At 34.5% G+C, this 72,089-nt stretch overlaps 2 protein-coding genes across 2 annotated transcripts; one reads left to right on the forward strand and one right to left on the reverse strand.

The window, feature by feature from the left end:
• Positions 1-12,292: 12,292 nt before the first annotated feature.
• LOC134718178 (uncharacterized) lies at positions 12,293-19,038 on the reverse strand. Its single transcript, XM_063580669.1, has 9 exons — positions 18,812-19,038; positions 18,106-18,155; positions 17,773-17,849; positions 16,609-16,638; positions 15,779-16,005; positions 15,072-15,121; positions 14,146-14,247; positions 13,553-13,602; positions 12,293-12,526 (listed from the first exon to the last, which is right to left on the reverse strand). The coding sequence occupies exons 1-9, from the start codon at positions 19,036-19,038 to the stop codon at positions 12,293-12,295; spliced, it is 1,047 nt and encodes a 348-aa protein (XP_063436739.1).
• A 23,212-nt stretch (positions 19,039-42,250) lies between these two features.
• Positions 42,251-44,155, forward strand: LOC134719037 (uncharacterized). Its single transcript, XM_063581965.1, has 2 exons — positions 42,251-42,650; positions 43,098-44,155. The coding sequence occupies exons 1-2, from the start codon at positions 42,328-42,330 to the stop codon at positions 44,071-44,073; spliced, it is 1,299 nt and encodes a 432-aa protein (XP_063438035.1). The 5' UTR covers positions 42,251-42,327; the 3' UTR covers positions 44,074-44,155.
• The last annotated feature ends 27,934 nt before the right edge of the window (positions 44,156-72,089 follow it).

Here is a 72,089-nt window from a genome sequence, read left to right on the forward strand (position 1 = left end):
ATACGCACTTAAGTGTAATTGTAAAATAACTCGTATATAAAGTACGGTTAAAGAAGACCGAAAGTGACAATAATATTAATTATTACTTATATTTTTTTCATTGTAATTTATACTTGCAACATGAAACAGTTATATAAATATACATTTAAACGAATGTTTGTTAGTTTTTTTTGTTCGAGTTTATCACAAACATGTTTCATTTGTTTATTTGACAAATATGTATATTGAACTCATGCAATCAGTACAGTTTTAAAAGACTTATGGTGACAAAAATATTTTGTTAAGACCGGTGGTGACAAAAATATTTTGTTAAAGAAAGTGAGTAATATTTAAAGGACGTTATCTGACTACATACCTGCACCGACCGTGCAAAGGCTGTATAGCCAGTCAAGGTCGTTAAAAACTTCCATTGGTTGACATACCTGCATTGCAATTGACTCACGGACCCTCCGAACACGTGTGAATTACCTCTTGTTCATAAATGGTCCTAATAGATCTACGAAAAGATAAGTTATAACCGTTAATGGAAAGGAGTGCACTACTCTTATCAAAGGGTTGTGCTTCCGCCCCATCACTCCACAACGATGAATTACATATTTCGACAGATACCTATAGTTCATTACTAATAATTACTAGTACAAAATGTATATTAAAGTTATGAATGTGTTGCATCGTCAGGCGTTACAAAGCCGTATTCGGGACGATACTTTTAAATTCATACTCGTTACGGGAAAATTTTAATCTTGAAATTCATCCAAAATAACTTCGTTGTTCAAAACGTGTAAACTGTGGATGTGGGATAGAACATCAATGGCCAAAAATTACACATCAGTTTTGAGATAAAGCTATCTTCCAAAATTATAGATCACTTTTATTTAAAAAAAAATGTCTCTGTTTTATCTAGAGCATATATAACAATTTGTAATCTTAAGTTGATTTGTAAAACATCAAATTAATTGATTAAGCCATGGTTAAGAAAGCAGTATGTTGCACTTGGTACTGTAATGAATGGCTTCATGATGTTAATAAATATTTTTTTGCCTGATTGAAAAGTGATAAATTTTCAGTATCAAAGCTTATGAACAATTTCCTAAACTTTAAAAATAGTAAATCACATAAATATTGAACTCCGAAGAAACGAAAAGTTTCTAATCTATGGCAAAATAAAAAGCTGAAACACACCAACCGAAACAAACGGATAACAACTGTCATATTCCAGACTTGGTATAAAATAGTTGATGTAACTTGGTTAAATGGCTAGTTAAACCTCTCACTTGCATGAAAGTTGCACCAAATTCCATTATATTCACAACGATTTGTGAACAAAACTAACAAACATAATAGGTAACAATGTTAGAAATAGGGATACAGAAGTCAGCAAAGTGTTGAAATCTTATTTACAAAAAAAACCCAAACCAACCCAAATATTATAGTGGAAGCACATCAGCAGACTTAAAGACAAGCATACAAAAATTACAAGAGCATAACATGACATACTGACGAGATGAATAAGTACTTATTACGTGGCTACTCAAAAGCAGAATATAGAAAAAAAATAACGTCTGTTTTTTTTAAATAATTTGTTAAAAATACATAACTGATGGCGTTTCCAGTAGAAGTGTAACTGACTTATATACTGACATCACTTGTATACTGACAATGTTTTGCTGTTGGATACAAAGCATTTGGCAATTTTATAAATTCTGTTAAAGGTAGTTACTGTTAATCATGTGATAACCATGTCAGTAAAGATAACCTAGACTTTGGCAGTTTAGCATGTCTGTTAATGATTGTTTACTGTTAATTAGGTGATTTCAGATAACATAGCCTTTGGCAGTCTTATTTTTTTTGTTAATGGTTGTTAACTGTAAATTAGTTGATTAACGATAACCTAGCCTTTGGCAATTTGTATAATTTCTAAATGAGAATATCCACATTATAAATTTAAATGACATAGATAAAATAACATATATACTCAACCCAATTTCACACATTCAGGTAAATAAGCTAGGATCCTTTTTAAAACAGTCTATTGAACTGAGGACAGGGGACTCTTCAAATATACTTTTATTGTGTATATTAATGATGTTGTTAATTTTATTTTCATTTTGTTATGTTGTGTCACATACTATAAATATGTAGTTTAATGGCAATAAAGATTTGAATTGAATTGAATCTTAATGATTGTTTACTGTTAATAAGGCGATAGACGATAACTAAGCATCTGCTACTTTTATCATTTCCTTTTATAATTGTTTAATGTTAATTAATTAGGTGATAACAGATTTTTGAACAAACACTCAATATGTAATACAAAATGAAAGTATCCGCATGTTATCCATTTGTTATGTTTTATGTACCGCATGTAATACAATTAACGGTACCAATTTTCTTGCACCAGATGCGCATTTCGACAATACATGTCCTTTCATGAAATAAACCAAAAAAAAAAAAAAATGACAAGAATTTGTGATCAAACACTTGCATAGAAATTATGAAAAACTGTTTGTCCTGTGAATTACAATCCAATCGAATTTGCGACTTTCTATCAGATTCCATAATCAAAACCACTATAATACTATTTTAAAGACCTTAATTAAAGGGTCAATCTTAAATGGTATTAATAATAAAGATGATCCTATAGAACGATCCGCATACAATATGATCTGAACTGATGGAAGCCGATATAAGATAAAGTCCACTCTTCTCAAAACATTGTAAGAAGTTACTCTTTGTGGTCAATATAACTCCGACTTGTGGGTGTTTTTTTAGTTTTAAAACATCCCTTTTGGTATCTTTTTTCTAGGTCCGCTATTTATATAGTCGTAATTTCCCATTTGGTTCAATCATCATTTCCTCGCACGAATTTTCCAGTTAACATTATTTCTATACTTATGTCATGCCGCTAGAAAAGTGGTCCAATTCACTCAATCTTCTTAATGAACTTTCAAGTAACTTTAAGTTTGATTTTTTCAGTATCTATTAATAAGATTATAAAATGATTCTGAAGAAATTATGTTTATTATTCAAGAGAGAGGAGTCCCCAAGGATAGCTGGGAAAGAAGTAAGGTCACCATTTTGGGTCGTCTGTTTGTCTGTGCGGAATATACAAATTTGCCGCCACATCCAGTCAGAATGGGTACGTAACATTCGATGCTTCTAATAAAGAGAGTGACACGCTCTTTGCACGTTCAGAACCCTTGCAACAACTCGTTTGAGGGGTCCGTAGGTGGCCTGTTGCAAGGCAAATTTTTTGTCCCTATCCAAGATACCCTCATTTTCCAGTGGCAGTCTAAATTTCCCACACCATCGTCCCAGATAGTCTCTGCTGTTTCGAGACCTACCTATAGTATTTATTGTGAACTTGTTCTCGTCCTGAATATGCATGAAATATTTGCCACTGGACGTTAAGCAACCAACAATCAATCAATATTTTTTAAAACACTAAATGTCCTTAAATCTTCATCCTCTTTCAAGCTATTTGTTTTATCGTAATGGATATTATTATTAAACTTCATTATGTGTTCTCAAAACATTTCATTACTTGACAGTTTTTCGTCCAACAGCATAATAAGATATCTAAAGATAACGGTGCTTCTTGACTAAAGCTTGTGATCAAAATGGGTAATTCGTATCCGTTCAGGAACTTGATTTAATCATTTAAAGTAGTTGATGTGTGCACTTGGAACATATTTCTTCACGTATCTGGTAGATTCCCAGAAAACAGAGCAGATGACCAGAGTATTAAAATTCCCCTTGTAAGTGTTGTTAGAATATATTTGTATTAAATGTAATTCTTTTTTTAGTATTATTCCTATAAAAGAAACGAAACAGGGATTCACCCTAAGTGTGAGTACTTTTATTCATATCTTCTAGTTCAGTTAGCAACCATTCCTTTGAGGGATAACTGATTATACTCGTCTGTGCATTACGACACAATAAAAAATCTAAATAAAATATCGCATGCCAATTTTTCCATTTTTGTGAAATGTAAAAGCAAAGCAACCAAAAATACTATTTTCCGACGAATCATCAATCTTCACTAGATATCCACCAATCTCTCTGCATTTTCTCTACTAAAATAATAATCATGACCAATGTGAATTTTTATCCATAACAAGAGGCATAGTTTGAATGAAATATATGAAAAACAGCTTTACTCTTAATGATATACCCCCAAAGGTGACTGCTCACTTGGTCTTTTCCCGACCGGCAGTAAAACGCTTGCCGTTGCTTTGCGGGATGTTGATGTATCAAGTTCTGAGACGTTAAATTCGATGTCTCGTCTAAAGAGAGCGCCACAATTCTTTGAGGGGTCCGTAGATGGCCTGTTGCAAGGCAAAATTTCTGTCCCTATCTAATGAACCCTCATTTTCCAGTGACAGTCCAAATTCCCCCGACAATCATCCCAGATGGCCTCTATTACATCAACCTTCCAATTATATGTATTGTGAACTTGTTCTCGTCCTGAATATGCATGAAATATTTGCCACTGGACGTTAAACAACCAAAAATCAATCTCAACTCGTGTCCAGTTAGTTTTTTAAACTACTAAGTAGTAAATTTTTTTTTACGATAAGTCTTTATTTCGGATGATAATTATCAAGTCAAATCTGAAGGAACATTCCGTCTACGGAGAAGTTTTAAACACAGCGATCGTTACTTACACTTTAACGCTGATAATAATTGAGCAGATACAAAAAATTCATTTAAAGCTACTTGCGTCTTTGAACTTCCACTGTCCAATAAAGAGCTATTTGATACAGTGGAAGGGAAGATAATAGTGATGGATGAGGAAGAATGCTCGCTTTTGATTACATAGTTCATCAACACTCTGTTAATGAGTTATTGGTAACATATAACACGCGACGACAAAAAAAAAACAAACCGTGGCGATCATCTTTAATTTTATTTCCAGATTAAAAAAAACAAACTCATTGACGACAATTTTATTATTTTCGGCAAAAGCTAGAAGTAGAGAGGAGTATTTAAAGAAGCAGGAAAAGAATATAACAATCTAGATTTTTTTATTTAAATTTCAAAATTTCAAATAAATAGTGAACTAATGAAATGTTTGGATTTTACTTCCCAATTCTGACTGGACGTGGCTGCAAACTTGATACATATTAAACTTACGTAGGGTGTTTTTTATCCGTTTAGGTGGTTTGAAATTCCCCATAATTCTGCGAAAGCAAAATGCTATAGGCTTTTTAGTCATATAGAAAAGTCTTGATTTTGCCAAAATTTGGCCTGTAAATGGTATCTCAATGTTATATTGTATATTTCAAAATAATATAGACATAAATAAGATGTGATATGAGTGCCAATGAGACTACTTCTAACTCTGTATCTATACCCCCTTTGTTAAGGAACCAAACTTTTGCTGAACATTTGTGCTGGAACATATACGACTATTCAAGTCATGCCATATTTAAAGTAAACAATAAAAGGTCAAAGTATGGCCTTCATCGGAGAGACTTGGGAGACAGTTTCAATATACAAATGATCCCCAAGGGTGACTGGGGTATAGAAATATGGTCACTTGGTCTTCTCCCGACCGGCAGTAAAACGCTTGCCGAAGTGGGGCGTCCGTTTGGCTGTGCGGGATGTATCAAGTTTGCAGTCACGTCCGGTCAGAAGGGGGACGTTAAATCCGATGCCTCGTGTAAAGAGAGTGCCACGCTCTTTGCACGTTAAGAACCCTTGCAACAACTCTTTTGAGGGGTCCGTAGGTGGCCTGTTGCAAGGCAAAATTTCTGTCCCTATCCAATATTCCCTCATTTTCCAGTGGCAGTCCACATTTCCCTGACCATCATCCCAGATGGCCTCTATTATATCAACCTACCAATTGTATTTATTGTGAATTTGTTCTCGTCCTGAATATGCATGATATATTTGCCACTGGACGTTAAGCAACCAACAATCAATCACTCGACATTAAGCAAATAACAATCAATCAGTTTTCTTTAATTAAAGTATTAATTAAGTCAGGGTATGTTTTTCAGAATGCAAAGAACTAACAATTTTGTTGTAGTTGAAATTTAAAGACAAAATTTAACAAACTTCACATTTTTGCTTACATTAACAGATACAACTATACTTCTTTATATTAAAATGTATCTTTCTATGAAATTTGCTAGTGAATAAGAAAATGCCCAATCTCAGATAGGTAGACTGCAGTCAGATTCCATGTCTTTACTGTACCATCGATTTGGACAGTAGAAAGCAGATGGCATTAATTCCGAGTTTAACTGATAGTACCAATTTAAGTAAAATGGTGGTTGTATCACAACCAAACATACTAGTAGACAAAATTTTCATTTGGAAGTTGCATCATTTTCAAAAACATTGTAGAATAATCATTTTTTACCAGTTCTAAATATTATTCGATGAATGTTCACTGAGCATAAATCTCCTCCCCTTCTTATGTACAGATCACATTTTTGCTTATATTTTAAAACAAATAAAACTATAATTCTTTAAATTGAAATGAATCTCTCTATCAAAGTCGCTAATAATAAGAAAAGATGCCCAATCTGAGATGGGTCGACTGCAGGCCGAATATTAACTAACTCATTATTGTTGTGCAGATGAATAGATATATATGTTCATATATATTAATTAATGTATGAAATAACACTCATAATTGTTATAACTTTATTGTTCTGATCCTGCCTGAATTAAATGTATATGATTTTTCTTTACTCAATACTTAAATGTGGACAAATCATGTACAAATTTTAAAAAACATTCAGTTAAAAATATTCTTTTTACATTTTCAGTCCGCCTACAACAAGAAGGATACAGTATATACATACTTAAGACAGGCGATGGCCTTATCGTTCCTCCCACCAGAGCATATCCCAGACACCTTCCGTCAGCTAGACGAGAAAGCCGACCATCCAGGTGTCCAGACGGTAATGGACTACATCTACAAGACGTTGATACGCAACAGTGTGTTTGACATAGACTACTGGTGTCTTTTCATGTCCTCCATCCGTACCAACAATGATGTCGATGGGTGACATAACACTGTCAACACCAGAGTATGCACCAGAGGACCAATGTCTTTCTATTCCTTGGTTACCGAACTGTTTAAGGAAGCCTCCGATATTCCTCTACAGCTTAAGTTAGTGTCTGAAGGCAAGCTACAAAGGTACTAGCGCAAACAGAGTAGACAGACCCGGGGCCGTCTTTTTGCTTTGTGGGACGAGAACTGCAACAACAGTATCTCCGCGTCTAGACTCCTCAAGGAGTGTGCCAGTGTTTACGGACCACCACCAAAGTGTTAAGACTTATAGTGCTTGTATATGTTACAGTAAATAGGTGAAATTAGGAATTACATGTAATTACTAAAATTTAGGAATTACAGGTAATCCCCGATGCACTTAGTTAATACAAGTAATTCCTGAAACGGCCCAGTTATTACCAGTAATTACTAATTTTAAAATGAATTTTTACACCTATTTACTGACTGCTAAAACAATGTTGTACAATGGTCAGATGATCAAAGGTTATGTTAATACTAACTTGAAGATCAGTTAGTACTCTTAAAATATTGAATGGTTGATTTGTATTAAAAATATTTTGAATAAATATGGACTTTCAAATATTTGGTTCAATCAGAGTAACTTTAGTTTTAATCCAAAATGGTTAAAGTTGAGCATTATACAAATAATTTTTGACCAATTTCAGCAGACATGGAAATCAGAAATAAAAATTTCTCCCAAAGCAATATGTTTTAACTTTTTAAAAAAACTTAAGAGTTTAAAGAATATTCAGACTTATTACCTTATAAAGATAAGATAACGTTATGTAGGTTAGAACTGGAATGAACTGTTATGTGCATTAGCTTCGAGATATAATTTTTGTTGTTGTTGTTAAATCATTAATAAAAATGATATAGTGAAATATAAATTCACTGTTAGCAGCCAGTCTCAGGTTCTATTTTGCTAAATTAGCTGAGAAACCAGGTTGATGAGTTGTGCACTTGCGAGTGAATATTTAGACCTTATTGAATACGTATTCATGTGACCTTCAATTCAACCCCTAGCTGGAGATGGGTTATCGATGTATTAAGCTATCAAAATTGTATGGGTTTTGCAGAACAAATAGTCTCGCCTACTTTTGCTGATAATCGCAGGTTCAACAAAAATATGGAAAAAATATTAAAATTTTCCTCTAGATACTATCTTTTGACTAGTACTATAAGACATTTTAAGAAGCTTCTGTCAACATAGGGTAAAAATCCAGGATGGTTTATAAAATCTTATGTTTTAAAAACTTTAACTGCAGAGTGTATGTGATTTAGTATGCCGTTCATTATCACTGAACTATTATATATTTGTTTAGGGACCAGCTGAAGGACGCCTCCGGGTGCGGGAATTTCTCGTTACATTGAAGACCTGTTGGTGATCTTCTGCTGTTGTTTTTTCTATGGTCGGGTAGTTGTCTGTTTCATACATTCCCCATTTCCATTCTCAATTTTATTTATATTAATGTTAACTGTTTTAATGTTAACTGGGAACAAAACTAGTCCATTTATCATGTTCATAGGTAATATAGGAAAAAAAGGATTTTTTTACAAACTTTACTTTCGGATTTTATCTTATGATCATAAACATTTAGCTTCTGTCCAAGTTTGGTAGAAATCCAGGATATTTGGAGAAAGTTATTTTAAAGTTTTAAACCACACTGCATGATTGAGATTTTAGTTTAACAAAATTATGAAAATCAATTTTATATTGATATCATTGTCTTGCATGCATATATTTACGGAGTTTCAAGGCCTATAAAACAACCATTTTCCAGTTTCAATTCACAAACACTAAAGAGTATGCACTTTTGATGTGCCTTATATTCCTTCATCCTTAGGTAAGCTCCCTTAAAATCCCTACCCCTTTACTTTCTTATTTGGTATCTTGAATTATGTTTTTGATTTTAAAACAAAAACATCAAGTTAGTAAATAGCTGTAAAAATGACGAAAAAAATCAGTAATTACCAGTAATCACTGAAACAACTAGTAAATACATGTAATTACTAAATTGGCTAGTAATTACAGGTATTTCCTGAAATGTTTAGTAATTACGTGTAATTCCTAATTTCACCTATTTACTGTAACATATATATGTTATGATTTCAGTATTTGACCTTTGTGTTCATACCTATAGTATTCTTATGAACTAGTTTATCATGCTTATTACAACCATGAACCATGCTTTTAATGCTTCATTTTATGTTGTGTATTAATAAGTATGTGTTGTATTGTTATAAATGTTTTGTTTGTCGGTTAAAAATATACGTTGCCGACTCTAAATATAGCTTATTTATTATTATTTATTACATTGATTACATGTGTGCATAAACTGTTGAATATAATATATAATAGATATAATAAATAAATATTATTAATATTCTACATGTGTTTTATTGATTCTGGATACAATGGTAACAGAAATATGGATAACATTAAAACTAGTACATGCACATTTCAAGTACATGTGTGGTGAAATCTATAAAAACAGAATGTTCATTGTTTCAGGAAAAAGAATTCACACAAATAATACACCTATCAAAATGACTAGCTGCAGTCTTGTGCACAAAAAAAAACAACTAAAAGGAATAAACCACTTAATAAGATACATAGTCAAAGATGTGTCTGGGTGCCGAACAAATAACTAATAGGAATAAACCACTTAATAAGATACATATTCGAAGAAACAATGTACAATATTGACAATAATGTTATAAATAGTGCAGGAGACAAATAAATAACACTCAAACTTAATTGCTGTCTATTAACCCTGAACAGCAAATTGAGTTCATCCCCTCATACATAAACAGTGCCAGGAAATTTTAATTTTTGGTTCACTATATATAGACCAAAGATAAATAATTTATAAGGTGCCGATTTGTCTATGGTAGGTGCCGATTTGTCTGGGTGCCGAACTGTCTAGAATTCAGCAGATGGCATTAATTTCGAGTATAACTGATAATACCAAATTTGGTAAAACTGTGGTTGGGTTTTACCACACCATTTTACATGGGAACATTAATAAGTCGGAGGACCTCCTATTATATGGATATAACACAGCATTTGAAGGACTGAAATAGTGCAAACTACTTGCATTCTTCAGATGTGCAACACAATTTTGAAAAAAAGGCGAGTTATTTTTTTTAATTATATAATAATCCGGTTTCTTCTTCAGTCCAGTTGATTTTAGTATAATTACCCTACCCCCTCTCATATACAGATCACATTTTTGCTTATAAACAGATAAAACTTTACTTCTTTAAAATGGATCTCATCATGAAAGTCTCAAGCGAATTAGAAAAGATGCTCAATCTGAGATGGGTGGATTGAAGGCAGATTCCATGCCTCTACTGTACCGTGGATCTGGATAGTAGAAGGCAGATGGCGTTAATATCTAGCCTAACTGACAACAGCATTTCAGTAAAATGGTGGTCGGACTCTACCACACCATTTTACATGGTAGCATAAGTAAATCAGAGGACCTCCTGTACTATGGGAACAATACAGTATTAATGGGGATGAAAGTTTTGGCAGAAAGGACACAAAATACTTGCATCCTTCACATGTGTAACAAAATATTGAAATAGAGGTAAGTTATTATTATTTTGACATATTATGATAATAATCTTATTTGAACGCCACAATGGTGCTTGAGGGGGGTGGTGCAGGTGGTCCATTTATAACAGGTGGGAGTGCTGCGGGTGGTCCATTTATTACGGGTGGGAGTGCTGCTGGTGGTCCAGTTATAACAGGTGGAATGGTGCAGGTGCTTCATTTAAAATAGGTGGGAGTGCTGCTGGTGGTCCATTTATTATGGGTGGGAGTGCTGCCGGTGGTCCATTTATTACGGGTAGGAGTGCTGCCATTGGTCCATTTATTACGGGTGGGATTGGTGCCGGTGGTCCAATGATAACAGGTAGTATGGTGCAGGTGGTCCATTTATAACAGTATTGGGGTTTTGCATATCGTCATACATCTGTCGATAGAATTGAAAAATAAGCCCAACTCCTGTTGTCATCAGTACAAATATTGCATGCATCCAATCTACAATAATTAATTAACTTATATTAGAGAGGTAATAATTTAATAACCATATTTGATGTTTCTAATTATGATTGCTTTAATGAGAATCGAACACATTTAATTAGATCACTATGGTGAAATTAGCTCAATCTCTTCAATCCCCCAACTTTCCCTCATTCTTTCCGAAAAGGCACGCTGTCTTACATTTCTTCTCATGTACTGTCTCCTGCGCCTCTTCATCAATAACTTTCCAAGCTATAAATGCCACTGTTCCCAAATAATAAAATAAGTATTTAAAAAATCTTCCTTAAAAATACACTATAATCAATCATTTACGGTATACATGTACACTTGTCAGAGTATTAAGAACAGTGAAAGAACATTTTTAATCATCACTTTAGTGATATGTCCATAATTTATTTGTAAATATTTGTATTAACTGGTGAGCACATTTGTTTTTCAACATGTTGATCAAACTTGCATGTATTACCATGACATGAATGATAATAGAATAAATAACAGCAAATTAACAACTTACCAATGCAAGAAACCACAAACCACCCATCCAAGACTGTTTGATTCTGCTTCCTAGAATAAAACAAATATATTATTATTTTAATTTACAGAACTGAAATGGCCGACAACTTTTTAGACCAGCCCCATGAAATCAAGAAGTGGGGGTAGAGGAGGATGAGATGTCGGAAACTCAAAGTGTACAATCAGTAGATAAGATACAATCATCATGTACCTCAATTAAGGATGAACAATTTAAATCATATATCATGTAACTAATGTATGCTAGACATTTGTTTTGTTACATAAATTTAATATATTTCTAGTCAACTGCTGATCAGGACAGCAGAAGGCAGACGGCGTTAATATCTAGCCTAACTGACAACAGCAATTTCAGTAAAATGGTGGTCGGACTCTACCACACCATTTTACATGGTAGCATAAGTAAATCAGATGACCTCTTGTACTCTGGAGACAATACAGTATTAATTTGGATTAAAGTTTTGGCAGAAAGGACACAAAAAACTTGCATCCTTCAGATGTGTATAAAAATTTTGAAAAAGTTAAGTCATTATTTGTACATATTATAATAATAATCCGGCTTCAACCTATTTGAACGCCTCAACGGTGCTTGAGGGGGTGGTGAAGGTGGTTCATTTATAACAGGTGGGAGTGCTGCGGGTGGTCCATTTATTACGGGGGGATTGCTGCTGATAGTCCTATTATAACAGGTGGAATGGTGCAGGTGCTTCATTTAAAATAGGTGGGAGTGCTGCTGGTGGTCCATTTATTATGGGTGGGAGTGCTGCCGATGGTCCATTTATTACGGGTAGGAGTGCTGCCAGTGGTCCATTTATTACGGGTGGGATTGGTGCCGATGGTCCAATGATAACAGGTAGGAGTGGGGCAGGTGGTCCATTTATAACAGTAGTGGGGTTTTGCATATCATCATACATCTGCCGATAGAATTGAAAAATAAGCCCAACTCCTGTTGTAATCAGTACAAATATTGCATGCATCCAATCTAAAATAATTAATTAACTTATATAAGAGAGGTAATAATTTAATAACCCTATGTGATGTTTCTAATTATGATTGCTTTAATGAGAATAGAACACATTTAATTAGATTGATTGATTGATTGTTGGTTGCTTAACGTCCAGTGGCAAATATTTCATGCATATTCAGGACGAGAACAAGTTAACAATAAATACAATAGGTAGGTAGTTGTAAGAGAGGCCATCTAGGATGATGGTCGGGGAAATTTGGACTGCCACTGGAAAATGAGGGTATATTGGATAGGGACAGAAATTTTGCCTTGCAACAGGCCACCTACGGACCCCTCAAAGAGTTGTCGCAAGGGTTCTTAACGTGCAAAGAGCGTGGCACTCTCTTTACACGAGGCATCGGATTTAACGTCCCCCTTCTGACCGGACGTGACTGCGAACTTGATACATCCCGCACAGCCAAACGGACGCCCCACTTCGACAAGCGTTTTACTGCCGGTCGGGAGAAGACCAAGTGACCATATTTCTATTCCCCAGTCACCCTTGGGGAGCATTTAATTAGATCACTATGGTGAAATTAGCTCAATCTCTTCAATCCCCCCACTTTCCCTCATTCTTTCCGAAAAGGCACGCTGTCTTACATTTCTTCTCTTGTACTGTCTCCTGCGCCTCTTCATCAATAACTTTCCAAGCTATAAATGCCACTGTTCCCAAATAATAAAATAAGTATTTCAAAAATCTGCCTTAAAAATACACTATAATTAATCATTTACGGTATACATGTACACTTGTCAGAGTATTTAGAACAGTGAAAGAACATTTTTAATCATCACTTTAGTGATATGTCCATAATTGATTTGTAAATATTTGTATTAACTGGTGAGCACATTTGTTTTTCAACATGTTGATCAAACTTGCATGTATTACCATGACATGAATGATAAAAGAATAAATAACAGCAAATTAACAACTTACCAATGCAAGAAACCACAAATCACCCATCCAATACTGCTTGATTCTGCTTCCTAGAATAAAACAAATATATTATTATTTTAATTTACAGAACTGAAATGGCCGACAACTTTTTAGACCAGCCCCATGAAATCGAGAAGTGGGGGTAGAGATGGATGAGATGTTGGAAACTCAAAGTGTACAATCGGTAGATAAGATACAATCATCATGTACCTCAATTAAGGATGAACAATTTTAATCATATATCATGTAACTAATGTATGCTAGACATTTGTTTTGTTACATAAATTTAATATATTTCTAGTCAACTGCTGATCAGGAAAGCAGAAGGCAGACGGCGTTAATATCTAGCCTAACTGACAACAGCAATTTCAGTAAAATGGTGGTCGGACTCTACCACACCATTTTACATGGTAGCATAAGTAAATCAGATGACCTCCTGTACTCTGGAGACTACAGTTTTAATTTGGATAAAAGTTTTGGCAGAAAGGACACAAAATACTTGCATCCTTCAGATGTGTAACAAAATTTTGAAAAAAAGGTAAGTCATTATTTGTACATATAATGATAATAATCCGGCTTCAACCTATTTGAACGCCTCAACGGTGCTTGAGGGGGTGGTGAAGGTGGTTCATTTATAACAGGTGGGAGTGCTGCGGGTGGTCCATTTATTACGGGTGGGATTCCTGCTGGTAGTCCTATTATAACAGGTGGAATGGTGCAGGTGCTTCATTTAAAATAGGTGGGAGGCTGCTGGTTGTCCATTTATTATGGGTGGGAGTGCTGCCGATGGTCCATTTATTACGGGTAGGAGTGCTGTCAGTGGTCCATTTATTACGGGTGGGATTGGTGCCGATGGTCCAATGATAACAGGTAGGAGTGGGGCAGGTGGTCCATTTATAACAGTAGTGGGGTTTTGCATATCATCATACATCTGCCGATAGAATTGAAAAATAAGCCCAACTCCTGTTGTAATCAGTACAAATATTGCATGCATCCAATCAACAATAATTAATTTACTTATATAAGAGAGGTAATGCTTTAATAACCCTATGTGATGTTTCTGATTATGATTGCTTTAATGAGAATAGAACACATTTAATTAGATCACTATGGTGAAATTAGCTCAATCTCTTCAATCCCCCCCCCACTTTCCCTCATTCTTTCCGAAAAGGCACGCTGTCTTACATTTCTTCTCATGTACTGTCTCCTGCGCCTCTTCATCAATAACTTTCCAAGCTATAAATGCCACTGTTCCCAAATAATAAAATAAGTATTTCAAAAATCTGCCTTAAAAATACACTATAATCAATCATTTACGGTATACATGTACACTTGTCAGAGTATTAAGAACAGTGAAAGAACATTTTTAATCATCACTTTAGTGATATGTCCATAATTGATTTGTAAATATTTGTATTAACTGGTGAGCACATTTGTTTTTCAACATGTTGATCAAACTTGCATGTATTACCATGACATGAATGATAATAGAATAAATAACAGCAAATTAACAACTTACCAATGCAAGAAACCACAAACCACCCATCCAATACTGCTTGATTCTGCTTCCTAGAATAAAACAAATATATTATTATTTTAATTTACAGAACTGAAATGGCCGACAACTTTTTAGACCAGCCCCATGAAATCAAGAAGTGGGGGTAGAGGAGGATGAGATGTCGGAAACTCAAAGTGTACAATCAGTAGATAAGATACAATCATCATGTACCTCAATTAAGGATGAACAATTTAATTCATATATCATGTAACTAATGTATGCTAGACATTTGTTTTGTTACATAAATTTAATATATTTCTAGTCAACTGCTGATCAGGACAGCAGAAGGCAGACGGCGTTAATATCTAGCCTAACTGACAACAGCAATTTCAGTAAAATGGTGGTCGGACTCTACCACACCATTTTACATGGTAGCATAAATAAATCAGATGACCTCCTGTACTCTGGAGACAATACAGTATTAATTTGGATAAAAGTTTTGGAAGAAAGGACACAAAATACTTGTATCCTTCAGATGTGTAACAAAATTTTGAAAAAGAGGTAAGTCATTATTTGTACATATTATGATAATAATCCGGCTTCAACCTATTTGAACGCCTCAACGGTGCTTGAGGGGGTGGTGAAGGTGGTTCATTTATAACAGGTGGGAGTGCTGCGGGTGGTCCATTTATTACGGGTGTGATTGCTGCTGGTAGTCCTATTATAACAGGTGGAATGGTGCAGGTGCTTCATTTAAAATAGGTGGGAGTGCTGCTGGTGGTCCATTTATTATGGGTGGGAGTGCTGCCGATGGTCCATTTATTACGAGTAGGAGTGCTGCCAGTGGTCCATTTATTACGGGTGGGATTGGTGCCGATGGTCCAATGATAACAGGTAGGAGTGGGGCAGGTGGTCCATTTATAACAGTAGTGGGGTTTTGCATATCATCATACATCTGCCGATAGAATTGAAAAATAAGCCCAACTCCTGTTGTAATCAGTACAAATATTGCATGCATCCAATCAACAATAATTAATTAACTTATATAAGAGAGGTAATGCTTTAATAACCCTATGTGATGTTTCTGATTATGATTGCTTTAATGAGAATAGAACACATTTAATTAGATCACTATGGTGAAATTAGCTCAATCTCTTCAATCCCCCCACTTTCCCTCATTCTTTCCGAAAAGGCACGCTGTCTTACATTTCTTCTCATGTACTGTCTCCTGCGCCTCTTCATCAATAACTTTGCAAGCTATAAATGCCAGTTCCCAAATAATAAAATAAGTATTTCAAAAATCTGCCTTAAAAATACACTATAATCAATCATTTACGGTATACATGTACACTTGTCAGAGTATTAAGAACAGTGAAAGAACATTTTTAATCATCACTTTAGTGATATGTCCATAATTGATTTGTAAATATTTGTATTAACTGGTGAGCACATTTGTTTTTCAACATGTTGATCAAACTTGCATGTATTACCATGACATGAATGATAATAGAATAAATAACAGCAAATTACCAACTTACCAATGCAAGAAACCACAAACCATCCATCCAATACTGCTTGATTCTGCTTCCTAGAATAAAACAAATATATTATTATTTTAATTTACAGAACTGAAATGGCCGACAACTTTTTAGACCAGCCCCATGAAATCAAGAAGTGGGGGTAGAGGAGGATGAGATGTTGGAAACTCAAAGTGAACAATCAGTAGATAAGGTACAATCATCATGTACCTCAATTAAGGATGAACAATTTTAATCATATATCATGTAACTAATGTATGCTAGACATTTGTTTTGTTACATAAATTTAATATATTTCTAGTCAACTGCTGATCAGGACAGCAGAAGGCAGACGGCGTTAATATCTAGCCTAACTGACAACAGCATTTCAGTAAAATGGTGGTCGGACTCTACCACACCATTTTACATGGTAGCATAAGTAAATCAGATGACCTCCTGTACTATGGAGACAATACAGTAGTAATTGGGATGAAAGTTTTAGCAGAAAGGACCTAAATTCCTGCATCCTTCAGATGTGTAACAAAATTTTGAAAAAGAGGTAAGTCATTATTTGTACATGTTATGATAATAATCCGGCTTCAACCTATTTGAACGCCTCAACGGTGCTTGAGGGGGTGGTGAAGGTGGTTCATTTATAACAGGTGGGAGTGCTGCGGGTGGTCCATTTATTACGGGTGGGAGTGCAACTGGTGGTCCAGTTATAACAGGTGGAATAATGCAGGTGCTTCATTTAAAATAGGTGGGAGTGCTGCTGGTGGTCCATTTATTATGGGTGAGAGTGCTGTCGATGGTTCATTTATTACGGGTAGGAGTGTTGCTAGTGGTCCATTTATTACGGGTGGGATTGGTGTCGGTGATCCAATGATAACAGGTAGGAGTGGGGCAGGTGGCCCATTTATAACAGTTGTGGGGTTTTGCATTTTATTATACATCTGTCGATAGAATTGAAAAAAAAGCCCAACTCCTGTTGTAATCAGTACAAATATTGCATGCATCCAATTTACAATAATTAATTAACTTATATAAGAGAGGTTATAATTTAATAACCCTATGTGATGTTTATAATTATGATTGCTTTAATGAGAATAGAACACATTTAATTAGATCACTATGTTGAAATTAGCTCAATCTCATCAGTCCCCCCACTTTCCCTCATTCTTTCCAAAAAAGGCACACTGTCTTACATTTCTTCTCATGTACTGTCTCCTGCGCCTCTTCATCAATAATTTGACAACTTCCCAAGTTATAAATGCCACTGTTCCTAAATAATAAAATAAGTATTTCAAAAATCTGCCTTCAAAATACACTATGATCAATCATTTACGGTATACATGTACACTTGTCAGAGTATTGAAAGACCATTTTTAATCATCACTTTAATGATATATCCACAATTGATTTGTAAATATTTGTATTAACTTGTGAGTACATTTGTTTTTCAACATGTTGATCAAACTTGCATGTATTACCATGACATGAATGATAATAGAATAAATAACAGCAATTTAACAACTTACCAATGCAAGAAACCACAAACCACCCATCCAATACTGCTTGATTCTGCTTCCTAGAATAAAACATATATATTATTATTTTAATTTACAGAACTGAAATGGCCGACAACTTTTTAGACCAGCCCCATGAAATCAAGAAGTGGGGGTAGAGGAGGATGAGATGTTGGAAACTCAAAGTGAACAATCAGTAGATAAGATACAATCATCATGTACCTCAATTAAGGATGAACAATTTTAATCATGTATCATGTAACTAATGTATGCTAGACATTTGTTTTGTTACATAAATTTAATATATTTCTAGTCAACTGCTGATCAGGACAGCAGAAGGCAGACGGCGTTAATATCTAGCCTAACTGACAACAGCATTTCAGTAAAATGGTGGTCGGACTCTACCACACCATTTTACATGGTAGCATAAGTAAATCAGATGACCTCCTGTACTCTGGAGACAATACAGTATTAATTTGGATAAAAGTTTTGGCAGAAAGGACACAAAATACTTGTATCCTTCAGATGTGTAACAAAATTTTGAAAAAGAGGTAAGTCATTATTTGTACATATTATGATAATAATCCGGCTTCAACCTATTTGAACGCCTCAACGGTGCTTGAGGGGGTGGTGAAGGTGGTTCATTTATAACAGGTGGGAGTGCTGCGGGTGGTCCATTTATTACGGGTGTGATTGCTGCTGGTAGTCCTATTATAACAGGTGGAATGGTGCAGGTGCTTCATTTAAAATAGGTGGGAGTGCTGCTGGTGGTCCATTTATTATGGGTGGGAGTGCTGCCGATGGTCCATTTATTACGGGTAGGAGTGCTGCCAGTGGTCCATTTATTACGGGTGGGATTGGTGCCGATGGTCCAATGATAACAGGTAGGAGTGGGGCAGGTGGTCCATTTATAACAGTAGTGGGGTTTTGCATATCATCATACATCTGCCGATAGAATTGAAAAATAAGCCCAACTCCTGTTGTAATCAGTACAAATATTGCATGCATCCAATCAACAATAATTAATTAACTTATATAAGAGAGGTAATGCTTTAATAACCCTATGTGATGTTTCTGATTATGATTGCTTTAATGAGAATAGAACACATTTAATTAGATCACTATGGTGAAATTAGCTCAATCTCTTCAATCCCCCCACTTTCCCTCATTCTTTCCGAAAAGGCACGCTGTCTTACATTTCTTCTCATGTACTGTCTCCTGCGCCTCTTCATCAATAACTTTGCAAGCTATAAATGCCACTGTTCCCAAATAATAAAATAAGTATTTCAAAAATCTGCCTTAAAAATACACTATAATCAATCATTTACGGTATACATGTACACTTGTCAGAGTATTAAGAACAGTGAAAGAACATTTTTAATCATCACTTTAGTGATATGTCCATAATTGATTTGTAAATATTTGTATTAACTGGTGAGCACATTTGTTTTTCAACATGTTGATCAAACTTGCATGTATTACCATGACATGAATGATAATAGAATAAATAACAGCAAATTACCAACTTACCAATGCAAGAAACCACAAACCATCCATCCAATACTGCTTGATTCTGCTTCCTAGAATAAAACAAATATATTATTATTTTAATTTACAGAACTGAAATGGCCGACAACTTTTTAGACCAGCCCCATGAAATCAAGAAGTGGGGGTAGAGGAGGATGAGATGTTGGAAACTCAAAGTGAACAATCAGTAGATAAGGTACAATCATCATGTACCTCAATTAAGGATGAACAATTTTAATCATATATCATGTAACTAATGTATGCTAGACATTTGTTTTGTTACATAAATTTAATATATTTCTAGTCAACTGCTGATCAGGACAGCAGAAGGCAGACGGCGTTAATATCTAGCCTAACTGACAACAGCATTTCAGTAAAATGGTGGTCGGACTCTACCACACCATTTTACATGGTAGCATAAGTAAATCAGATGACCTCCTGTACTATGGAGACAATACAGTAGTAATTGGGATGAAAGTTTTAGCAGAAAGGACCTAAATTCCTGCATCCTTCAGATGTGTAACAAAATTTTGAAAAAGAGGTAAGTCATTATTTGTACATATTATGATAATAATCCGGCTTCAACCTATTTGAACGCCTCAACGGTGCTTGAGGGGGTGGTGAAGGTGGTTCATTTATAACAGGTGGGAGTGCTGCGGGTGGTCCATTTATTACGGGTGGGAGTGCAACTGGTGGTCCAGTTATAACAGGTGGAATAATGCAGGTGCTTCATTTAAAATAGGTGGGAGTGCTGCTGGTGGTCCATTTATTATGGGTGAGAGTGCTGTCGATGGTTCATTTATTACGGGTAGGAGTGTTGCTAGTGGTCCATTTATTACGGGTGGGATTGGTGTCGGTGATCCAATGATAACAGGTAGGAGTGGGGCAGGTGGCCCATTTATAACAGTTGTGGGGTTTTGCATTTTATTATACATCTGTCGATAGAATTGAAAAAAAAGCCCAACTCCTGTTGTAATCAGTACAAATATTGCATGCATCCAATTTACAATAATTAATTAACTTATATAAGAGAGGTTATAATTTAATAACCCTATGTGATGTTTATAATTATGATTGCTTTAATGAGAATAGAACACATTTAATTAGATCACTATGTTGAAATTAGCTCAATCTCATCAGTCCCCCCACTTTCCCTCATTCTTTCCAAAAAAGGCACACTGTCTTACATTTCTTCTCATGTACTGTCTCCTGCGCCTCTTCATCAATAACTGGATAACTTTCCAAGCTATAAATGCCACTGTTCCTAAATAATAAAATAAGTATTTCAAAAATCTGCCTTCAAAATACACTATGATCAATCATTTACGGTATACATGTACACTTGTCAGAGTATTGAAAGACCATTTTTAATCATCACTTTAATGATATATCCACAATTGATTTGTAAATATTTGTATTAACTTGTGAGTACATTTGTTTTTCAACATGTTGATCAAACTTGCATGTATTACCATGACATGAATGATAATAGAATAAATAACAGCAATTTAACAACTTACCAATGCAAGAAACCACAAACCACCCATCCAATACTGCTTGATTCTGCTTCCTAGAATAAAACATATATATTATTATTTTAATTTACAGAACTGAAATGGCCGACAACTTTTTAGACCAGCCCCATGAAATCAAGAAGTGGGGGTAGAGGAGGATGAGATGTTGGAAACTCAAAGTGAACAATCAGTAGATAAGATACAATCATCATGTACCTCAATTAAGGATGAACAATTTTAATCATGTATCATGTAACTAATGTATGCTAGACATTTGTTTTGTTACATAAATTTAATATATTTCTAGTCAACTGCTGATCAGGACAGCAGAAGGCAGACGGCGTTAATATCTAGCCTAACTGACAACAGCATTTCAGTAAAATGGTGGTCGGACTCTACCACACCATTTTACATGGTAGCATAAGTAAATCAGATGACCTCCTGTACTATGGAGACAATACAGTATTAATTGGGGTAAAAGTTTTGGCAGAAAGGACACAAAATACTTGCATCCTTCAGATGTGTAACAAAATTTTGAAAAAGAGGTAAGTCATTATTTGTACATATTATGGTAATAATCCGGCTTCAACCTATTTGAACGCCTCAATGGTGCTTGAGGGGTGGTGAAGGTGGTTCATTTATAACAGGTGGGAGTGCTGCGGGTGGTCCATTTATTACGGGTGGGATTGCTGCTGGTGGTCCAATAATAACAGGTAGAATGGTGCAGGTGCTTCATTTAAAATAGGTGGGAGTGCTGCTGGTGGTCCATTTATAACAGGTGGGAGTGCTGCGGGTGGTCCATTTATTACGGGTGGGATTGCTGCTGGTGGTCCAATTATAACAGGTGGAATGGTACAGGTGCTTCATTTAAAAATAGGTGGGAGTGCCGCTGGTGGTCCATTTATTATGGGTGGGAGTGCTGCCGATGGTCCATTTATTACGGGTAGGAGTGCTGTCAGTGGTCCATTTATTACGGGTGGGTTTGGTGCCGGTGGCCCACTGATAACAGGTAGGAGTGGTGCAGGTGGTCCATTAATAACAGTAGTGGGGTTTTGCATATCATCATACATCTGTCGATAGAGTTGAAAAATAAGCCCAACTCCTGTTGTAATCAGTACAAATATTGCATGCATCCAATAAACAATAATTAATTAACTTATATTAGAGAGGTAATAATTTAATAACCCTATGTGATGTTTCTAATTATGATTGCTTTAATGAGAATAGAACACATTTAATTAGATCACTATGGTGAAATTAGCTCAATATCTTCAATCCCCCCACTTTCCCTCATTCTTTCCGAAAAGGCACGATGTCTTGCATTTCTTCTCATGTGCTGTCTCCTGTGCCTCTTCATCAATAACTTGATAACTTTCCAAGCTGTAAATGCCACTGTTCCGAAATAATAAAATAAGTATTTCAAAAATCTGCCTTAAAAATACACTATAGTCAATTATTAACGGTATACATGTACACTTGTCAGAGTATTAAGAACAGTGAAAGAACATTTTTAATCATCACTTTAGTGATATGTCCATAATTGATTTGTAAATATTTGTATTAACTGGTGAGCACATTTGTTTTTCAACATGTTGATCAAACTTGCATGTATTACCATGACATAATGATAATAGAATACATAACAGCAAATTAACAACTTACCAATGCAAGAAACCACAAACCACCCATCCAATACTGCTTGATTCTGCTTCCTAGAATAAAACAAATATATTATTATTTTAATTTACAGAACTGAAATGGCCGACAACTTTTTGGACCAGCCCCCATGGAATCAAGAAGTGGGGGTAGAGGAGGGTGAGATGTTGGAAACTCAAAGTGAACAATCTGTAGATAAGGTACAATCATCATGTACCTCAATTAAGGATGAACAATTTTAATCATATATCATGTAAATAATGTATGCTAGAGACTTGTTTTGTTTTATATATAAATTTAATATATTTCTAGTCAATTGCTGATCAGGACAGCAGAAGGCAGATGGCGTTAATATCTAGCCTAACTGACAACAGCAATTTCAGTAAACTGGCGGTCGGACTCTACCACACCATTTTACATAGGTAAATCAGAGGACCTCATGAACTATGGAGACAATACAGTATTAATTGGGATGAAAATTTTGGCAGAAAGGACACAAAATACTTGCATCCTTCAGATGTGTAACAAAATTTTGAAAAAGAGGTAAGTCATTATTTGTACATATTATGATAATAATCCGGCTTCAACCTATTTCAACGCCTCAATGGTGCTTAAGGGGGTGGTGAAGGTGGTTCATTTATAACAGATGGGAGTGCTGCGGGTGGTCCATTTATTACGGATGGAAGTGCTGCTTGTGGTCCATTTATGACAGGTGGGAGTGGTGCAGGTGCTTCATTTAAAATATGTGGGAGTACTGCTGGTGGTTCATTTGTTATGGATGAGAGTGCTGCCGGTGGTCCATTTATTACGGTGGAAGTGCTGCCAGTGGTCCAATGATAACAGGGAGGAGTGGTGCAGGTAGTTCATTTATATCAATAGTGGGGTTTTGCATATCGTCATACATCTGTGGAAAGAATTGAAAAATAAGCCCCACTCCTGTTATAATCAGTACAAATATTGCATGCATCCAATCTACAATAATAAATTAACTTATATCAGAGAGGTAATAATTTAAAAACCCTATGTGATGTTTCTAATTATGATTGCTTTAATGAGAATAGAACACATTTAATTAAATCATTAAGGTGAAGTTAGCTCAATCTCCTCAATCCCCCTACTTTCCCTTATTCTTTCCGAAAAGGCGCGCTGTCTTACATTTCTCCTCATATACTGTCTCCTGCGCCTCTTCATCAATAACTTGACATTTTCCCAAGTTATAAATGCTAAAAGTATTTCAAAAATCTGCCTTAAAAATACTCTATAATCAATCATTTACGGTATACATGTACACTTGTCAGAGTATTAAGAACAGTGAAAAAACATTGTTAATCATCACCTTAGTGAAATGTCCATAATTATTTTGTAAATATTTGTATAAACATCTTTTTAAACATACTGATCAAACTTGCATGTATTATCATGATTACAATGACACGAATGATAATAGAATAAATAACAGCAAATTAACAACTTGCCAATGCAAGAAACCACGAACCCAACCACCCATCAAATACTACTCGATTCTGCTTCCTAGAATAAAAAAAAATATATTATTATTTTATTTTACAGAACTGAAATGGCCAACAACTTTTTGGACCAGCCTCCATGGAATCACGAAGTGGGGTGGAGGAGGATGAGATGTTGGAAATTCACAGTGAACAATCTGTAGATACCCTACCCCTGCCATATTCAGATCACATTTTTGCTTATAAACAGATAAAACTTTACTTCTTTAAAATGAATCTCTTCATGAAAGTCTCAAGCGAATTGGAAAAGATGCCCAATCTGAGATGGGTGGATTGTAGGCAGATTCCATGGCTCTTCTGTACCGTGGATCTGGACAGTAGAAGGCAGATGGCATTACTATCTAGCCTAACTGACAACACCAATTTCAGTAAAATGGTGGTCGGACTCTACCACACCATTTTACATGGTAGCATAAGAAATCAGAGGACCTCCTGTACTATGGAGACAATACAGTTTAAATTGGGATGAAAGTTTCGGCAGAAAGGACACAAAATACTTGCATCCTTCAGATGTGTAACAAAATTTTGAAAAAGGGGTAAGTTATTATTTTTACATATTTTGCAAATTATCAACTTACCAATGCAAGAAACCACGAACCCAACCACCCATCCAATACTGCTTGGTTCTGCTTCCTAGAATAAAGCAATATTTTATTATTTTTTTTTAATTTACAGAACTGGAATGGCCGACAACTTTTTGGACCAGCCCCCATGGAATCACGAAGTGGGGGTGGAGGAGGATGAGATGTTGGAAATTCACAGTGAACAATCTGTAGATGAGGTACAATAACCATGTACCTCAATTAAGGATGAACAATCATACCCCGGTATATCATCTTTAAAAACACTTAGGTTTGTTTAAAAACAAATTAATTGAATGATGTATGATTACAAATGAGACAATTGTTTGTCATTCCATGTAGAGTGTATGTCAATGTTGAGATATCTATATGCCAAAGTATGATCTCCAACAAAACTCATTAGTTGCAAAGCAAAGCATTGGATGTTTCAAAATATTGTATTACTTTTAACATACATCATGTATACATACCACAGTTGTGGACTCCATTGGTGGTGTGGTGGGCACATGTTTAACTCTGTTCCTGTTGTTGTCCTACTCTTTACATTTGGAGTTGCCAGTCTAGATGTCGTCGTCCTACTCTTTACATTTGGGGTTAAATGTCTAGATGTCGTCGTCCTACTCTTTACATTTGGGGTTAAATGTCTAGATGTCGTCGTCCTACTCTTTACATTTGGGGTTAAATGTCTAGATGTCGTCGTCCTACTCTTTACATTTGGGGTTAAATGTCTAGATGTCGTCGTCCTACTCTTTACATTTGGGGTTAAATGTCTAGATGTCGTCGTCCTACTCTTTAAATTTGGGGTTAAATGTCTAGATGTCGTCGTCCTACTCTTTACATTTGGGGTTAAATGTCTAGATGTCGTCGTCCTACTCTTTACATTTGGGGTTAAATGTCTAGATGTCGTCGTCCTACTCTTTACATTTGGGGTTAAATGTCTAGATGTCGTCGTCCTACTCTTTACATTTGGGGTTGAAGGTCTAGAAGTTGTTGCAGTAAAAGATGCAGTTGAAGTAGGTGAAAAGTGAGTTGTTTATCAGTTGAGATGGTTGAAGATTCATCAGAATTCTGTGAAACCAAAAAGCTATGATAAGCCTTTGGTGGGATATGGAGCATGAATAAAACATGATTGTTTTTGTAGAAAAGTCTCGATCTTGTCAATAAAGGAGGCTTTTTTATATTAGTAACACAATGCTACATTGAATCTTTCAAAACTATACAGATATCAATAAGAGGTGATATGAGTGCCAATGGGACAACTTGTAACTCTATCTAAATCCCCTTCGTTGGAAAAACCAAAGGATATATACTCGTTACACTGAAACAAATGAGTGCAAATTCATGTGAAAATCTTTCACATTTCAGTGTACTGTTCCAAATGTCTGTGTCCTTAAATGTGCATCTCACTGACTGACAACTGATGCCTCCTCCAAAAATTTCAATGACAACTTCTCTGTAGAAAACAGCATCATTCTCTCGTAAGCAAAAGCAGTTAGTTTTAGAATACAGTGTAATCAGACACCTGAGTATTCCAACATCCTGCATTACAACAACGTCAACGAAGAGAAAAGATATCTCTGCTGACCTGTCAAATGTTATTTTCTTGATCTTCTCTTTTACACCTTCATAAGTGTAAAGCCCATCTCCTCGAAACTTGCAATTGTACTCTTCCAACACAAAATCAATCACATTATACTTCTTGTCACAATCCTGTACTTCAAAACGACACGCAACACCACCAAACATAAACAAAAAGCAACAAATTTGGAACACAACAAAAGTAGCCATATTTCGTACAGTCGTAAGGATGATAGAGTTAGCTCCCATACGCTAAACGGTTAATGTGATCACTGTTCAAAGGGGAACAATTGTTGAAGTATGTACAGTGTGGTCGTCGTGAAACTAACTTTTAAAAACTTTACGTTGAAAATACGGTACAGTCATCGTGAAAAGTGTATTTGAACAGATTTTGGAAAATATATATGATAATAATTATGATCAGTATATTTAAACACTGCTTGTTACCACATTATTTAGTGTTGAAACTCACGTTAATAACTTCAATTGTTGTTTTGTATGTTAAGGGGGATATATTCATTCAATTATACCCGATATATTCTGAATAGCATGTCATGTAACAACAATGAAATACATTTGTGTACTTCTAAATTTAAGTGAATCATTGGGTTGTTGGACACACTGAGAACTCATCAACCATTTGACTTCTGTGGTTTACTAGTTTTCACTGAGCGGTTAACCAACACCATAAACAATGCACTATGAATTATATTGGTTGATTAATTGTTGGTTGCTTAACGTCCAGTGGCAAATATTTCATGCATATTCAGGACGAGAACAAATTCACAATAAATACAATTGGTAGGTTGATATAATAGAGGCAATCTGGGATGATGGTCAGGAAAATTTGGACTGCCACTGGAAAATGAGGGAATATTGGATAGGAACAGAAATTTTGCCTTGCAACAGGCCACCTACGGACCCCTCAAAAGAGTTGCAAGGGTTCTTAACGTGCAAAGAGCGTGGCACACTCTTTACACGAGGCATCGGATTCAACGTCCCCCTTCTGACCGGACGTGACTCCAAACTTGATACCGTAGATCCCGCACAGCCAAACGGACGCCCCACTTCGGCAAGCGTTTTACTGCCGGTCGGGAGAAGACCAAGTGACCATATTTCTATACCCCAGTCACCCTTGGGGATTCTATGAATTGTAAAGGTCTTAAAAGTCAGAACACTAGATATTGAGAAAACATTTCTCAAAACTTTGATAAGGAGCATGTCTATCATTATATAGATATTCATTGAGCATACTTATAAAATCTGGAAAAAAGCACCACAAACCTCGATCATATTTTCTCAAATTTCAAAGCGTGATTAACTGATAATCAGAAGCATCTAACATACACTCGGTTGATAAAATTGGTCAATCTTTTGGTTTTCATTGAGCACTTTGTCTCGGAAGAGGTGATAAAATCAGAAAAAAGAAAATTCGTCACATGCATTTATACCATTTACTCAAATTTACAGCAGAGTGATTAAATGATAATCAAAAGCATCTACCATTAACTCGGTTGATAAAACTATCTTATCTTTGGTTTTCATCGAACATTTCGTCTCTCAAGTATTGATAAAATCAAAGAAAGCAAACTCGCCACACACCAAGACTATATTTCTGAAAATCTCAAAATCATCTGAACTCAAATTGATTGATAAAACTAAATTATCTTTTGGTTTTCATGGAGCATTTTGTCCTGCCAGTGGCGGTACAATCGGAAAAATCAATCCCATCACGCAAATTGATTGTATTTTCTAAAAATAATAACCAGATCAAGTGATAATCGAAAGCAGCTAAGCTCATATTGATTAACAAAACGTACTTATCTTTTTTTCTATCGAGCACTTTGTCCAAAACCACTAGAAGGTGGTCTGCTTTTCTATGACTATAATCACCTAGCGAATCAAAGAAAGGATATAAATATGACTACATATTCACTTTACGAAAACAATTTGAATCAACAGAACCAGAATTATGAACCAATACGCATTCTGCAAAAAGAACAGCATGAAGGGGAATGTAGAGATGAGAACCATGTTTGGTAGAAACATGGGTCTTGTTTCGACAAAAGTCAACGAATACTAGTATGTCAACTTGTACAACAATAACCCGCGCAACCCAGGCAGGTGTTCCCTAGGTTATAATGAATTTATTGAGATGACCGCAATGCGTAATGTGTTGGAGCAGCTACATTCACAATTAGAGGTAAGTTGTGTATTTTGTTAAGGTGTATTATGGTACTGCTTAAAGGTACTTCTTTTTTTATCTCTAACTTTTTAGTTATTTTTTTTCGAACAACTGGTGTGATGTTTTTATTTTAATTTTTGAGCAACGCAACGACAAAAGGAACAGATGTTCACCCCACCAACACCCACATTGCCACACCAATAGTAACACCAGAGGGGGAAAGACAGCACGACGCGGTCAGGGACGAACCTCAACCGAAGAGACAGACTGTTACAACAGAGGGAAATTTTAACCCCTAGAATTTTTTCAACATTTGCAGCAGTTTGAGGGAAAATAGTTGTTTTTATATGTAGTATAAAGACAACACAAAGACCAATAGACAATATACTTCTTTATAAATGTTTTAACAATAGATCGAACAATATGTTTTTCACATTTGATATTCTAAAATGTTCATATGAAAAACTGTTAATTGAGTTTTTCCAGAACCTGTTATCGTCAAAGTTACATTAAACAACTTCTCGAACATTATTAATGTATTAAGTACAATTTTCACTTTGTTTTAAATCCATATCATTTATTGTGATCTAGTTATCAACTATACATTGTTTATAATGAATATGTCGTATTTGTTTATCAATAGCGCATTTGGCAACCCCCTTTGCAGTCCGCTTTCCCTTTTCTAATAACCCTCCACCATTCTTAGTGTCATATATTAGACTATACATCTTTGGACGTAAACCTATAATTTTTTTGATTGGAACTCCTAAAATTACCAAAACATTCATCTTAATAACATAGTAACAAGTAATACACTGTTCTTAGAATTTTTATATGAAATCAAAGGAGTTGCAAATGTTTATGGAAATGTTTTAATATGAATTTATTGTTCAATAGCAATATTCTAGAAGAAAAAAAATGATACATAAAAAATAAATATATCAGCCATTTCATTTTACCGGTTAGTTTTTGTATGTAGTGAAATACAATTGGTCACTTAGTAGATAATTTGATGTATCAAAGTAGTTCAAGAAACTATTCATATCATCATACACATCATCTGTTTATATCATAACATCGGTGAAAAGAAGATTTAGGTTTGTACCATATTTCTTCTGCATAACGTTGTAATGAAAATCATACATGATTATTTTTGAAAGTTCTAAAAACGACACTTCCTACATAAACAGGTTTGTTTAGTAGTAGTTTACTTCTCCTAGTCTGAAGTAATAATAAAAAAATAGAACATAAAAAGACGCGCAATAAGATATCAATTAAAATAGATATGTTTGTTCTCAACACTGATTTGAAATCTCTCAACTGAGATCGGGAAACATACTTTCTTAGACTGGCGTCATTGTTTACAAGTATTAAATGTACTCTTGTTCGCAAGTTCTCCGTTGTTCGCAAGTTTTAAGTGTACTCTTTTTCGCAATTTCTTCATAGTTAACAAGTTTTAAGTGTACTCTTTTTCGCAAAATCTTCATTGTTTTCAAATTGTTAGAGTACTCTTTTTCGTAAGTTCTACATTGTTTACAAGTTTAAAGTGTACTCGTTTACGCAAGTTCTTACTTGTTTACAAGTTTTAAATGTACTCTTTTTCGCAAGTTCTCCATTGTTTACAAGTTTTAAGTGTAATCTTTTTCGCAAGTTTTTCATTGTTTACAAGTTTTAAGTGTACAATTATTATATATACATTTTTCAAAAGCATTTATCATGTATTATGTTGCTTGTCACTTGTGTACTATGTTTGCATTTTAATCCGTCAGGGTTCAGTGTTTCTTGCATCAATAAAGTTATATATTGTTAAAATTTGATGTTGATTTATGTATGCCTTCAACCCGTATGGGTAGAATGTGCGTTTATAGCATAGGTTCAGATTATCTTATGTTATACGTCATCTAATGATATGCAGATGTTGATAGTTATTCTTATCTCTGATTACCCGGATGTTGCGGACAAACATCTACAGCATTACTGTTTACAATGGCTAGCAGTAATGCGTATCAATATGTTAAACTTAAAGAAAAAGATGTACCTAGAGCTCAATTAATTTATCCAGAAGTAGAAAATCATTCCAATGTGCAATTAAAAAGATGGTTATTATGTAGAGGTCTTACAACAACTGGAAACAAATCAATTTTAATTAAAAGGCATTTACTTAAATTCATTTTCCCTTTGTTTCAATACATATTTACACATGGAAAACAACTGAACGTGCATAATTTCTCCAAAATGAAACAAAAGCAAAAAAATATATTTGAATTTTAATTCTTCCATAAAAAATAATAAGCTATGAAATGAATGTTTAATTAATATCATAGACTTTAATTATACGGTTAATTGCACATTTCAATAATTCATTTTTTTTTGTTGGGAGAAAAACATATAAATAATTGATCATGAATGAAAAAAGTGCAATAGATAAATGAATACTTTTTCCTTAAATAGAGTAAAAGACTGTATTGGATCAAAGAGAGATGTTATAAATGTTGGAGTAGATTATGGAAAATGGTATGACTTGAATCTTCAAGGTGTCAAAGACGGTGAAAGTTTGCAATCCACATCAAACCCACAAGTCCCTCATTTAGTAGTGTGAAATTTTTTTCCCTCAATCGATCTCTCAAATCACTTCAATGAAGGGCATATCCATCATTACATCAGTGAGAGTGTACCGTTTGTAGGACAAAAACAGACCCCAAAAAGGTGACTGAATCTTCATACATAGGAGAAAAGAAAAAGAAAGTGGACAAAATTATTGAATTTGATCTACGTCCTCCTTCACTGAAAACTGATGACAACTCATCTAAAGAAGAAAATGTTTTCCTTTACAATTTACAATCTCATAATTGTGGAACAACTATGTGGTCCACTGTGCTTACTTACAATTATGAAGACTATGAAATGAATATTGACACAAAATTGTATCTGGAGAAGAGTATAGCATACAACTGTAGTGTATTAATGCATGTGGGAAATAAGTTAGTCCGCAAGTGAGATAGATTAATCAGTATGTAGATAAGGTAATCTATAAATAGAACAAACAAATAATCTGATCCTATTCAATAAACATAATACAATTTGTTATGAAAGGGTGGCCGATTTAATATACTTTTTACAGCTTAGTGGCAAACTTAAAAATTTACCCTTCCTGAAATGTTAAACTGGGTGGACTCTTTAATATTCAAATAGAGATCACATGTACACGTCCATTCTCGTCGGCATGTTTAACACAGCTGTATTTCAACAAAACAAGTGGTAGTACTTAACGACCTTAGCTGGCTATACAGCCCTTGCACGGTTGGTTAAATTACAATAGAAACCTTACAATATGGACGGTGTAAGCATACTAAAGATGACAATAATTATCTTGTTTGTTTGTGTGGTGGTTGAAGGTGGTGGTTGTGTAATTTATTGAGAGCCAGTTTTACAGATTTTACAGATTTTTACAGACTTGATAGTGTTTTAATGTGAACTTTTATTTCCTGTATTGCCAATGAGAACCCTGAATGATGTTTTAGCAAAGTGAAAATACATTTACTGCCATTTCTCGAAAGAAAATGAGATACACGAGACAAAGAAATAGCCGATTCATAGTCGCCATCTTGGTTTTATGAAGAAATTTTAAAGAAGTTTTTAATTAACAGTCCTTTTACCTTTTAAACATAGAACACTTTTAATATATAGTGAACAGTTTTAAGAAAGACAATTGTTTTATTTAAACATTTTTTCCAAATCACTGTTTTTGAGTAGATACAACCAACAGTAAATTCAAAATGTCGAGAAGGTCAAGTAGAGAATTAGTTCCAACTAAAATATATACACCCAGCAAGAGTATTCAAACTACTAAGAATTATGTATTAAATGAGAAAAGAACTTTGAATAAAATTAAGGAAGCTGCAAATAGAGACATTGATATTCAAGCAACTTTGAAAAGGGGGAATTTAATCATACAGTTTTCATCGGCTGCATTTTTGCAATTCAATACATGCTTCGACCAGTATTTTAGCTCAAACCAAAGTTTAAAACTAACAGTACATGAAAGGTTCGATTTATCAAAGAAATTATCTGAGAGGTCAATTTCATTTGCTGACGTTAGTAATCCGTCAAAGCAATTATATAGGGTGAACATTTTTAATACAACATGTCGTATTGAAGTGAATGGGAAACAATTTATGTCATTCATAGATGAATTTTCTAAAATTGCATCGCATATGAGTAATGATGTAGACTATAAACATCTCAACACCAAAATTAAAGAGCAATGTGATTTTTTATTATCATCAATTAATAACGGTCATAATCCGTCAGTTGTAGTGGATAATACAAAGATTAGTCAATCTAAAGCTGTTACAAATGCTGCCGCTGGTAGTAATGACATTAAGGACCCTAAAGTATGCCCTAAATGTACTAGAAATTGCTTATCTAGAAGTGTCTGGTGTAATAGGGGTGAACATTGGATACACTATAATTGCGAAAAACTAAAAAGTGAAATGATTAACATTTTAGAGAATAATTCTGATACAAACCATTATATATGTTCAATTTGTGATATAGACTCCATAGATGATAAGCAAGTATTATCTGTGAATTCTCCCACTCATACTCAAGTATGTGATAGTATCAACTTACCTTTGGTCAACATGATTAATGAAGAATCTTTTTTAGAAGGAAATGGAATAGAATCCGATACTTCAGTAAAACATATAGATAAAGATCAAGTAATACCCAAAGTAACTTTTGCTCAATCTCTTTTATTGGAGGAATTTCCAAGGTCTTGTGCCTTATGTTTAGAGTTGTTAAATACTGATGAACAAATTTGTGAATTCTGTGATCAATCTTATCACATAAAATGTATGGGAAAAGAAAATAAAATATGTCTAGGATGTGAAGCAACACATAGTCAAAATTCTGAAAATTTGCATTTGAATATTGAAACTTCAGTAAAGAAGGTTAATTCACCTCGTCCAACTTTAGTCTGTGTAGACAAAAACATTACTGATAAATCTAAAGAAAATCAAGATAAGGATAATGAAAATAGTGTGTTGAAACAGAAAGAATTGCGTCAATTAGAACTAAAATTAAAGAAAAAAGAAGAAAGTCTGAAATTAAAAGAGTTGTCAGTGAATGAAAAACTTAAAGAGAAAACCAAGCTTCTTGATTATCTTCACCAAATTGAAGCCCGAAATTTAGAGTTAGAACAAACCATAAAAACAATGAATAGGAAAATTATTATATTGGAAGAAAATCAAAATAACTCTTCCCTGCGTAATGAAAAATCAGAATCTGGAAATTTAAATAGTCATAGGGATAATAGTGAAGATTTACTGGTACAAGTAAGGAATAAAGTCACAAAATTTATTGTGGACAAGATTGAAAATGAATTGGATAAATTATCTGACAATATTACTGAAAGCAATGATAAATTAAAGGATACACAAAATCATGTTTATCAACAAAATGTGAAAGATAACTCAGAAAATCAATATTCTCAACATAATTGGGATTACCAAAATTATTATCATCAATATCCATATTATTATGATCATCACAACTCATATTATATAAATAATTATGGAACTGTAAATGAGAGTCATAGTGATTCAGAAAGTAGATGTGATTATGAAAATCAATGGTTTCAAGATACGTCTCCGGACAATACTCAAACTGTTACTCATTCGAATCTTATTGATGTATTAGCGTCAGACAACCAAGTAAGGACAAATTGTGATTCACAAAGTAATCAACCTAGGGACTATTTGGGACAAAATTTATATTTCCAAAGTAATAACATTGCCAAAACTTTACATGGAAATAATTTTTTATGGAAAACAAGCCTCAGTGTCCAACCGACATAATGGAACAATTAAATCATGAAAGTAGAGAGGATGATAAAAAGAAAGAACTTAATATTTTAACTTTTAATTGTAAAAATATACAAACATGTGGTATGTTTTTTGATGAACTTTTTAAATCAACAGATATATTTTTAATTCAAGAACATTGGCTGTTTAATTTTCAACTGAATTTACTTAATGAACTTCATCAAAATATTTGTGGAATTGGAAAAGCGGTCGATGATAAAGATCCAATAAATCCAACCAATTTACCTCGTGGTTATGGGGGAACAGGAATTTTATGGAGAAAAGACCTTGACAATTTTATTAATCCGTTAGATATTGGAAACGATAGAATTTGCTGTGTTGAACTTTTAGGATCTTCAAAGCTACTCCTAGTATCTGTTTACTTACCATGTAAAGGAACACCATCTGACTCATTAGAATTTTATAACTGTATAGACCAACTACATGAAATCGTTCAAAGTTATAGCGACTCTCACTCTATTATAATTGGTGGCGATTTTAACGAAAATATTTTAAGTAAAATAGATACGAGAAGAAACAAATATTTAGTAGACTTTTTGAATGAAAATAGTTTATATACTGAAGAAAATGGTATTACTTTTGTAAATTGTAGTGGTAAAGGAACTTCAACTATTGACTTTTTACTTTTTAAACAAGATTTTAAAGAGAATGTGATCAGTATGGAAACAATGGACAATGTAGCTACTAACGTGTCTGATCATTTTCCTGTTAAAGCAAAATTGAAATATATCATCAATGCTAAAGAAAAACTGAAATGTTCAAATTCAAATATTCTACCCTCTGGAAAAACTCCATGGAAAAAAATAGATAAAGACGCATATAAAACTTTAGTTGAAAATGGATTAGATAATTTTTCATCATCTTTAGAAAATAAATATGAAGTGGATATTGCTTTTCAAAATATGAACAGTTTACTCTTCAATTCAGCAAAAAGTTGTTGTCCAACTCCTCGAAAAAGATATAGAAAACCAAAATTAAAAGTAATGAATGAAGATATTTCTGGCGCAATTGCAATGAAAAAAAAGGCTTTTTATCAATGGAAGATTAATGGGCGGTCGGAAGATCCAAGGAATGAACTTTATATTCAGAAAAAAGAGACAACTTATAATTTACGTAAACACTGTCGCAAGGCAGTTGCGATGAATAGAATCGATGAAAGAGAAAAAATAATGGAAGCAAATATCAAAAACAAAAATTCATTTTATAGACTTATTAAAAAACAGAGGGGAAGATTAAGTAATCATATAGATGAACTATCTGTAGGAGACACAGTGTATAGTACAGAAAACAACATTTTAAGTGGATGGAAACATCATTTTGAAAATTTAACAAAAAATTCTATTCATGAACATTTTGATAACAAATATCAACAAAAGATCGAACAAGAATATATTGATATAATTGACATTTGTAGAGCTATGTTTCAGCACCAAAGTATTACTGAAAATGAAATAGTAGAAGCTTTGAAGTTATTAAATTTAAATAAATCACCAGATATATTTGGAGTTTCAACTGAAAACTTATTATATGGAGGACAATCTCTTATTTATCACCTTAAAGAACTCTTGGATAGTACTTTTAGACTTTGTTATATACCAGACGAACAGAAATTAGGGATAGTAATTCCGCTCTTTAAGAATAAAGGAAGTTGTAAAGACAGTAAAAATTATCGTGGAATAACAATTACTCCAACATTATCCAAACTCATTGAGGCTGTTTTAAAGATCAGAATTAATCCTGACATTATAAAATATCAAAATCCATTACAACGTGGCTTTACTAAAAGAACAGCACCATTAAACTGCTCTTTTATTATAGAAGAATATCACAAGGAATGTATCGAGTTAAATGATCAAATAATAATAACTATGCTTGATGCAAAATCTGCATTCGATGCTGTTAAACATGCTGGGCTTATCAGAAGATTATATCAAATGAAAATTCCGGAACAATCAATTTTAATTATTGATAATCTATATAAAAATGCTGTTTCTTGTGTTAAATGGAATAATCAAATATCGGACACTTTTAGAATAGAACAAGGCGTAAGACAAGGAGGGACTCTTAGTGCAGACTTGTACAAAATCTATATAAATACACTTTTAGACATTTTAGCTGATTCAGGATATGGAGGCAAAATTGGATCTATTTCTTGTTGTGCTCCTACTTGCGCAGATGATTTAGCCATTCTTAGTAACTGTCCGTATGAAACGCAAATTTTAATTGATATGGCCTTTGATTTTAGTAAACGTGAGGCATACTTACTACAACCAGCAAAAAGTTGTGTTATACAGTCTAAATCACGTCACCATGAGAAAGTAAATGAAAATTTTTGGAATTTAGGCAATTCTGTTCTTCCAACTTCTAATAAAGCAACACATATAGGAATATGTCGTACAGACGATGATTCATGTAAAGCAACAATAGATGAGAATTTAAAGAAAGCAAGAAGGACACTATATAGTTTAATGGGGGTTGGACTTTATGGCGAAAATGGACTAGATCCACAAACTTCAATGTCAATAATGAATACTTATATTATACCGATAATGTTTTATGGATTGGAAATAGTAATCCCTAGAGGAAGATGTTTAGAAACTTTAAATATCCAATTTAAGAAGTTCTTGAAACAATTGTTATCTTTACCAAAAACAGTAGCAGATCCTGCTATATATATGATTTCTGGGATGTTACCTGTAGAAGCTCAAATAGATGTAAAAATTTTAACTTTTTATGGAAATATTACTAGACAAGGAAAAAATTCTATTGAATGGCAACTAGCGGAAAGGCAATTAAATGTTAAATCTATTAATAGTAATAGTTGGTTTAGTTTACTGAGGAAAATATTTTTGAAATATGAACTTAATGATCCTGCACAATACTTAGTTAATCCAATTAGTAAATACCAATGGAAAAGGGAAATAACTTCCAAAGTTCAAAAATTCTGGATTGAGAAGATACTGAATCAAGCAAAACTTTATACCAGTTTAAGATACTTATCGTTGATATATAAACCAGGACAATGTCATCCTATTGCAAATACAAATACTATGAATTCAAGGGAAATTATTAGAATTCCTACAAAATTGAAAATAGCTACTGGGAGTTACATTCTGCAAACAGTTAGAGCCAAGTTTAAAAGTAATACAGAACTGTCTATATGCAAACTGTGTAATGAAACAGAAGAAACTTTACCACATTTCTTATTAACGTGTAAAAGTTTAGAAGATATCAGAAAACCAATTTTGGAAGATTTAATTAATTCCTGTAGTGAAGAACTAGCTGCCTTTAATATGAAAGGTGAACATTTTGACATTTTACAACTGATCATAGATCCCTTTAATTACATGACAATGTTAAGAAATGAAAAAGTTTTTAAAGTGATACAGAACATTATAGATCCAAAATGTAGGCGATTATGTTACAATCTCCATTGTGAAAGATATAGACTGTTGCAATTAGATGATATAAAGAAAAAGAAAAGAAAGTAACATTTTATGAATCCTAAGTGTCAATTGGTTGTCTACTCTTAAACAGTGATATCTTTAGATAAATATTTTTAGATTTTAAAATATTTAATGATTTGATGATATTGACATTAAGTCCAATTTTATCGTCAAGAATATGATGAACAATGTAAATAGTGTATAGTGATATTGGTGGAAGATATTTTTATTCATGATGTGAAAAACCAATACTCGGAAGAGGTGTGCCTACATTGGCAGAATATATATTACAGATTACAGATTACAGAATAATATTTTGTAGTGTTAATGATCTGACAAAAGAATTCTCAAGCCGGTAAATAAAAAAAGAATATTGACGTTTATAGTATCAAATAAATACAGCAATTTAATCACTGTTTCTACAAATGTAATTGTTAAACAGATCAATATTAATATATCATTAATTTTAAAACTCTTTTAGATTGGGAAATGTACGGTATTACATTAAAGGACGGTTTTGGAAAACCTTAGGTGACAAAAGAATTGGGATAATGGAAAAAATTATTGACGTTGTTTGTTTTCTAATAATTGCAGTTATACCAGGTAATATGGTTTAGATTTAGTTTATCGTGTATATCTTCTGCAAGGACAATACAGATCATGCTAGTGACAGAAATTTTTAACGACCTTCACTGGCTCTAAAATCCTTGCACAGTCGGTCAGTTTCGACGTAAATTGAACAAAAGTTTCCATAAAGCAAGTACGGTTTAAGAAGACCGATAGTGACAAATATATTTTTCTTATGTTACGAGAATGATTTTTGGAGACCGATTGCTATGATTGAAGGTATATTACAATATTAAAGAAGACTCTACAGGGATTATGTCATTGTCTGATATGTTGATGTTTGTCATGTTTTTGAAGTAAGTTCGTTAAATACAAAACCCATTGCAACAAAAAATATGATAACGGAAATTTGAAAAATGACATTGACGCTCTCTGTATCCAAGAAACAATTATTCGTCGTCAATAAGTCCAATATCTAATCACCATTTGATCACTCAAGCTTAAATATGTTGTGTTCAAATAATAATTATTGCCTTGAAGTTGAACCGGATTCCTCCTGATTGACAACATTAAGATTCTGAAATGTACAGACTCAATCTTTGACATGTCATTATTTTCTAATCTATGTCCACAATTTTAAGTTAAACTGAAGACAATCTATAAAAATTGTAACAACAACATATCACATTTCATAAGGTACTTGGACAGTTATGTAAATATTTTCTCATTAAATGTCGATATTCACTTTGTGATACGTTTACAATTTGTCTGCACATTATTGTGAATGCTTAAATGATGTTATGATATGTGATTAGTCGGATTTCTGTAAGATCCCCTCAAAATATCTTGTGTTGTCGAACAAGGAGTTGATTACACTATGTTTATAGTCACTACTTATTTTTGTACAGCCCGTCTGTCTGGAGGAACCTTTTTCCTTTTCAAACTTAGCTTTTGACTTTAATAACTAATCTCCATCAAACTTGTCTGACACTATCGCCAATACTTTTCCGCCTAACATTACTAAGAAATCTACCTGCAATTAAGACGTTAATTTCTATAATATGTTTTCATTCATAATGCAGACTAATGTACTTGCAATGAGCAAATCATCAGCCTTAAATATTTTAAAAACATGTCCGTCATCTACCAGGATATGAACATCTGATAAAATGTTAACCTTTTATTCTCGTGGTGACCTGCTGTTATATTCCAAGGTTAATTGTAAAACATTCGCATAAAACCACCTTTAAATTAAAATGTTGAAATGTCTGGGAATATCACTCCACAGTTTTAGATGTTAGTGTGTCTGGTTTCTAACCTGGAAAACACGAGTCATTTCTGCCTATTCCGAGGGCTGAAAATGCGTAACGTAAGCATTTAATCTCCATTGTTTTACCCTGTCTACCTTGCCTCCTATTATACCATAACAACTCACACTGTCTTGAGCTAAATTGCAGTCTTGTGATATCGTAGGCCACACCAATTTGATTCCTTGTTCGACGGACCCGCCCGCACCTATTTTTTTCACAACAGAATTGTTTTATTTTTTTATATTCCCGCTTCCCGCATCCGGAAATGTAATCATGTCCATTTCCCGCACCGTTGTTTTTGTAAATATTATAAAAAGATATCAACATTTGTTTTAAAATAACAGTCTAACCTGTATATAACGACTTTAAACATAAAATCACCATACCACAAGGTGTAAATATCTGTGAGAATAGTTGCTTCAGCATGAAACCTATTTATCCAAAGAGGGAGTGCTCCGTTGTAAATTTATAACAGCGCGGAAATACCTGTAAAGAACAAACAATTGGTTTCTTTCCCCCTGACTTATATTCCCTATCAAACCATGTTCGCTGTTAGAATAAAGTACGAAGATCTTCTGAAGGATTTGCCTTCAACTGCAATTATATTGTATGCTGGCGAAACAAAACTATCTATAGCCACTGCATGTTTATGCACCTGTCCTGATTGATTCAGAGGCCTGTCGTCCAGTCAATCTAGCATACATATGACCCTAACCTGAAAGTAATTGCAACAGAAGATTTTTAAGTTTTAATCTTTAGCATTATACCCCAAATATACACAGAAAAAAGTCCCATAAAATATTACTTGAGGAAGACTAAAAAAATCACCATTTAAAATTCCTATGGAGATTTGCATTGAAAAGGGAGATAACTCTTGCAAAAAAAGGCAGAAATATCAATAAAAGTTGATACAAAATTATAACTTTACCGCTTCTATTCACCACAATGTATTGATTCTTGAGTTTTTAGCTGTCTTTAAAGTATAACAAACAACTCTAAAGGTGTTTTCATATATTTTATCAAGATATAAATTCAATAAATGGTCAACTAATAAATTAAGAAATCCAGATTTTCAACATGTCATTTAAAGAAACTCAAATTTAATAAAAATAATTAAGCATGTATTCTTCTTTTTGTGGTTTAAAGTTTCTTTAGATAAGTAAGTTGCTGAAACAATATAATATACAGATATAAACAATACCAAATTTTCACATGATTTTTTCAAAATGGTTACAAAGCTTCAAATTTGCAATTTCTTTAATGAAAAATGCACGAAAAAAATAAAACTACCCATAACACTTCGGTTTTGTACATTTCATGAGCAGAAGCTTATATAATTTAGTCATATTCAAACTTACAACCCCATTAAAGAATCATACTTTATATAAATTTCAAGAAAAACAACCAAAAACTGCCCAAAAAAGACTCATTTTTGCAAGAGTTATCTCCCCTTCCAATGTTAATTTCCATAGGAAATCAAAAATGCTGATTTTGAGTTTTCCTCAAGTTAGATTTTTTGGGACTTTTTCTTGTGTATATAAAGGACATAATAGTATAGATTAGAACTAAAACATTTTCTGTTGCAATTAGTTTGAGGTTAAATCTTAGTTTGACTGGACTATATCGTTTGTTGATGTTGTTCATAATTTGGGATTTTCCTGTTTGGATATATATATAAATTAGACCGTTGATTTTTCCTGTTCGAATTGTGTACGCTAATAATTTTGGGGTCCTTTATAGCTTGCTGTTTGGTCTGTATCAAAGCCCTGTGTAAAAGGGCGTACTTCGACCTGTGTTTATTATTATCAGGTTGACAAATGAACAACCCTCCCTCAGATAAGGGATCAATTTATTGATGTAGAAAAGAAAACAGAAATACCAAGGATTTGTCTAGTTCTTCTTTACAAAACCTTTGAAAACTTAGAATTTTGTACTCAAAAAGAGGAGAGTTGCATCATATATTAAACAACTTTTTCTAAAAGAGGGGTCCACTTATTTTGAATAATATTAAATTGTTAATACCCCCTTCACATACACGAATGTTTCTTACGAATGCTAACGAATCACCAAAATTTACAAGATTCGTGAAACTTTAACGAATCTTTTGCGAATAAACCACTTTTACGAGTGATTTGCGAGTGCTTTACGATTGGTTACGATTTACTAAGAATGAATGCGATGCTTTTACGATAACAGTAGACGATTCATTGCGAATAGATACGAGCAATTAACGAATGCATACGAGTGTTTTGCGAGCACAATACGAATGGTAACGATCTGATCCAAGTTTTTACGATTGGTTAACGAATAGTTTACGATAGCCCACGAACATTTGCGATTGAGTTACGAGTGTTTTACGAATGTTTATTATTTTTGCAATGGGAAATGCATGCACTCATATAGATAGTAGGCCATACAGTCTCATTTATTATCCATGTAAACATTCGGAGTAACAAGACATGTCTTACGAGAGAAATAAATTATTACTCTTCCATAACTTCCTTCGACTTCTTCTTCCACTGGCACAGAGGGCAGAGGAAGAAAATCAACAACTGTTTCCTCTTTGTTTTAGGAGGAGGAGGAGGCGGACTCAACGTAGATTTTGGTGCAGGCCATGGCTCATCAGAAGAACTTTGTTTGGACAATATGACCAACTCCTGCATGAGCTTAACCGGGAAGATGCGTCTGGTTACAGAAACTTTTTAAGAGTTGATGCAGACTTGTTTGGGGAGATACTTGACAGAATTACCCCTGCAATCAGAAAAAGCTCTACCTCTTTCAGGTAAGTACTTCAACTTTCAAGCAAAATAAAACAGAAATGTACATTAAGAATAATAGTTAGTTTTATTTTGTATGCTGACTATATCATATGAATATCCGACGGTGCCGAAGGACGGGGCTTGGATTTTCCGCATGATATAGTCAGTTTAGAAAACCATACTAACTGTTTTTTCAGAAATTCATATCTAAGTAAAAAGGTCAGCAAAACAATCTTTTAAAAAAATTTCCTTAAGCACTTTGCTTCTAAATAATTCAATTTAATACAAAGTGAACAAAGTACGTGTTAGTAACGCCCCAAATAACGTTCGTATTCATATGGAAGTGGGTATATTAAACTGTCTTGTCTTTTGTTATTCTAATGTATGACACATTTCCAGTTTACCTTTTATGCGACAAAAAATATTCTTTTAATTGCATTGTAAGTTTAGATAAATATTTCTCGTTACAGGGAACCACTTGAACCAGGACTGAAGTTAGCCGTTACACTCAGACATTTGGCTACCGGTTCCACGTATGCTGATCTTATGTATGCCTTTCGTGTTGCCCGGAACTCCATATCACTCTTTGTGCCTAAAGTCTGCGAAGCAATTTACTTAGCATACAAAGATGAAGTCATGCCGGATGAGATTACGACGGAAGATTGGATGCGTATAGCATCTGACTTTGAAAGAATATGGAACCTCCCACACGCTTGTGGTGCTTTGGATGGGAAGCACATTAGAATAAGAAAACCGCCTAACTCGGGGTCGTTATTTTTTAACTACAAACATTTCTTCTCTACAGTGATGATGGCTCTAGTTGATGCAGATTATAAGTTTATTTGGCTGAGTGTGGGCTCATACGGAAGTGCATCTGATAGCCAGATATTTAGGGACTCGGAACTACGACCAATGTTAGAAGATGGAACTTTGGATCTTCCGCCTCCCTCCCCTCTTCCAAATGGTGAAACAGATATTCCTTATTTTCTTATTGGCGATGACGCATTTCCTCTCCGATCATGGATGATGAAACCCTATTCAAGAAAACGTTTAGACCACGATGAGCGCATCTTTAACTATAGGTTGTCCCGTGCACGTAGAATTGTGGAGAATGCTTTTGGCATTCTTGCCATGAGATTTCAGATTTTGATTGGAACTATGCAACAACTGCCAGAAACAGTAGATTTAATCGTACTGTCTTGTACTACTCTTCATAACTTACTTCGGATAAGGAAACGTGCTGATCTACAACTGTTTGCTGACGAAGAAGACAACAATCATAATTTAATAGAGGGACAATGGCGACAAGGTGCGCAACTTACCGACGGAGACCCAGGGTATCAGAGAAATTTTGGTAACGCTGCTGGAATTGATCAAAGGAACTATCTTAAAAATTACTTCAACTCGGAAGCAGGCGCCGTAGATTGGCAAGAGAACATGATTTGACTGGTTCAGAAACATTGATTGTTTTGAATGCATCAGTATTGTGTTAATTGATGTAATGTTTAAAAATAAAAATTTAGATATAGATAGGACTATAAAAAATCTCAGAATGATGTTCTATCATAATGAATAATTCACTCCAACTTTGTTTGACATACACTTTATAATACAAATTTGTTGCAATACTAGTACTTGGAATGGTATTTAAGGGATAGAATATGAGTGAAGACGGGGAATGTGTCAAAGAGGCAACGACCCAACACGCGCAAAAAAGAATAGGTTGAGTTTAAACACAAACTTTGATAAGCATCAATAAATGAGTTTCAGAATGATTTTGACATTTAAGCTAAACGACGGTTGTCACACTTGAAGCAGGAGCTGCTAACCCTTCCAGGGTACTTGAGTTCACCACATTTTGTTTTTGTTTGGGGTCCATGTTGCTTTGTTTTTAGTTTTTGTTATGTTGTTATTTGTGTTGCCTGTTGTGTATTTGCCATGGCATTGTCTTCTTTGTGGTTTATGATTATTGATTGCTCCTTAGTGTGTTCGAATTTGATTTACAACTAAATGTACATTGAAAAGGGCACAGGCGCCAAGTAATGGCAAAAGATTCCGTTTGCATATTACACTTTTCAGCGATGTCATTTTTTATTGGTTTTGTTTAAAAATTTTGGTTCCTAAAATAAACAACATAAACAAATGTGGATTAACCTATTTCTTTTCATTCTCAAAAAAAGCTACAAATTTTCTACAATCTACAAATAGTTATACATTTAAAGGTTCTCTATTCAAGATTTTCCTAAATCTTTTCTAAATGAAAATAAACAGTCATTCACGTCGAAGATCTATATGAAAGGTGTTTCTGGGTTTATTGTCTCATAAGCATCCGTCAGTACTGATGTTGTATCTGTCGCAGTTGATTCAATAGCACTTGGTGTCTGACTTGTAGTGTGAGTTGAGTATACTGTCTGTTGCTGTTGACCCATTAAGATAGGTTGCAAGTTAGTCGGTTGCAGTTCTGCCCATTGGTATCGACCATATTGTTGAAGGACGTCAGCTGGCGGATTCGAAGCTGCTAAGTTGCGTGCAATGATATAGTCGCGATCAGTAGACATTTGTTGCGGCTGACGATGCCTGAACGACATGGATGATGTTGTCGGTCTAATTGAAGGCCTGTTATTTCCTACTGCAGTTTGCTGTTGAGGTTGTAATTGGGTAAATTGAGGTAATGTTTGGCGATTTACTTGCTGGGAAGGGTCTGTGAATGTAGATGAAAGCTGGGATGGCTGTATAAAATCATCCCTTGGCGGTTGTTGTGTTTGACGCTGTTCCTGTTTAGACTGTTTAACATACTCCATTGCCTTGAAGATAGTTTCATTCGTAAAATCCTCCAGACAGGAAGGGGTCATCTTTGCCATTAGCGTACTAAGGAAATCGCAGGTCTTCTCTATGTCACTCTTTGGGACTGCTAACTGCTGAGAAACTTTTTCTAGGCAGTCATATATCTTTGTTGTAGTTGACGATGTTGTCACTGACTGTGGTGTACTTTCCATGGTCGTTATTGATGGAACTGATGACTCACTGCAGTCTGAGTACCGGTCAGGTTTCTTGATCTGTGACCCCTTGGTTCCTCTTGCCTGACAGACAAAGGGTTTTACAAACTCGAATTTCTCCAACAACCAGCTAGTTCTAGATGTTAGCAAACCATCTCCAACACCGGCTCCGGATCGTGTGGTGTTTTCTCTTTTCTTTACTTCTTTCACATACGTGGTTCTTAAGGACGTATACCATCTTTGAAGATCACCGGGATTCAACTTCATCCTCTGTTCCATTTCATGCCATGTTCGCTCTTTTTTATCGCGATTTTTGAAATCAATACTTGTCTTGTCGTATAGAAAACGATTTGACTTTAACCACTCAATTACTTCGTCTTCCTCTTCGATCGTCAGTATTCTCGCACTTTTAGTTTTGGGTTTATTCTTCTTGCGAGTCTGAAAATACACAATGTCCATTTTCGTGATAACTATCAACGACTTTACTATAAAATACACTCATAAATATTTTTATAATGACCGGTCTTTCAAGAAGTTCATATGCTGATTGCAATTGTTTGAAAAGTATCATAAACATTGTTATCTTTTTTAATTACATTTTTGCCAATACGTTCAACAACAGTTATACACTGGCCTCTGGATATAGATTCCGTGTTATAATTATTTTAACTTTAACCTTATTATATTGCTATTCTGTCCAACTAATCTGATTTAAATAATGCAGATTTTCTTTGCATGTATCGTATTTTGATGATTTATTTGAATAAAATGCAGTTCCTCAATTGCCAATTTCACTAAATATCTGTCTATGAAACTCATACATTTTTTATGTGCTTTATAAAGGTGATTTTCAAAGACATTGAATAAGCAAATCTCACTTACTGCTGCACTGGTTGTGGCAGTGGCTATCAAATCGTCCTCATCTGAGGCAAAGTTTGAGCCGGCTGTATCAACATTGTCAGTATCTGAAAGTTGCTGCTCAGGATATTCGATACCAACGGTTGGTGGGTTTGCCTCTGGTGGTGGTAATTCGGCGGGGTTTGGTGTTTCGGGCGATGGTGGTGGTGGTGTAGGGGATCTAGGTGAAGCAGGATTTGTCTTCCTTTTCCTTGCAGCAGGTCTTCTCTTTGGAGCCATGATTCAATAGTAAAATGCGACTTCCTTCTTCCACGATTTTATAACAACTGAAACGAACTATTAGAATAAAAACAAAACCCCAATTTTATCGTCAAATCATTTGTTAAATATTCCTATTTGTAAAACATTCGCAAAGCAGTCGCAAAGTATTCGTATACATTCGTAAAGCAATCGGATATATTCGTAAAGCACTCGCGTGAATTCGTATCAATTCGTTAATCCATCGCAAAGCGATCGTAAACTGCTCGCAACTATTCGTAAATGAATCGTTAAACATTCTTAAATCAAACTGTTCACGATTTCTTGCGAATGATTTACGAGTTGTTGCGATCGGTTAACGATGCATTAACGAATTGTTGCGAGTGATTTGCGAGCTCTTTACGAATGAAATGATTCGTGGACATTCGTGTAAGATTTTTGGCATGTCCAAAAATTTCCAAATAGTTACGAATCGATACGATTGTCTGCGAATGTCTACGATTTGTTTAAGAGTGGTTTACGATTGCTTGCGAGTGATTTACGATTGCTTGCGAGTGGTTTACGATTGCTTGCGAATGCTTGCATTTGATAAAACAAACAACATTCGTAAGGAATCGTAAGACACATTCGTGTATGTGAAGGGGGTATAAAGTAAATGTGTTAACATGGATAAATTCCAGGAATATTACAAAAAAAATTCTTGGACATGTGTTGACCATTTAATACCAGATAGATATGTAGTTCTTTGAGAAAATATGACCTCTTTTATACAAACAAATATATTATAACTTATATTGATCCCTCATAAAACATGTAAAAGGGATATTTATAACATTATGGGGTTGCCCCCAAACTGATTATGACTTGAATGGAGAATGGTCTGATTGTCAGTCACACACACATAGACCAGATGTAACTATTTCTTGGTGAACAGGAAAAAAATACATCAGAAATAAAAGAAATGTCAACGTACAAGTGATAAATCAAGTTTTAATATTGTCAAAATCTACTTTTTAATGTTTACAAAAAAAAATTATAATCGCTCGCCTTTACTTTTCAAGCTTCGCCTCAAAAATTTGCAAATTAAATATTTTTTTATTAAAATTTTCAAATCGCTCGCTCGCCCCATATTTTGGAGTCCAAAAATCCGTAGAACAAGAAATTAAATTGGTGTGGCCTTAGGGTCTTCATGCTTACACTCTTCCATTGTGACTTGGAGATCGAAAATAAAATGCCGACACATTCATCATATTTATGACAAAAAGGTACATTGTCTTAATTAAATTACCTAGTAATTAACACCTTTGAAGTCTTATCCACAATAATTGATTGTAAATTATGACATGATTAACCTCGTTACCTGGGGGCAATCACCAGGTGTCATATATGTAATTGAACTTCTGATAAGAAATAGATGAAACAAAAGGCAATTTTACCAAAACGGAACAAGGGTTTTTCGGAAAACGGCGTCAGGGCAGAAGGGCGAGACTGAGGGCACACAGGGCGCGGCGCCCTTCCATTTTGGGCTAACGAGACCACTGGTCGTATTTAAATAGTATTTTTGAACTAAACTTTAGTACACTAAATGAATGGCCCTGAATGGCCTCTATTGTATCAATCTACCTATTGTATTTATTGTGAACTTGTTCTCATCCTGAATATACATGAAATATTTGCCACTGGACGTTAAGCAACCAACAATCAATCAATCAATAATTTTTGGTCGAAAATATAACGTACAATTTAAACATTAAGAAGGTCTCAAAATATTTATGTATGAATTTTAAAAAAATTCATAACCATGGAATACCTACTCGGAAAATAGATATTATGAATAATGTAAACATGTTAACAGCTACTGTTACATACATTGTAAAAGCTTTTAAGTAAGAAGGATAAATAGGCAAAAAAAATCAATGTAAAGAATATGCATTTAAAAAAATAAATAAAAAGCAATTAAAAGGCAATTTTTACAACAATTACATGATTTGACAATGATTGATGTACGTTTGCGATACCAGGTGTTCTCGAAAGCAACAGCAATCCATACATTTTTGTCGAGCCTTCGACTTTAGTTGAAAAAGCGAGACTAAGCGATCCTACATTCCGTCGTCGTCGGTGTCGTCGGCGGCGTCAACAAATATTCACTCTGTGGTTAAAGTTTTTGAAATTTTAATAACTTTCTTAAACTATACTGGATTTCTACCAAACTTGGACAGAGGCTTGTTTATGATCATATGATAGTATCCAGAAGTAATTTTTGTAAAAATAAAATTCCATTTTTTCCGTATTTTACTTATAAATAGACTTAGTTTTTTCTGCGGGGAAACATAACATTCACTCTGTGGTTAAAGTTTTTAGAATTTTAATAACTTTCTTAAACTATCCTGGGTTTGTACCAAACTTGGACAGAAGCTTGTTTATGATCATAAGATAGTATCCAGAAGTAAATTTTGTAAAAATATAAATCCATTTTTTCCGTATTTTACTTTTAAATGGACTTAGTTTTTCTGCGGGAAAACATTACATTCACTCTGTGGTTAAAGTTTTTAAAATTTGAATAACTTTCTTAAACTATCTTGGGTGTGTACCAAACTTGGACAGAAGCTTATTTATGATCATAAAATAGTATCCAGAAGTAAATTTTGTAAAAGATAACTTCATTTTTTCTGTATTTTATTTTTAAACGGACTTAGATTTTCTTTAAGTTAACATTACATACAGTTTGCAGTTAAAGTTTTCAAAACATTCATTAGATTTATAAACTATCCTAGATTTTTACCAAACTTAAACAAAAGCTTCTTACAATCATAAGATGATATCAAGAGGAACATTTTTATTGATTTTTTTCGTCATTTTTGTTGAGCCTGCGATTTACAGCAAAAGTAGGCGAGACACTGGGTTCCGTGGAACCCTTACAAATTTTTATCTATAACATCTCAAATACTAGTGGCAGGACTGACACATGTCAATGAAATTAATTGCATTATTATCGATTCTGTTTCAGAGTACTAATGATGACTGGCCAAAAGAGGTACCGTCTCAAGTGATTAATGGAGACCAATACTGATGGCTTTCCCGCAACCGATTGCACTTTTATGTCAACAAGCACTAAAATTATTACCATACAGCTGTCCTAATAATTACACATTGCACACAAGGAACTTTAACGGTTAAAAAGATTCATTTGATTATGTATGCTTTCAACATGATTAACAAAAGTAAAAGTCTAAAATCGCAAGACAATAGCACTAAACATATTTAATTGAACTTCAGCAGTAGTCTTCTGCCACTTCAAACAGTTTCTGGCAATTTAAAATACTGGTTATTATGGTTTGCATATACTTCAACAGTTCTTGGAACTGAGATGTATGTATAGAACAATAAATACTGATATATATTAAAAAGGCATCCGTCCATATACCTATTGTGTTAATTCTTGTATCCTGTTGCCTAGGTTGTAATATAATCTGTCCCTGATTCAATGTAAGTGTTTGATTCACACCTGTTATGTGTTGTGAATTATTTAACAAACTGCCCATATCTACATATTCCCCATTTATTACTTTTTGTTTGACATTTTGCGAAACGTTTCGCGCTATGTCATCTGACGCCTTAACCGTTTCAATGGATAAGGCATAACCTGTGTTAATTAGGGGTTGGTGTAATGTTGTATTACCTGGAGCGGGGTAAATTGTTTCTGCTGGCAGTTTTGCTGGGATCATTATTGGACTGTGTGTTAGTACATTTGTTGTCACAGTAATTGAGCAGAGCTGTACAGGTGGTGTTCCACTTGTTCTAGGTAAATTCCTGGCTAATCTATCTGCAATATTAGCAGTCGCCTCTTCCTGTTGCTGTTTCGACTTCTTTGCAGCCGCCGCTGCGCCTCCATTATCTGCCCTGCTTGTCGGCACCCTTTTTCTGCCGGACCTCCTATACATGATCTGAAACTTAAACTGTATGTGTTATCTTCATTCAAATAAATACATGTGCTTTACCTTATATATATATATATAAAATATTAAAAGTGAATATCGAACAACATACGTATTTCACAAATCTCTCTCCGATTATATGCCTATAGTTTGCTCTTTGGTGTTATTCTCAGGATATATAAACTAAGAATCAATTACTACTTACTAAAATGATTGTTTTACCATTTGTGCGAATCCGGAACATACGAGTTTATCAAAGCCGGTTCCGGTTTTTATGCCCACCGTTTACCGGAAGTGTCATTACAAGCTTGTCAATAAATAGAGTCAAAACACAACTTGTTGCTCATTTTTGTCCTGTAGTTATCGACTGCATCAACTTATATGCTGACAATAAGCTATTTCAAAAATTCCTCGTGAAAACATTTGGTTGATTTGGAAACCCTTTATATCACTAAAGTACGGCAATAACATATCATAGATTCCTTCTCACTTTCAAATTGCATAAAATTTAATGTATAACACAATCTTGGTTTAGATTTTTTTTGGCTGTGACCGTTTACTTAAATTCGCAATTCAGTTGCACATTAAATATTTTGTATGTTTTTAAATGTCGCTTTTAACTAAAATTTCAAGACATCGGGATTAAATTGTTATCAATCCGTCTTCATCGTATATCAATATACACTTGTAGCCCTTTATCAAACCTATTTTAGGTGTTTATATTTTAACTTTTTAAGAAGATTATTTTCTCGTCCAATTTTCGTCTTCTGCAGCCTTGCCGTCGTATTTCGAAAAAAACCAAAGCGAGGTTGCGATCAAAATAATCAACACAAATGTTAAATACCCAACAGTGAACCACCACCTACCCAAATTAAAATATTCGAGTTTGTACCCAATGGATAACGGGCTTTAATATTGTAGATTTTAAATCCGTTTAGATCCAAAGAAACACAAAGAGTCGCATACCCTAGACAAACCAACAAAAAAGAAAAATAATACAAACCCATTGACGGGATGTATAAGTACCGAACCACGTTTAAACAATTGAAACTATAAAAGTAAAAAATAATAGTAGGACAAATGAAAGAACACTGTAACACGTTGTTAAGATGATAAACAACGTCAGTAAGTAGAATCTATACATTCATGCCATCATGTTTTATTCGTGATGTTGATACTGAATATTTATCAACAAGGTCTTGGTACCTTCCGAATAAGTATTGCCACAACAACTTTCAGACGTAGAAAATTTACGTATTCCAGCAAGATATATCTCGATAGTATTAGATTTCAACCCTAACACTGACTGGCAATATGATGCTAAACAAATTTGTTTATCTTAAAAAATATTAGCCTTAGGGAAGAGGTGTCATTAGATAAAGAGGGTCCCGAAGGAGCTGGTTATTCCCGCCTTGCATCTTTTTTGAGATATGACTCGTCTATGTGAACCTATAAGGAAGCCGAACTTTTTTCTGCAGGTTGAGAATGAGTGGTTGAAACCTCAATTGAAACATCTGAGTTGAAACTTGCATTTATCACCAAACTTTCAACCTAAACTCTTATGGAATGAACAACATACTGCAGCCGCCCAGCGAGTATTGCCATAGTTGTTGCTTTCATTCCTAGATTTAACATTTACTTGCCATGTTGCTCTGAGATGTATTTATAGGAGTGTACACCCCCCCCCCCCCCCCCATTATGCTTCTCCCTAATAGTTTCCTGAATTCAATATCATAAAATTGTCAGTTCTTCCTTCTGACATTTTCAGGAGTATTTCCATATGATGGGGAAATGCAGACCATAATTTAGGGTTCTTAGTACAAAACATTGCTGTAAATTTTTTCCAGGCTGATAGCCATTGGTTTAGGGTTAATGTTTTCTTGTTGCACTATTTTGTAATGGAAAGTTCGGAATTGTCGGCCCCTTGAATAAGTTATAATGGAAATTTGGTCTTGTAATTTTCAGAGGGAATGGAAGTCGGTGTACCCACCCATATTTGTTGTTTTATTTTATCCGTTATGTTTTCCCCCGGGTTTTCAAAGGGCAACTGACAAAGGCTGATTACCCTCAACAATTTGTTTATCAGTACGTTGGTTGAATAGCCAGGACCTCTGGGCTGACAACCACATTGTTATTGTCATGGTTTTGCTCTCCATTACATGCACCTTGGATGCTTCCGTTTAAAGTGTCCACATGATGGTTCAGGAGGCCTCCTGAACATCTGAATTTTGCATGATTTACTTTTGAAGTACTCTTGTCAAACATTTCGTCCATCCTACTTTTCATTCGACTAACCTCGATCTATTACCCTATTGGTAAATTCCTCCATGACATCTGTTGCTTTATTTGGGGTTGGGGTGGAAGGCCTACTTGGTATAGCAGTTGATGTTTTCTTCCTCTAGGCGGCCATCTTCAATTTTTTTAATGGCATCTGCCACTCCGTATGATGACTGTCTTTTTGGAGGCAATATCTGAAATATACTAATGCAAACTTACGACGCTAACAATCATTTATTTGCGGTTTCAAAGGAAAATCTTTTGTTATGATCCCAGAAGATAAATTTCGATGATTATTCAACCTCGTTTTTTTATCATTTTATATATTTTTTTTTTTTTTCGAAATACACATTCTTGTTTGCCCTATCTCGGACAATTTAATTTCCCGATTGTATACATCCTTCTTAAATCTGAAATTATCCCGTGGGAAACGTGGCACTATGGCACATTTTACTACTCGTCGAACGCCATACGCATTTGTCAGTATCGAACAGAAACTTGTCAGTGTATATGCCACTTCCTCATCAGACGTGTCCTCTACAACATCGTTACCACAAAATAGGAGAATAGCACATTCGTTTTTTTTAAGTGTAACTATGCCCTTGTCGAACTTCATCATTTTATGAGTAGTTATTCCTTCTACGGGAAGCTTTTGCCAAATTGAAGTCTAATAGGTGTCTATGATCGTTTCCTGAGTCCGATGACAAATGGAATGACTTAGTAAAAATGAGTTTAAAGGCATGCCTAGATTAAAATATTTTAGACATTACATTTCAAATAATAATTTCTTTTTCCTCTAAGTGGGAGGTACGGATTTTAAGAAAACACTTGTATCCAGTTGTGTATATATCTCTTGTCGCACTATATATACTTTTACTACACAAATTATGAATTACACAACTCAATTCCACGTAATGTCTTTGTTGGACGGACAGTGAGAAGGTTCCACTGATGTTGTAGGACAAAGTTGACGATAACGGTCTATCTGAAACAGAGAAATAGCATCAGCTATAGTATAACATTTTCCAGCTATATGAATAGCGTGAATAATTAATAAAATTATATTTTGCGGAGCACCAAGTTAAATTTCTATCAATCTCATAATTTCTAGTTATGTAGGTCTTCCTTTCTTTATAGTTTAGACTGTAGCCATGTTACATAACCTGTTTATAAATGAGTAAACGAAATTTCCATTAGGATGTCTTTGTAGCTCCCATGATAATTATAATAATAAGTAGTACCTGAATTTATAACACTTGCTGCTGTTACAATTGGTTCAAAACATTTTCAACACACGTGTCCGTCAATTTATTGTTACTAGTACCACAAAGGAAAGAATTATTAACACATTATCCCAAATTTCTATTTTAAATGAATAATTATCCAAGGTATTCATGGAATTCAGATACAATGCATGATTGTACTGAAACTATGAAATTCATTATTGATATTTCAAATGAATCATTATCATGCTTTTCCATGGTATGCAGCTTTTTCCCCAAGGGTGACTGGGGTATAGAAATATGGTCACTTGGTCTTCTCCCGACCGTCAGTAAAACGTTTGCCGAAATGGGGCGTCCGTTTGGCGGTGCGGGATGTATCAAGTTCTCAGTCACGTCCTGTCAGAAGGGGGACGTTAAATCCGATGCCTCGTTTAAAGAGTGCCACGCTCTTTGCATGTTAATAATCCTTGCTACAACTCTTTGAGGGGTCCGTAGGTGGCCTGTTTCAAGGCAAAATTTCTGTCCTTATCCAATATACCCTCCTTTTCCTGTGGCAGTCCAAATTTCTCCGACCATCATCCTATATGGCCGCTATTGTATCAACCTACCAATTGTATTTATCGTGAATTTGTTCTCGTCCTGAATATGCATGAAATATTTGCAACTGGACGTTAAGCCACCAACAATCAATCAATATCTCTTGTCGCACTATACTTAGTATATACTTTTACTACACAAATTATTAATTACACTACACCGAAAGTCTTTGTTGGACGGACAGTGACAAGGTTCCTCTGATGTTGTCGGACAAAGTTGACGATAACGGTCTATCTGAAACCGAGAAATAGTATCTGCTATAGTATAACATTTTCCAGCTATGTGAATAGCGTGAATTATTAATAAAATTATATTTTGCGGAGCACCAAGTTAAACGTCTATCAATCTCATAATGTCTAGTGATGTAGGTCTTCCTTTCTTTATAGTTTAGACTGTAGCCATGTTACATAACCTGTTTATATAAATGAGTAAACGAAATTTCCATCAGGATGTCTTTGTAGCTCCCATGCTAATGTATCTGCATCAATTGCAGATTTATTTCCCTTTGCGAAAAAGGTTGTGTTTGTCGACACTTGATTGTGGCTTAGAATAAGGTGTTGTAAGAATGCGCTTTTTTTGAGAAAGGTTGATTTCGCCCAGTCAGGTATCATATAAGTTACACATCCCCAAGGGTGACTGGGGTATAGAAATATGGTCACTTGGTCTTCTCCCGACCGGCAGTAAAACGCTTGCCGAAGTGGGGCGTTTGTTTGGCTGTGCGGGATGTATCAAGTTCGCAGTCACGTCCGGTCAGAAGGGGGACGTTAAATCCGATGCCTCGTGTAAAGAGATTGCCACGCTCTTTGCACGTTAAGAACCCTTGAAACAACTCTCTGAGGGGTCCGTAGGTAGCCTGTTGCGAGGCAAAATTTCTGTCCCTATCCAATATACCCTTTTTTTCCTGTGGCAGTCCAAATTTCTCCGACCATCATCCCAGGTGGCCTCTATTGTATCAACCTAACTATTGTATTTATTGTGAACTTGTTCTCGTCCTGAATATGCATGAAATATTTGCCACTGGACGTTAAGCATCCAACAATCAATCAATATAAGTTACACAGTTCAGTGCTATGCAAAGAACTTTCACCTACGCCACATGTATTTATAGCTCTCCCTGGGCAAACTGAAGCATAGAGTTTCTCATCTCTAATTGACCAGACAACATTCAAACCTATAAATAATTAGATTGCCGCGACTTTCTAAGCAAACGCCTTGTGGTATCCTTTAAATTGTTGCCTTTAAACTTTGTTGCCATTTCTACGATATCTAGTAAAAACATGTTGAGTTCACCACGACAATCTTTAAATTCGCTAACAATGTTTTTGCTTTTAAATGCCTGTATGTATTCATGTACGGATAAGTCACGCTGCAAGCGATGATGATTGGGTTTTAGAAGGCGAATAGAACAATCTACATCTATTTGCTGAGAATCAATTTTATTCTTATTTACAGGAATTAGCAGAGAAACTTGTTTAATGTACTTGCCTTCTTTTATACATGGCCACTGAGTCTGTGACAATAACACCGAGAAAGGAAATGGGGAAAGTGTCCAAGCGACAACAACCCGACCATAGAGCAGACAACAGCCGAAAGCCACCAATGGTTCTTCAATGTAGTGAGAATTCCCGCACCCGTAGCTGTCCTTCAGCTGGTCACTAAAAAATAAGTATACTAGTACAGTGATAATGGTCGTCATACTAAACTCAGAATTATACACAAGAAACTAAAATAAAAAAAATCATACAAGACTAACAAGGCCAGATGCTCCTGACTTGGGACAGGCGCAAAAATGCGGCGGGGTTAAACATGTTTATGAGATCTTAATCCTTTATCTGCGACATGCAGTTGCCTTTAATATATCCTTTACATTAGTTTCAACATTTCTTAAATGGAAGGAATTATAAAGAAGGGCAACTGCCTCCTTTCGATCAAGCCCTACCCGTCCAATAATGAATGAGATCAACTATTGATTTTGGTGCACCATACATTATGACGTTGGAAAAGCCGGTCATATCTGTACCCATTATTAAGGCACTTGTTGCTATAACAACTTTAATGCTACTGCCTGGATTGTTTAAGCATTCCAATATTTGTTTTTTACTGTCTGGCGAAGTTTCAGAATGGAACATTTGGAATTCTTTACAAGTTGAAATTTCTGTTGATAGATATGCATACATGTTAGCTGCATCCTTGATTGATGTACAACATATCATTGTTTTGTGGAAAACATTGTCACCGAGTCCATCAGCTAACCAGCACATGACCATTTCTACAGTATTCAATATTTTGTTCACAACTAATTTTATATTTGGTTTATTTGGAGAAATACTTATTTCAACTGCATTTGGATCCAACTGCAAAACTTAAATTTTGCTCTTTGAAATTTGTTCGTGAGTTTGGCGCTAAGAGCCAGTATAGATGCATCTGGAAACAACAATCTCGCCTCTCCAATTTAGGATTTTTCAGGAAAACCCTTTGCAAAATTCCGGATTATATGTGAATTGGGAACAAGCACAAGTGAACTCAGGAGGCTTAGAATCTCATCCGCATTCTCCAATAGCTACACAATCTTTGTTAGTTGCAATATCGTCAATTTTGAGTCTAGTATTACTATCGAATACGTTTGCACATTTAGGAAGAGGTCCAATCGTAACATGTGTTGAATTTTACAGATTACAAATTTTGCCATCGGTCGTTATCAATGGGGAAACAAAGTTGAAATACATCCACCAAATTATTTCGGCATAATGATTGAATCAATGTGACAGTGATAGTCTCGCTTCAGTTAATCTAAACGGCAATGTGAATTGGATCAAAGTATATTTAAGTGAGTAAATTAGCATTTTTAACCTCTGCAGTTTTTAGGTGTTTCTCGTTCATTACAACAATATACATAAGAGTGGCAGATTCCCTGAACAAAAACTCCCAATATTCAGTCAAGGGTCTAACTTAAACAAGTTATTGTAGAAAATAACAGGCTTATTGTTATTGTGGAAATTTCCTAGAGTTGTCTTTCTTGTATTGTTAGATTTTGCAATAACACCCATATGTTATTATAGTTGCAATGAATAATTGTGAATGCAAATCCATATTTTTTTTACAGGGTTTACCTCCCCTTCTTTCTGAGATAACATGTGGTGGTTATTTCAGTTTTAATCTTTGGAATGGCCACATTGTGTATGTAAATCCATATATCTAAGAGTGATTACTTCCCCTCAATTCTGAGATAACAGGAGTTCACAAAAATCTATTTAAGAAGACAAGTATGTAGTTCTCCTTAATTGCTGATAGCAAACAGTATTATTACACAAATAAGATTAATTTTGTTTTTATCAGGGTCTATGGATTTAATAGAGAGAATTGATAGAACATTTCCAGTTGAAAGTTGATTCCTATTTTGAACAAGCAGACTAGGAGTTTTACAGGTTAAGTAAAAACATGTCATCCTATCTAGACAGATGGGTATCTATTAAATAAGAAACAAAAGTATTGATGATTAAAGACTTTTTATTATACAAGAAAAGTTATCTTAAAATTACCAAATTATTTGATTTATGCTCTGCTAACACAATTGGCATATGGATATTTGTCTTGCTGGTAATCATACCACATCTCCATATGCAAGGTATTTATATGGAAGTGTTTATTTGGCATATGAAAAGAGGAATATACGACTTGTTTTAACAGTACAGTTGACATGGTTGAATATTAGGATGAAATAATAAATATAATCAAAGTTTAATGTCAAAAAAGTTGTAATTCTTTAATAATACTATACTAGGATTTCTGAACTAAAAATATACAGTTAAGCAACCAATCATTTATGATCTTTTCCTCTCCAGCAAAACTATTTAAAAACATACTTTCCTTAGCAATTAAAATTAACAAACCCCCTTTACATACTTTAAGTAATTTAACTGAATAAAAAAAAAAAAGTTTCTTCATGACACATTGCAAGAAAACCCTAGATAACAGAAGGGAGTTATTACAGATGCAACATCAAAAAACTGAAAAAGGACACTACCGTGACAGATTGTAGACAAAATATATCACATCTCCTCATTAGAACTGAAGTTGAAGTATGTTCTTTTTAAACCTATGCTGACCAACTTGTCATTTCTTGTGCCTAGAAGTCTAGTTGGCAAGTCTAGTTGGCAATCATACTCCTTTGTTACATCTCGCAGAAAAACAATCTATAGTTGGCACCTACCACTTGACAGGCTGTAGGAGTTACCCTCTTCTTGGTTCCTTTTCTTTCCACATCGGTCACATCTTGGCAAGGGGCATGAATGTCCGCTTCAATCTAATAAAAAAAAAAGAAAAAAGTTTTTTTATGACACAATGCAAGAAAGCCCTAGATAACAGGAGGGAGTTATTACAGATGCAACATCAAAAGACTGAAAAGGACACTGCCGTGACAGATTGTAGACAAAATATATCACATCTCCTCATTAGAACTGAAGTTGAAGTATGTTCTTTTTAAACCTATGCTGTGCCTAGAAGTCTAGTTGGCAATCATACTCCTTTGTTACGTCTCACAGAAAAAGTCTTAAACAATCTATAGTTTGCACCTACCACTTGACAGACTAAAAAAGGACACTGCCGTGACAGATTGCAGACAAAATATATTGCATTAGAACTAGTTGTTTCTGTATAGGTAAATCAATGATTTACCTTTTGATCTCACCAGCTTATATTTTTGAGTATCAAGGTTCTGGCTGAGTCACTGAAATATTAGGTAATGCATTGTGTGACGTTATAATTACTGATGAACAGAATAATAGGTAGTTTAATTTTTGATACAGACTATATAAATATTGGTACATCTACTCAAAATTTACATAGCTATTATGTTATTGTTATAATTATGTCACACTGTTAATTCTATTCTAAATTGGCACAAGTCATGATTAAGTTGGTTTAAGTTGAGTCGAATGGTTTGTGGTTGTGATGAAGATCTTGTCTTTGAACAAAAATACTAGTGTTAAGTGACATATACATAATAAAATTGATTTTTTTAGTAAATTATGGAGAGTTTTTTCAAACATTATACTTAACTTAGATGTGTATATTGTTTTTATTACTTTTTTCGGGTAAATGACAATTACTTGTACAATTGACTGGCTTGATAAAAAATGTATTTTTGTTACTTGAAAAAGAAGCAATTCGTAACTATCAATCTGTATAGAATAGAGAAACCCCTATGGACAAGTTTAAACATACAGCCTTGGTTGGGCACTCGTATGTATAGTGCTTGCCTAAATGATTAATTTCGAGTGTTTACAAAAGTACGTCTCTCTGAAATATTTTTCCCTTTTTCTATTCTCCGTTATGGGACGACTAGTTGACAGATTGAAGTTCTGAACATAAAACAAATTTTAACTTCCCTTCAGCTTCAGCAATGCTGGTTTAAGATAAATAAAAAAAAATGAACCGGACAGAAAAAAAACCACCATTTTCACTCAAATGTTAAATTATTCCTGTTGTTGTTCCTACGTACGGCACATGTAGTTTCATCTATCTTGTGATTAACATTTTACCTTTTTATACAATGTAAATAAACAAGACACAAGTTACAGGATAACTATTTGAAAGACAGATGGACAGATTGCAGATTTAAAGTCTTTGATAGATTTGTTAATATACATAAGTTATCTCACAAACACCCCATCCCCCCCCCCTCATTTTTAAATGTTATAAATGGTTGACCCATTCGCACAGTAGCACATTGCAGCTTCACTTCTTTTGCGATAATATTCAGCATGTTCAGACAAAATGTGTTTATTTCTAGAATTTATCTCGGTTTAAATAAAGTTCATAAAAAAGATGCAGGATACCTTTTAGATGTTAAAATCATTAATTGCATGTCATTTCAATCCTTGCATTTTCATGATGGTTAAAAAAAAAATTTGAAGTCAGAACATTAACTTCTTCTTATGCACCTATTTTGACACAGAATAACACATGATTGTTACCATGAAGACTTTTTGACACACAATAACATGCACTTGTTATTGTATCCACATTTTGATTCACAATAACCTATGCATGTTATTACAATGGATTAGATTGCATGCATGCAAATTTGATTTCTTGAAATGTCAGATTAATCAATTTGATTAAAAACAATTTTCACCCTTTGCTGTAATTATAAATGTTAAATGCGTCACGGTCCTGAGAACACTCAAGAATATTTTGCTCCTATATAAGAAGATGTGGTACGAGTGTTAATAAGACAACTTTCCCTCCAAGACACAATTAGTAAAAGTAAATTATATTAATTAAGTCAAAGTATTGTTTTCAACATGGAGCCTTGGCTCACACCAAACAGAAGGCTATAAAAGAGCACTTCTAATGACAAACTGTGTAAAACCGTTCAAGAATATTTTGCTCATATATAAGAACTTAAACATGTTAAAAGAATTATCAGGACAAATGAAGGACAGGAGATTTCAAGAACAAATTTTTCATAGAAATTTTTGACATTTATGATATATTTGTGGATTACCTATATAACCATTCAATCCTTTCAAATGACAATTAATCCTAAACATGTAAAATAACAGATTATCTTTTTTACATGTTTTTTTTAGTCTAGCGCTAGCTAACGTAAGAGTACCCAAATTGCACCTATTCAGAAAAAATAGCAACGGAAATCTTACAAGATTTTCTAGGGACTCAACAATTTGTATTTTTATGATTTGATACTATGTACGACTTTTAACATAGGTAAACATATTTAGATATACACAAAACGTTCACAGTGTTTATCAACAGATTGCTGTTTACTGATAAAAGCAAAATGTACGAAAACGTCACCATGCGACGTCATCAAAACGTCATCTTTTTAAAATTAGAAAATACAATATATTATAAGTATCCATTTCGTAATATATGAAGAGTAAGCATGGACTAATATCCAATTGTTCAAAATATTTGAAGAAATTAAACAGAAGCTCAGTTATTAGACTTTTGACGATGTGAATTTAAGCATGGATGCAATTTGGGTACTCCTCATTTGGGTACCGTCATGTTAGCCCTGCGGGGTAGATTTTTTTTACCAAATCTCAGATATTGTCAGACAGATATTTTCAAAGAGCTATTTGAAGTCACAGAAAAAGAAAGTTATTTTAAATTAATTATTTGAAATGATTTACAAATTTTCGGATCTTAGATTGAACATTGATAAATATAAAACAATCATCAATGATCATGATGATCACAGATGACCTAATTCAAACCATGGAACTTTGTGTATTATTTACAAAATTACTATACTTTATTAAATACTCGTGTAAAACGTGACAATATACATGATTCAGTCTCCAATTATGTCTGTGACTTTTCGTAAAAATAATAATCGTATAACATTTTTATTATTCATCTGTCCATTGTCCAATATTCACCGATCGGCAAGTACGCAATGATAAATACTGGTTAATTCTGAAAATCCATAAGACAGTACGAGTTGTCTTCCTAAAAAACATGACTAAATATACCTTAACTGTAATAACACGCATGTTGTTATTTTTCATTGACCCCACATTGTTTGTAAACATCTGCGCAGTGACTTTTTCGTCGATGCGCAGTAGATATTATCATTCAATTTAAAGGACTAAATACCACAAAATCGCATAGTTTGTTATAAAGCTACATGTCTCCAAATACTTGTAAATTTTAAATAAATTTGGCATAAAAATCATCGTGAAACACTACTTAATCTTTAAAATACAACAAACTGCTACTCACCGAGATCACGTTGTTCCTCTGAAAATGGCGGGAATGTAATTGTCAACACGTTGAAAACACGCGAGATCTTGACGACAAATCTAACAGCGCTAAATTTGAAAATATATAGACGCGATTTGAGTATAATTAAAAAATTTCGTCTGAAATGACGTAAATGCGTTATTGCAGACAAGGTTTTTTTCTACAGTAACAGGCATGTGTTATTACAACACAGTTCATTTCAGGGGAGATAACACTGACAGAATTCTACAATAACATTATGCATGTTATTTTCTACAATAACTTGTTTAAGTTAGACCCTTGACTGATATTCGTGATATGTTTTGAAAAAAGGAAAAAAATAATAATTGTACCTTACTATTTACGATAATTTATGTTGGTGATAAAGTTAGTGAAGTTCATGTTAACATGGTAAAATAAAGTACTGCGGGCTAATAGTTATCAAATGTACCAGGATAATTATTTAATACGTTAATTTGAGTGATTGATTTGTGCATGATAAAACAGCTGTGTAATGAGAATGACAGGAAAATACACTCAATAGTATACCGGAATTCACTTGTATTCCTAATTGTAAATCTAAGATATATTTCAAATGTCTGTCAATTAGAATTGATTGATTGTCAAACATTACTTGCAATTCACTTGCATTGCACCTATCATATCTGAAAATGCCGTTTATTTTGAATGTTGAATAAATATAAATAGGTCTCTGTAAAATAAGGCTCAGATCATACAAATGGTACTCATTCATCCATGCATTATTTGTCAAAGTAGTTTTGATTATATCATCACATCTATCCAGGACTGGTTTTGCAATACTTCATTCTGCAGCGAACAGCTTTTTTTTGGTGTTCCAGTAAAGTGTACGCTGTTAGAACACGTACAGTTTTTATAAAGATTTGTTCTTTAATTACAGAAACTTATTGAAATCATTTACCATAAACAGTCACATTGAAATCTTTTACCATAAACAGTCACATTGAAATCCTTTACCATAAACAGTCACATTGAAATCCGTTACCATGAGCAGTTACATTGAAATCCTTTACCATAAACAGTCACATTGAAATCCGTTACCATGAGCAGTTACATCTTGCTTGTGTTTGAACAAGTATATATTAAGAGGGGAAAGATGAATGACATTCTTGACTGACAATTGTCAATTAACTCGGAAGCAATGCTACCCCTGTCATATTAATCAATTGTTCAGTATTATGTTTTAACAGAAGATGATGCTGCAGCATTTATATTTTCTGTAGTCCTTGGTGTATCAATGGTTATTTTATATGATGTAAATCTTACAAGATCTACACACGACTAAGAGAGCCCTCCGGTGGATCGCTATCCTTGCCGTGGTCGGAGGGCTTGCGTGTCTCAGTGACCCCAAGAGCTATGCCAGCTGGAGCTTCGTCTCCTGGTAGGGTTACCCATGCTGGACAGGTCGAAGGGTAGAGACCAGACTAAAGTGATCCGAACATCGTGAGATGCCCGATGTTTTAAATAAAATAGGCTCTCCAACCCGTTTGCCGTGGGTTGCTACCCGTGTCGGTGGTTGACGAGATCCTTGTGGATGAGAGCTATAGCCAGACTCCTTACGGTCAGAAAATACCCGGACGGACGAGACTATAGTTCAATAAGCTGCTTTGGCTTCGAAATCATCTAAACGGGAGGTCGGATGGACCCGGTTCGAACAATCGGCTGGTCATGTCGAGCACTTCAGTTAATCCTCAACAATAAGCTTTCTTGTAACAATTTTCATAATATACACATGTATTTTAAATTAAGCTATTTATATTTTGGATAACTGAAGAAGGCGATGGCTCATGGGTCAATCAAGTGGTACGCTTTCTTTTTCGCTTGATGGATACGCTCTGCTTGAGTATACTATTCTTGGAACATCTGGTGCTTTCCGCAGTGGATCTTGGGTGCTGATTTTGAGGACCAGCTACATTATATTTGGAGCTCGTTTTCAGCATTAGCACTCGATCCCGGTTCGCCACGGAAACACAGCATCGCCCTTGTAGGCACTCCGAGGTCGGTGGATGGCAAGAATGGTGAATCTTTCTCCTTTCATATGGCACAACAAAACAAACCCTCTAAATCAGCTTTAATACATAAGAAAAGAAAATGTGATGATTCAGAGCCCTGTCGGGAAGATGACAGTTGGCCCAGATTTATTGTAATAAAAGGAACAGAAGAAAAACCAATTTCAAAAATATCGCCCTTTGTAATTCACAAACAAATTCAAAGCGTTGCTGGTACTGTTAAAAAAGTTTCAAAAATGAGATCTGGCAATTTGTTGGTTGAATGTTCCAACAAAAGTCAATCAGCAAATTTACTTACAATGACTACAATAACAAACTTTCCTGTTTCTGCCTCTCCTCATAACAGTTTGAACAGCTGTAAGGGGATCATTCGAGACAGAAGTCAATACCTTGGTGACCTTACCGTGGAAGAAATCGGTGAGGAACTTTCAAGCCAAGGTGTAACTAATGTTATTAGATTTCAAATTAAAAAGAATGGAAATATAATCAAATTAAATACTTATCTTTTGACCTTTAGAACTCCAACTCCTCCTCCATCTATTACTTTAGGTTGCTTCGGAATCAGAGTTGACATGTTTATCCCAAACCCAATTCGATGCTTTACTTGTCAAAAGTTTGGTCATGGAAGCAAACAATGTCGTGGTAAGCAGAGATGCTTCAAGTGTTCTGACGAAGGACACGAGGGAACAAACTGTCACTCTGAATCTTCTAAATGTGTAAACTGTGGTGAATCCCATTTTTCATCGTCTAGGGACTGCCCTGTTTACCTTAAAGAAAAAAATATTATTAAAATTAAAACAGAAAGAAACATTAGTTACCCAAAAGCTAAACAGATAGCTTCTGTTTCGAATGATCTCCTTGTTTCAAACAGACCATCGTACGCCAGCAAAGTTGTCCGCTCATTCAGTCACGAGAATACACAAACTCGCATGACTTGGCCAATTGATGCGGACAATTTTAAAATGCTGCCTGTTGAAACAGAACCTACCGATAGAATATTAATTCCAAGAAAACCAATATCTTCCAAAACCAGTACTCAGTCAACTCAATCTTCCCTACAGAGCTCACTATCATCACCAAAAAAAAATGAGAAAAAAAATAAAAAGAAAAAAGAAACAGTAGAAATACACAATTGGAGCGGTGAATCTGTCTGGGATCTTCCCAGTGACATAGATGATTCTTCCACCTCCAAAAGTCTTCCGTCATCTGCATCTAAGAAGGTATCTTCTTCGTCCAGTACACAGTCTACCAGAGCCCCATCTCCTCTTCGTTCTCAAGAAAAGAAGGATGTCCAAAAGAAGCCAGGAAATACATCCTCTCAGAAGTCTTCTGATTCGAGGTCGCGGGGTAGGGGTCGAGGCGGAGTAACACCAGCTGCGCGTAGTCCAGGAGATCGACGACTCTCCTCGCACAACAGATTTTCAACACTTATCATCGAAACTGAAATGGAAACCGAAAGTGTTCCGCCACCCGAAAGATCACGATCTCAGGGTGAGCGAAATAAGAATGCTGGCAAACTCGACAGCATTCGCCCTTCTTTTATTAAATAATGACAAATATAATCCAATGGAATTGCCGAGGTCTTAAAATAAATCTTCTCGAGTTAACACTTCTAGTTCAGTCTTTTTTACCTATTGCATTTTGTCTTCAAGAAACTCATCTAAAAGAAAGTGACAACGTATCTTTAAAAGGATACAACATGTATAGTACATTTTCTAAGGTAGATGAACGTGCTGCAGGCGGATCATCCATTTTTGTGAAGGACAACGTCATTCATAGCACAGTCCAACTCACAACGGATCTGCAAGCAGTTGCAATTCGTTTATCATCAGACAAAACAATTACATTATGTTCGATATATATTCCACCTAATTCAATTATCGATAAAGCAAAACTCAAAAACCTCACTGATCAATTACCCTCACCATTTATACTTATGGGCGACTTCAATGCCCACAATCCATTATGGGGTAGCAAGACTCATAATGCCAAAGGTAAGATCATTGAGGACTTTGTCTCTCAAGAAGGATTATGCATTTTTAATGATGGATCTAATACGTATCTTCATCCTGGAAACGGGTCTTATTCTTCTATTGATATCACTATATGCGATCCCTCTCTGCTTCTGGATTATGCATGGCGTGTTCATGATGATCTATGTGGAAGTGATCATTTTCCAATAGTACTTGAACATCTTTTTAATTCTGCCCAACAGAGAATACCACGTTGGAAACTTGACAAGGCGGACTGGTCCTTGTTTGAGAATCTCTGTCGAGCGGAACTTCAGTCAAAGATGTTTGAGACTGTGCAAGATCCAATTTTAACTTTTAATACAGTTCTAACGTCAATTGCTGACAGAACTATTCCTAAGACCTCGGCAAATCCAAAACATCCCAGTAAACCATGGTTTGATGACGCATGTGATCAAGCCATAGGTGACCGTAAAAAATCTGAAAGACGGTTCAATCAACAACCAACGACGGAAAACTTGAGTAATTTCCGTATTTTTCGCGCTAAGGCACGGCGGACTTGTAGGCAAGCCCGACGAACATCCTGGAAAAAATTTGTCTCGGGGATTACATCTCGCACTCCGATGACAAAAGTTTGGAATATGGTAAATAAAATTAAAGGTAAAAATTCTAAAGCCACTGTAAAACATTTGAAAGACGGCAATAATTTATTAACATCTGAAAAGGATATTGCCAACAAACTTGGTGAAACTTTTGCGAAGTCTTCTTCTTGTAACAACTACAGGGAAGACTTTAAAAAAGTTAAAAAACAAAAAGAAAAAATTAAATTAAACTTTAAATCAAAAAATGGTGAAAATTATAATAAACTATTTTCTCTTGAAGAACTTAAAACATCTCTGTCAAAAGCCCATGATACAGCTTGTGGGCCTGATAATATTCACTACCAACTCTTAAAACACTTGCCAGATTCCTCGCTAGAAGCTCTCTTGCAGCTCATGAATAACATCTGGGAATCTGGTGATTTACCATCAATCTGGAAGCTTGCAACCGTCGTGCCTATTCCAAAACCAAGTAAAGATCATACGGATCCTATTAATTATCGACCAATTGCTCTTACCAGTTGTGTCTGTAAAACACTCGAACGGATGGTCAATGATCGCCTTGTTTGGTTCCTGGAATCCAATGGGCTATTAGCCAATATCCAGTGTGGATTCCGACAGGGTCGCAGTACTCTTGATCATCTTGTTCGATTTGAATCATTTGTCCGTAATGGTTTTGCGAAAAATGAGCATGTGGTGTCGGTCTTTTTCGACCTTGAGAAGGCCTATGATACTGCATGGAAATATGGTATTTTAAAAGATCTATTTGATATGGGGTTGAAAGGCAATATGCCTAATTTTATTTCTAATTTTCTCTCTAACAGACAATTTAATGTTAGAGTTAATTCGACCATGTCTGATCTTTATGATCAAGAGATGGGTGTCCCTCAGGGCAGTATTTTATCTGTTACATTATTTAGTCTTAAAATCAACAGCCTTGTTGAAGTTTTAAAAAGTAATATTGAAGGTTCATTGTACGTTGATGATTTTTTAATATGTTACAGAGGCAAAAATATGAATAACATTGAAAGACAATTACAATTATGTCTTGGAAGAATTGAAAAATGGGCCTCGGAAAATGGTTTTAAATTTTCCACTTCAAAAACGGTCGGGATGCATTTTTGTAACAAAAGAAAATTGCATCTTGATCCAGAACTAACTTTGTACGGCAACCCAATTAAAATGGTTGATGAAACCAAATTTCTTGGTTTACTTTTCGATAAAAAGTTAACCTTTCTACCCCATATCAAAATGTTAAAAGCGAGATGTTTAAAAGCTTTAGATATTTTAAAAGTTGTCGGCAGCACTGACTGGGGTGCTGATTGCAACATTTTACTCAATTTATATAGATCTATTGTTAGATCTAAACTAGATTATGGCTCTATAGTGTATGGCTCTGCAAGGAAGTCCTACATACAGATTCTCGATGCTGTGCATCACCAAGGTTTGCGTCTCTGTCTTGGCGCATTTAAAACCTCACCAGTTGAGAGTCTGTATGTAGAGGCCGATGAGCACTCACTCACTGACAGACGTTTGAAGCTTGGACTTCAATATGCTGTCAAACTAAAAGCCCATTCAGATAATCCTGCCTACAGCTGTGTTTTTAATCCGATTTATGAAGATATTTTTGCCAAACATGAAAATAAAATTCCTCCGTTAGGTTTACGTTTAAAACCACATTTAGCTTCTTTTGATTTAAAATCTGTTGCTCAAGTTCAAACTTGCAAATGTCCTCCATGGGAACTTCCCAAACCAAAAATGATATTTGATCTCCGTGAACACAATAAAAATAAAACAAATCCTCTTTTAATTCAGCAACACTATGCTGAAATTAAAGCCGATTATCTAGATTTTTCAACTGTCTATACTGATGGATCAAAAGATGGTGATAGAGTTGCTTCTGCTGCTGTCTTCAGGGACAGAGCTGCAACCCTCCGTTTGCCATCTGATGCATCAATCTTTACTGCTGAAGCAGAATCAATAGTTTTGGCTTTAAAATTTATTGCTTCTTCAGACAAATCCAAATTTATTATATGTTCGGATTCACTTTCATGTTTACAAGCTATACGAAATACTAAAATTAAAAACCCAACAATCCTGAAAAATTTTATATGTAATGAGGAATTTAAAAATTCTTCTGAAAGAAATAATATTTCTATGGGTTCCGAGTCATGTTGGAATCCTTGGAAACACAGCTGTAGACCTTGAGGCAAAGAATGCCCTGGGTGACCCTCTATCGAACTGTGATATACCATATACTGATTTTAAATCTAATATTAGGGAATATGTTTTTAATATATTGAAAAATAAATGGAGTAAAAAAGATGATAATAAATTGCATGAAATTAAACCTAATTTAGGCAAACCTTTTAATAATATTATGTGCAGAAAAGATCAGTGTGTTATTACTAGATGCCGTATTGGTCATACTAGAATAACACACGAGTATCTTTTAAAAAATGAAGATGAACCACAATGTGTTCCTTGCAACTGCAAATATACTATTAAACATGTTTTAATTAATTGTATTGACTTTGCTGATATTCGTAAGAAGCATTTCAATGTCAATAATATGTATGATTTATTTAATAATGTTCCATTTACAAATATTGTTGCTTTTTTAAAAGAAATTGGAATTTATTATAGAATATAAAATTGTTATTATATTTAAATCGATTTTAATTTTTATCACGTTATTTTACTGTTGATTTTTATTTGTATATACTCAATTTGCTTTAGTCAAGAATTTTAGTATATTGAAGGACCTTTTGTCTTATTTTAAAAATATGCTTTAAATTGTAAAAATAGTCGAATTAGCTCTCGCCGCGATATAGCCTTTTTGTGCTAATGCGGCGTAAAGCAACCAACAATCAATCAATCAATCACGACTAAGAGCTACATAGGCTTGTCCAGCAGCAAACAAGGAACTGTCAAGAGAATCAAATGCATTTTTTAAAGTTACACCTTGCATTTTGTGAACTGTGCATGCACATGCTACTTATTTGGAAACTGGACTCTTTAAATTGGAGTATTTATTACGGTAACTAATAGGTTTTGTTTAACTTTTGATACTGGTTCATTAGAATCGTGAATCGTGAGCACTTGTTTATTTATTGTTTTTAAAATACCCATTATACCATTCACTATTTGCATCATTGGCGTGCAGATGGTGTAATGTAGAAGTTGGCAATAATGAATCATGCAGTTGTTCATTTAAATTCATGCGTTCAACATGTTTTCAGCAGATAGCAATGCTATTTGATGAGGTCATATCTTTAAACTCATGATCCTGGTCGTGTCCACTCCCGCATACACGTGTTTGTAGTAATTCAAGGTCTTCAGAGATGTGGTTTTCCAAACGAACACGATTTAATAATTTTGCATATGTTATGTTCCGTGATTGTATACAATTTTTTATTCAGAAAAAAAGGGTTGAAGTTTAGACCATAGTTGGCTTTCATAAATTTTCCTTTATTGTGAGGTACTGTTTGAAACTGTCGGCAATTGTAAAAGATCTGCAAATAGAATAACTGTTTTTCCTCCAATCAATTGCTATTAATTTGTCATTGTTGAAGTTTGATTACAAATTTGACTCAATTTGTCTAGAATTTCAGCAGTCATCACAAATTGATTCCCAGTTGGTATTTCTGTATTGTATGGATGTTTCAAAATTAAAAGGAATGCACAGCGCGGCCATTTACCATTAATGCAGAATTTCTTGATGTTTCCAATGCTGCCACAATTAACAATTAAATTCATACTGTAGAAGTAAGGTGTGTTGCAGAAAGGATTTACCACAGCCCCGGGGACCAGTAACAAATACTAAGAGTTGATTGCCTTCATACGACATAAAGGAATCGAATACTGTTTTTTTTTGTGATGCAATCATTTGATGTTTTCTCATGAGCATACTTTTCTGATCATTCAAAATCATACCTTTTGTCAATGTAAGAATGGATAACCTCAAATGAATGAAGGTCAGCTTCAGTTCGTTACGTATACCTTTCATTTTCTTTCAGTTGTTTATTTACCCCCAATTCTTACCCTTGAATATGTTTTAGTCTTCATCAGACACCTTTTCTATCATCAGTTTTCTTGCCATGCGTCCAATTTGAGAAGCATCAAACTTATGGTTTTGAGAGGTCCGTAGGAGCCCTGTCCCTATCCAATGTACCTTATTTTCCATTAACAGTCCAAATGTCCCAGACTTCTATTCCAGATGGCCTCTATCACAATATCTACTGTTGTACTTATTGGTAAATTATTCCCGTACTGACCATGCATGCAATGATTGCTACTGGACGTTAAGCAACCAACAATCAATTAAACCACTTTAAACTACTGAAACGTTTGTTAACTGCTACTTAATGTTCCGTACAAAATGCGATTGCATTCAATTTACTATATATACATATAAATATAATCAAAAATACTGCAACACCTAGGATAAATAGAAGATTGTTTTGTTTTAATTAAGGAATAAATCATAACAAAAGTAGAAGTATTTTCATTTAACCACGGGTTGGGCATTTATATTCGATTATTTTATACTAAGCGTTAGCGATCCGTAGATTTGTTTTCATCTAACCGTATCCGATTATATTATCCCGAGTGTTACCGAGGATTAACCATGGGTTAGGCATTTGAATACGATTAAGCTACGAATATAAATGCAAAATTCATGGTTAAATCAAAACAATTTAACGACTGCCGTGAATTATTGAGATGCTAAAAGTAAAACCACGATAGTTTTGTCAGCCTTAGAATGTACACTGTAGAGGTTGCTGGAATAAGAAGTCACATTAGTTACGGAGTTTACCAAGATATGGGTGGAGACAGATTGCGGTATTTTCATAGTTTACATACACACGTTGTTCTCTGTAATTTCCCCTGGAATCAATGCCGTGGGGGGTCTTGTTACTTTCGTTACACGTCATTTTGTTCTACTCGTG

Source organism: Mytilus trossulus, chromosome 5 (genome assembly GCF_036588685.1).
Source record: "Mytilus trossulus isolate FHL-02 chromosome 5, PNRI_Mtr1.1.1.hap1, whole genome shotgun sequence".
NCBI lineage: Eukaryota > Metazoa > Mollusca > Bivalvia > Mytilida > Mytilidae > Mytilus > Mytilus trossulus.

Coding starts and splice junctions, on each gene's coding strand:
- LOC134718178 (XM_063580669.1), bottom strand. CDS start 19,038: ATGTATGATGATATGCAAAACCCCACTACTGTTATAAATGGACCACCT. Junction 18,156..18,811: donor GCACCTGCACCATTCCACCT/GTTATAATAGGA, acceptor GTTTTATTCTAG/GAAGCAGAATCAAGCAGTAT. Junction 14,248..15,071: donor GTTTGTGGTTTCTTGCATTG/GTAAGTTGTTAA, acceptor CTGTTATAATAG/GACTACCAGCAGGAATCCCA.
- LOC134719037 (XM_063581965.1), top strand. CDS start 42,328: ATGTCTTACGAGAGAAATAAATTATTACTCTTCCATAACTTCCTTCGA. Junction 42,651..43,097: donor AAAAGCTCTACCTCTTTCAG/GTAAGTACTTCA, acceptor TTCTCGTTACAG/GGAACCACTTGAACCAGGAC.